At 40.6% G+C, this 60948-nt stretch overlaps 4 protein-coding genes across 5 annotated transcripts in view; 2 read left to right on the forward strand and 2 right to left on the reverse strand.

The window, feature by feature from the left end:
* PPARA (peroxisome proliferator activated receptor alpha) overlaps positions 1 to 1348 on the forward strand; it is a 13101-nt gene extending 11753 nt beyond the window's left edge. For both annotated transcript variants that reach the window (XM_082007502.1, XM_082007503.1), the window contains exon 6: positions 1028 to 1348. In XM_082007502.1, coding sequence (XP_081863628.1) covers positions 1028 to 1275 — 248 coding nt within the window. In that variant the 3' untranslated portion in view covers positions 1276 to 1348. The remainder of the gene's footprint in view (positions 1 to 1027) is intronic.
* Positions 1349 to 12565: 11217 nt separating this feature from the next.
* CDPF1 (cysteine rich DPF motif domain containing 1) lies at positions 12566 to 30047 on the reverse strand (the record flags this gene model as incomplete). The annotated part of the gene is made up of 4 exons (XM_082008201.1): positions 29993 to 30047; positions 20978 to 21101; positions 18622 to 18733; positions 12566 to 12715 (listed from the first exon to the last, which is right to left on the reverse strand). Exons 2-4 carry the CDS (start codon positions 21088 to 21090, stop codon positions 12566 to 12568), a joined length of 375 nt encoding a protein of 124 aa, XP_081864327.1. The 5' UTR covers positions 21091 to 21101; positions 29993 to 30047.
* Positions 30048 to 33408: 3361 nt separating this feature from the next.
* Positions 33409 to 41370, reverse strand: PKDREJ (polycystin family receptor for egg jelly; the record flags this gene model as incomplete). Its single annotated transcript, XM_082007776.1, has 1 exon — positions 33409 to 41370. One exon carries the CDS (start codon positions 41368 to 41370, stop codon positions 33409 to 33411), a length of 7962 nt encoding a protein of 2653 aa, XP_081863902.1.
* Positions 41371 to 41820: 450 nt separating this feature from the next.
* TTC38 (tetratricopeptide repeat domain 38) lies at positions 41821 to 60446 on the forward strand (the record flags this gene model as incomplete). Its single annotated transcript, XM_082014436.1, has 14 exons — positions 41821 to 41844; positions 45719 to 45796; positions 46267 to 46348; positions 46634 to 46805; positions 47765 to 47938; positions 49020 to 49095; positions 50256 to 50375; positions 53401 to 53460; positions 54570 to 54608; positions 55440 to 55521; positions 56481 to 56646; positions 59008 to 59167; positions 59452 to 59525; positions 60353 to 60446. The coding sequence occupies 14 exons, from the start codon at positions 41821 to 41823 to the stop codon at positions 60444 to 60446; spliced, it is 1401 nt and encodes a 466-aa protein (XP_081870562.1).
* Positions 60447 to 60948: the final 502 nt, after the last annotated feature.

The raw sequence follows: 60948 nt of genomic DNA on the forward strand, positions 1-60948 counted from the left end.
GGTGGTTGTTTTTAAAATGCACGTTGTTCGACCTCTTTGTGAGTGAAGGAACACAAACGTAATCCTTTCTTTTCTCCAGAAAGTAAGGACGCTCATATTTAAGGTTAAATTCAAAACTGTATGTAAGCATTTTGAAAAAGGGAATGAAAAGATCAAGACAGTTCCAACAACTGTGCCTGCCTGCCTGTTTTGCATTCTGCCAAGCTCATAGGATGTTTCATTACACCAGTTTCATCCTCAGCAATTACCAGAAGAGAGATACAATCTGCAGACTTTCAAAAGCAAGTTCCCATCAAATCTTGCATTACTTTTGCACAATGCATTGGTAATTTGATGTTTTCAAAAATCAAGAGAGTTCTTTGCAGCCAAAATGCTGTGTTTTTTTCCCCTCTGTCCTTCTCCTTGGAACTAGCTTAAGTTTTCAAGAAACTTATTTAGCCAGTTGCCTCAGACTTCTTAGAGAAGTTTGATCTGGGGAGTGAAGCTATTACAGGACTGTACATAGCTAAAAATGAGATCGTATACTAGAAAGTGTGAAACATCTTTAATTCGTGCTTTTCTGTGTACTGTCAATAACTTGCGTTACAGCAATATGCATAGGGGAACCAAGAAAGCCTGTTATTTACGTCTTGCTGTATGGCTACCAAACTTCAAGAACTCTCTAGAAATATCCACATCCTTTTTCTCTCCTTCCTGTTTGAATTCTGTTATCAGGACATACAGAATATAGAACTGGATTCCTAGAAGCTGGATACTTCTGCTGTTTTTTGGAGTGGGAGGGTGGTGTGGGTGTTTTCTTGTATGGCACAGGTTGTATTTAGTAGTATAAATCTCTCCTCAAATAACAGTGGGCATTGAAATAAACTTTTTACAAACTAATTTTTTTTTTTTTTTTTAAAGCTTCATTGCCCTCGGTGTATAACGTATATATACACCATAGCCTACAATACAGAATCTATAAAGTAGCCTACTTGAAAGAATAATTATAAAATTATGACACGTATTCTTTTGTTTGTTTTGAGAACAGATCGTCCTGGTCTTGTAAATGTAGGACACATTGAAAAAATGCAGGAGAGCATTGTACATGTACTGAAACTTCACTTGCAAACCAACCATCCTGATGATATCTTCCTCTTCCCAAAACTCCTCCAAAAAATGGCTGACCTCCGACAACTTGTCACAGAGCATGCTCAACTTGTTCAGATAATTAAGAAGACTGAATCTGATGCACATTTACACCCTTTACTACAGGAAATCTACAGGGATATGTATTAAGGATTTTTAGTATTTTTTTCCACAATATTTAAAGACAAGAGCAATACAGATGGGAGCAAAACTACTTGCGCAGTTATCTGCTGTTCACTCAGTCCAGAGCATGAAAAACCTAAAAGCTGTGTAACTGAAGTGTTGCACTTCTTCAGTTTTTTTGGTTTGGGAACTTTTGTCTTCTTTTGAAAGAGTTCTGCAGAAAAGTACTGATCATTGTGCTCATGAAGTGTCTTACAATGGTTCTTTTATTTGGAAATCTGAAGATTGGTAAGGAATGCATATCTGTATAATAAATCAGAATGTTAAGTATCAGAAATGAACAAAATTGTATTTCCTTTTGGCTTAGTTATGTTAGAATTAATATAACAAATTCAGCAAATTCTCTCCAGGTATATGAACAATCACAATGATTTTCTGTTTTTGGCTAATGGTAATTACTGAGAACCAACTAACACATTTTCTTATGGCAGACAGTCTAGGTGTATCAAATAGTTGGATATCACTGTACATAAACTTCTAAAAAATTTGAAAGACCTTTGATCCACTGCTGCTTTAATTCCATGAAATGCAGTACAACTTCATATAGTATTACATTAGTATACCTTAGGGTTAGCATATTTAAAAATGGTTCTTTTATAAAATGAAATAAAATCTGAAGAGTTATCGAAAATACAGCAGAGATGCTCCATTCAGGTGTTTCTTGAAAAGTAAATGTGATAAAGCAATGAAACCCTTTTTTCAAAAGTCTTTTAAGGAAATATCAAAATATTCCTGAGGAAAAATATATCGAACCCTGTGTACTTTGGAGAACTTGTAATAGCTCAAGATGCGGTTTTGACTTAAAAATACTATTTTGAATTACCAAGAGTTTTGGAGAGACTGAAAAATCTGATCCTAGCCCAGAAAAAAGAATTTCAACTGCATAGCATTCTAGTGCAGTGATATCTCACTCTGAGGAAATGATTGTATAGGAAAGGCACCTTCTTCCTTGACAAGTATCTTGGCAGTTTAGAGTTGTTTGGACCTGTTTACTTTTCTGAGTATACTGTTTCATTTTTTTCCCAATTATCCACGCTCATATGTTTGTTTTTTTTTTTCTATTCCTTCTTAGGCCTTGTTGATAGAAGTATTAGCTAGATTATTTCACCAAATTTTGTCCTTGTCCATACAGCCATAGTGGATAAGGTGACGGTATTACCAAGAACAGTGTTTGTAGGTGTCAGTTGTGTAATATTATGAGAGCAAGTACAGTTTAGAGTAAGTTGATCGTGTTCCTGAGAGCAAACTCTGATTTTACAATATTTTTTTACTAGAATTTTTACTCCTGATGTAAAATAAGCCATAAGGAAACTGCTTGACTTTGCCATTTTACAGGGTCCTTTGTCAGAGAGTACTACACAAAAGTGCTAGTTGCATGCAAGACACTGTGCTATTTTTTCTTTTTTTTTTTTTTTTTAAATATGGTAACTTCACATTATTATTTCCTTATTTTACTATTTGTTTCACAACATAAAGATCTCGGGAGCCAGTCTTAGCATTTTTCACAGTAGTTAAGCTTTCAGTGGCACAGGAGGACACTTTGTACTTGTTTTATTATAGCATGTTTGAAGACTTCAGAATCTTAAACCTTCACTGCAAGAATTAAGTGAGATCGATGAAGTGAGAACATCACACTATGATTCTTATTTTACGCACAACATTTTTTTCTTTACAGGCATGGCTAGACACTGGATAAATTACAGGTTTAAAAGCAATTTGGTATTCATCCAGGCGATGGTCATTACCAGAGGTTTTTGTGTCAAAAATATTTATCATAAAATATTGAAGCGTAGACCTCAAATTTGGTGACCGCCTAGGGTAGGATAGAAACACTAAATGCATGTGCACAAAACTCTCTCCTATTCCCCGTGGCCAGTTGGCAACAGGAAGAATAAGCCTTGCGTTACGGCTACTTCTAACGCTTCGTTAAGAGAAGACTGTTGGTCTTACCAGGAAACAGCAGATGAGAAATAGGTTGTCTTTTGTGTCTTACAGCAGTACATAATATGCCCTCAGAAATAACAAGAGGATTTTAGCAATGATGCTGCTTTATTCTTCAAGTCAGCCATGTTTCACTAAGGTACTGTGGGCTTTAGCCATAAGACATTGAGCATTGAAACAATTGATACACAATATTCCTTACTTTAAAAAATTATCAGAATATCAGCCATTCTGTGATGGCGTACTGAAACTCTAATAGACAACTATTTTAAGTTTATCTTTTAAAAAGTATAAGCTGAAATTTTTTTCCCCAAAGCTCAGATTTATGCAAAAGGCAAATTTCAAAATTGTGTTCCGTAATTTGGGTGTACTGAAGTTTCTCAGGAAAATCAGACACAGTCAGTGTGGACAAAAACTACTTTTCCTGCTTTCCACTAAAAGTGGCTAAAAACACTTTACTGAAACTTCTGAAAAACATGGTAAATTTAATAATAAATACTTAAATACTCAGCAAAACTATAAAGAGTTGAAAGCAGTGTCATTCAGTGAAAGGCATAACATTCAGCTATATTAGCAGCTGCTTGTAACGGGGTCCTGTTATCGGCATTAGGAAAGTGCGTAATTTGCATTTTTTCTGTTCTGGATCCATTTTGTTTTGTTATTTGAAAACCAGCAAGCATTTTTTGACTAGTTCCTTGGACACTGACATTTGATTTACATTTTAAGTTAAATTGCAGACCTTTAATGGGAAAAAGAAAAAAAAGGAAAGACACATCTCTGAATTACAGAAATATGAACAAGATGTTAACACAGCCTAAAATTCTGGATAGATTCCACTGCCCACACTGCTGCACTGTGCTACCCACAGGCTCTTCAAAGAATGATGCAGGGCAGACAATTCACTTCCCGAGTGTTAATGGGCAAAAGAAGTTCTTCATTTCTACATTACACTTTTAATGAAGTACCTTCACTACTTCACTAAGTGACTGCAGCAGGCTTTTGCCAATTAGATTTCAAAATGACTGAATTTGTGTTCAGGCTTTTGAAGTTTGGAATCTGAACAAGCTTGAGATACATTACTGAGGAGCCTTCAGCATCTCTACCTTGTCCAGATCATCTAATATTTTAAACTACCCATTCTATGGAGGGAGATTAAAGTGATCGGATTTTAGGATTAAAAATTTATTAAAGATATACTGGCTTCTTAGGTATAGTTTTGATCCAATTCTTACCAACATGTAACTTATTTTACTATCATAGCACCGAAGAACTCTGGTTAGCAACCAGGTACCTACAAACAGCTTAAGACAAGAGACAACAGCTGGATAGAGAAAAATCCTAGGGAACAATGGTACATCTGAAGTTTTCAGCAAACCTACTGCTTCCCCATTTTTTAGGGTCATTGGGGGTTTATTTTCTTTATTTATTGGGATGCTCTAGATACTTTGACAAAGGTGAAGAAAAAAAAAGAGGAAGGTTTTATGTCAAGTGTTAGGGAAATCTGATGTTCATTTTTATCTCCATAAATATTTTCTTTAAAAGTGTACTCTACAGTGTAACAGCACACAAATGCCATTAAAAAAAAAATCAGCTACATTGTACCTTTTTAAATTTCAGAATCCCACTTTTATTTTAAACACAAATTGACAGACAATGTTTTCCACTTACAGAAATTGAATCTTTCTTCACATTTAAAAAAAAATTCTTTTTTATTTAATTGCTATTTCCATGTGCCTTGTGCTTTGGTTCTAGCCGGATGCTAGAAAGCTGAAGTGTTGCCAAAGAGTGTATTTTTGCATTATTTCTGGCCCGCACAGATTTAGGAAATACCAGCAGTTGCATTAAGTCCATTCTCATGAGAGAGCTAGCACAAGTTTGCAAATCAAAGAGCTTATAATAAGCATCTAAACATTTGTTTGTTTATTCAAACTGCTAAAGCTTGGGAGATTTATTCATCACAAGAGCTGGGGCACATACTATTAAATTTGAATTTTTCATCCTTATTTCTAATGGAAAGTCTGGATGACTTACGCACCGTCTCAGACAAAGCAGTTGGAGAAGATGACACTGTAGCTGCTGGTAGTGTGTCTGAAGAGGAACAATTTCAGCTCTGTCTCTCCTTAAAAGTATCCCTGTTGCTTAGTTGAAAATCTACAACTATATTTAACAAATGCAGCTGTTTTGATACTGCTTAAGCATAAGGTCTTACAAATAATGGTCCTTTCCTGAAAACCCATATCCTTTAGTAAGTGTTGAAATGTAAGATCTAGTGTGGTGTCTGGTGCTTGCTTATATCTCAAGTGCTTTCTCGATAATCAGTTGAATATAATTTTTTTTAATCTAGGTTAATCAGCTTTATTATCCTTCTTTTACTAGAGATTTAAATTATATATGGGTTTGATCTAAGATTATTGGTATTGTTATATATTGTGGGATTTTTTTAATTTAATGTAATACCATTTCTTCATGTTTCAATTTGTAAAGTACAAGAATATAATTGCAAGATAGAAACTTTCACTAAATTATTACAGAGGTGCTTTAAGAAAAAATATGTAAATTATTTAATTTAAATATTTGTTTCATACTTTTATCTTGTGAACCCTTTTGTACAGTGAGGAAAGACTTACTTTTATGGGTAAGGAAGATGGGCCTGAAGTCAAAGACAAACTGCTATTTATTCCTGTCTGGTCTTTATTACTGTATCATTTGTGAAAGAAGTATCACAAATTCTGCAATTTATCAGTGTTTCGTATTGACAAATGTAACCAAATTTTAAAATATATTTTCACATAGAACATAGACTTCCTTTTATTTAATTTTAATAAAAGTCTAGGTGAGGAACAGCTGTGATCCCAAGACCAAGTTCATATTTTTAATGTTTTAACTCAAGTTCACCAATATAAAAGATAGTTTATAGAGCTAAATTCATCTTTGCTTTACAGTGGCAGTAATTCATTTTCCTTAAAAGTCTGAAAAGAGAGTGAAAAAGAGCTAGATTCTGTTAGGACTCCATTACTGATCTTTGAGGAACTGATTTGTGGTTTCTGAGTAATAACAATGTATACTCGGGATTGTTTCCTGCTACCTGCACTGAAGTTGATCTGCAGTTTTTATAGATGTATTTTAAAATATGTCATTTGGCAGTGCAAAACAAAATGCTGAAATGCCATTACTCACTTTTCTATAGAAGTGTTCCCTTTATGATTCTAAGTAGAGATTAATTCAGAATCTGTTCATAGGGGTTCTGTGTCTTGTGATTCAGGTGTGACAATCTGTGCCTTTTATTTTGTGGTAGTCAAAACATAGCATTTAGTACAAGCACAGTGTATTACAAATGTTCCAGCAACGATTTATACTTACTGCATTTTATTTGTATTCGATAAAAATTTTATTTCCCCAAATCGCTGCAACTCGGAATTTTCACTTGGTCAGTGTCACCACACAGGTATATTGTCTGCTAAGATGTTTGTGTCATATTTGTAAAATATCTACTGGACTTTCTTGTGGTAACCTACAGCTTTTCTCAATCTCCTAGGCAGCAATGAAGAAAACCTGTAAAAGGTACTAAGAGATATGTCACGTTGCACTGTAAATACGTGATACAAATTCATTGTTAACTAAATCTATCCTAGGGCAAGGGTATTGCCTCTTTTTTCTTCTCTAATGTGCTTACAGGATTTTTAAATCTTTTTCAGCTTCTGAAGCTGGTTGGGTTTTTTTTGTTTTTTTTTTTTCCTCTTGAACTCCTTTACTGTTGTTAGTTGATCTTGTCAGATTCCATTGCAAGGATGTTTCAAAACAGAATTCCTATTGCAAGAACCTCAATTTCAGATGAGTTGCCTCTGCCCACGGGATAGGCTGCATGCACAGGAGCGATTAATCTGGTTACAGGCTGGGCCTTAAATAGGGACCGCAAGATCAGCCATAAGGTACTTACTTAAAGTTGTCTTTAAGTATTTTGGTATATTTTCTCAGGTTGGATATGCAGGTACAGTAATCCCTGTTGTGGAAAAGACGCAGCCTTATGATCAATGCAAGAAGTTTCATGGCATTCTTTACACTTGAAAGAAAAAAAAAAGGGTGGTATGGGAAAATATTAACTAACTGAAATATTGGCAACATGCAGGTACTGCATTCTACTCCTACTGCGTAGGAGTGCAGTATAAACATTCATAAGCTGTTTGTGATGTGCAACAGGAACTGTAAGAAGGTTAGAAAATCAGCTGCTGGATGATTCATATGCAAATAACCAGGTAGAACGCTGTTCAAATCCACGCTGCGTTACCTCTGGCACGTTCAGATGCTCTAGGTGTATTTTGCCACACGGTAGCGTAGGGTTCCCTTCATGTAGACACGGTGCCTTTGCCCTCCTGCTCCCAGCAGAGTCGTTTGCGGTGCCGCGTGTGTGTTCAGACAGGTGTCGACGGGCGCTCGCCACCAGCGCCGCTCGGCAGACGGTCACGGAGCAGGCTGCCGCGGCTCCTCTGCCAGCCGCAGGTTGTGCGGATAGCGGGAGGGAGCTGCTGCTGATCAAATCATTCATCCCGCTCCCCCGGGAAGTGAATCCTGTGGGATAGGTGGGTATGTGAACCCACGGCTCCGTCTCGGTAGCCACAGATGCTTTCCTCTGGTTTCAGCAGTGGAAGGACGCTTAAGACTTAGTTATTCCTTTAGTAATAACAAATCTAATTGACATTTTAATACTAACAGGTTTTAACGAGAACACCCATCTTAACTGTTTGACCAAGTCTGTTTTATCAGCCTCTCGGATGAGCTGCATTTCATATTGCTCCTGCTATTTCGCAGCTTTTACAAACAATTGCTCTGAATTTTCTTTTGGAATGTAACACAACAGTTTAATTACATCATGATGTTAAAACCCTTTACCATGTCCTAAATTGTCTTCTGTTATCAGATATGACACAAAAAAGCACACTTCTGCTAACATTGCCAAACTCTAATCACTAGAGCTAACAAGTCTTTAATTAAATCATGATATCAATATGAAAGAGAAAAAAAAAACCAAAAAACACAGATCGTTGTTCCCAGTCACCTATGTTTTTATTACAGTAAATACAGAACTCACAAAGAGCAGACATTTCTTGCAGGGAGTAGTCAAACCTAATTCTCATGGAATGCTTGTTTCCCAGTAAAATACCACCAATTCAAGCCAAGTTCCCAAGTTTCTTTCCATCAGAACAATGCAAATGACATTTTCAGGAAAGAATGGAGGCCCTGGTCTCATGGGGATTTATGGGAAAGACAAAGTCTCTTGCACTTGTGAATGTAAAAATTACATATAGCTAAATATGATGATGCATTCTCAAATGTTACCAGCCTACTGATCTAGGTTGAAAAAACTTGACCTAAACATTTTTCTTCTTTTTTTACATTGATTTTTTTTTTTCCCCCCGTCTCCTTTAAAAGTAAGAGGTGAAATTCATAGTGTTTGTTTTAAGACTGGTAGGGACCTACGTGCTTTAAAAAGAAAAAAGTCACCCTTTAAGATTGAATGTAAACACAGTTCATTTGAAATACGGTTTTGCCTTAATGGTTTTAAAAAAAAATAAAGTATTTTTAAAAGTGAATTTAATGACTTGTGCCGATCTTTTATTTCCAGGAAAATAATTCACTGTAATGGTTTTGAGACAAATGTACTGGTTACCCTCTGCTGGCCACCGCTTGAACATTATCCAGAGCGGCTGCCAAGTCGTAACGGAGTCCCTTATTCAAGGGCCGTGCACGCACGAACAGCTTTCACGCAGACGAAAGTACAGCCACTTCCGATGCTCGTGTGAACGTCTGCAGAATCAGGACCGGGGGACCGGCGACACTCGTTGCTCCTGCCACAATAGTACCCGTGGCGTGAACGTGTGTTTTGTGCTGCTCTACTCTAATTAAGAACTTGAATGATGTTGCCTTAACTTAGCGTACAAGGGCCTGCTTCAGAAAACACTTAGCTGCTTAACTTCATACCGAGGAGTAGTCATGCTGATTTTTAGTAGCGAACAAGAGCAGATAAGCAACCTCGGTGGGACTGGTGCCCAGAGTTTTTGGGTTAGCATCAAATATCTGTTAACAAATTGTATTAAGTATGTTTACTACATAATAAGTTGCGTGTATTGCAAGGACCTTTTAAAGACAGAATAATATTTGAAGCATCTTTAAAGTGCTGATGCTTACAGATTAACTGTTAGACACACCTTTTAAATCAGGAATGTGTGTGTAACATACATATATACATTGCATATGTAATGTATATCTTTTTTTTATATATATCTCTCTATCTGTCTCTCATCAGTTTGTCTGCTGTGTCCATCCACGCTCATTGACTGTATGATCACCTTGAGAAGTTTGTTGAATTTGGCAAGCACCGAATTCACTTCATGTAGCAGTGTAGCACACTAACTAATTCGATGAGCATGGTTTCAGTTAAATCAGTTGGGAGGATATGTCACGGATAATTGTTTTCCTTCAAGAACCTGGGGATTTATTACGCTGGTAAAAGAGCGCTGAAGAAAAATTACAGCAAAGAGTAAAGAATTAGATTTCTTCATCAGCTGTGCTCAGGAGCATTGAGGCCCTGATTATGAGCAGCAGAACATACTCGGGGAACCTGATGAAACCAAACTGTCAAGGCTCTGAAGATCTTGACGAGTAGGCCTCATGGCTGGTCAGTTGGGGCGTGATGGCATTTGGTCTGCGAAATCACATATATGCCAAAACATTATGATATGCAGACCATAATGCCCATGTTCAATGGGAATATGAGAATGTGGAATACATTTTTAGTATGTTTTAACAGCTGGGCACAGATAATAATCCTTTGTCATTCCAGGAAATAGCAAGCTGCCTGTAGGTCAGCCGCCTCTCCCTAACACATGTACCAGAGGTGACAGAACACATCTGATGACCCTGGGCTCCTGAACCACTCTGTGGTACATGCTGGAAGTATGCTTTTCTTCCCCTAAAAGGTATGTGTAACAAGGTAACTGTGAAGCAGAGGTATCTTTACCTTGGCTTTTTCTGTTGTGCTCGAGTTAAATAAATGAGCTGTACTGGGCCAAATTAAAAATCCTGTGGTGGCAGATTCTGCTCCCTTTCAATACTGAGTCTACTCCCCCTCTGGTTGAAGTTTACAAGTACTTCAAGGTAGTGTCATTTCTGTGGGGTTTAAGTGATTCTTCCATCGTATCATGATGGCAAAGATAATGACTATGAATAAATGAGTTAGTTAACTGCATTTTTCTTAAAGGGCCCAGAGGAGGTTGAACAGGAGGGGAAACAGCTCAGAGACACTAGATCCTTCCCAGCAAGTTAGTGGGTGCCTCTCCCAGCCCCAAGCCAGGCTGGCATGTCATACAACCCAAAGGCACGTTCTTATTTAGATAGAACTGTGCTAGCCAGGCTTTCGAAACCTACTTTCAAGCTAGGAGTTAAGATACAACCTGTTGCAAACATTGTGAAATACAGGAAGTAAAATGATTTAGAATGACATTTGCTGGCATAAACATAGAATGTGAACTTGCATAACTATGTTACTTTTTGTCAGTTGGACTATAAGACTACAATTTTAAGATGGAAAACCACTGTGATTCTCTTTCTAGCACCTCTCATTCTCTTTACAGTTGTGAGTTTAGTATAGGATATGCCTCTGTTATTTGTACAGAGCAGATAGACTACAACTTTTAGAGTTGGTGGATCTAACACGAAACTGAAATTTGATACTACCCATTTTTAAGAAGTTTAGTATCACTGTCTTTGAAAGTGTAGTCTCTTGTTACTGCAAAAAGGAATCTGAAATGTTGACTTCTAACATGCATCTTTTTTTCCTGCAATTAAAGATGTATATGTATTTTATGTCTTGAAGCACCTAGAGGTTGAAAAGGGTACTAATAGGTCTATTATTGCTCCTCTAGTAACTGCAAGAAATTCCATTCCCCAACAGAGGACACCAATATACTAGGTTCAGGAGGGAAAAAACAAAAAAACAAAAAACAAAACCCCAACAACAACAAAAAAATTAGGATGCTCAAATATCCTAAAGAACTAAAAATAACTCATTGAAATCATGTTGATTTTTTTTTAACAGACACATGATTCATTCCACTAAAATAATCAAGTTTAGGTGTTGACCTATGACAAATGATAGGGATGGAAGAGTTGAGAAGATAGGAGATGTTAACCAAGGCATTAGCAGGTTCTGAACCAATGACCAACAAAAGCTTGAGTAAATAACCTGACTTGGTGATCAGGGAGCATTCCAGACACATCCTTAAGGTGTGTGACTAAGTGGCTGTATATAAAAAAATGCCACCTAAATCTTCCTTGTAATTAAGTCACAGATAATTGTATAGCTAATTTTTGAGCTAAACAAACTGCTGTTTCCCTAACAATTTTTTACCCTTTTTTGACTGAAACTATGTTTCTGAAATCCCTATTTTAGCTGCAGTTTAATTGCCCGGCTCAGGAAAGAATTGAGCTTATTAACTGAATTCTTCTATTTCCACATTAACTGATGTGAAAGTGAAAAGGAAGTAATCTTTACTTGTAAAGCATAAATTAGGCATATTAAGGGTCCTTAACCTCTCCTATTGCTGTATTGATATGGACTGGAAGATTGAGTGGGAAATGACTGCAAGTGCAAGTGACTTGTATCTTTTTATTATTACTTTTTAAAATGTTTTTGTTATATTGGTATTTTATTGTAAGAGCACCCACCTTCAGAAGTCTTAATGCTGTGATAGTTTTGACATTATTATCTTGAAGAATCTAGATAATTCTGTGAGTATCTCTGACATTTTCTCATAACAGTTTTATTTTAGACTTAAAAATAAATTTTAATTCCTTTGAATTCCTTGCCTACTGCAATCTTATCAGGACAGCACTGTCAAGTTAACCATTGGTGTATATTGACTTTCTTGGATGTATACTGAATTAAGCCAGATAGATAAATCTCTCAGATTTTCGTAACACTGTAGGAGTGTCAAGAACACAAAATATTAAAATAACAAATGTGAAAAGTAACAAATGGGAAAACGTGGTTCCTGTGCTATACACGGTTTAGTTTTTTACTACATGGGTTTAACGTAGTGACAACAGGCTTCTCTGCCTTTCTTTTCTTCCTGGCTCTTCAACACCTTAAGGCCATACTGCTGCCTCTGCAAATGCTGCATGATGACGTTTGAAGCCACGCCAATTGTAAGGAAATGTCTTCCTGTGTTGTCCAGTAGTGAGCTGATGAAGGTCACTTTAAAAGGAGCAACATGATAGTCTCCAAAAGGAGAGAGGACTGTCTCTCTTGGTCCTTCAGTATTTATGTTCTTGTATCCTTTTTTTTACACGGGAAGGATTTTGTTTGGGGCTTCCTTTTATCCATATCTTCTTGTATTTCCAAAGGAAAGGCCTTTAGGTTTTCATTGACACAGGGGAGGCAGAACCTTTTGGAGTAGAACAAACTACATTCCTGTAAAGAGAAGAACATTATTAGCAGAATACACAAAATGGAACTGCTTAAGTTCCAGTCTCATTAAACTACATTTATATTTACAATTCTTCTACATTAAATTCTTCTTCTAGGTTGATACATTGCAGCAATTCTGCTTCTTCCTATTTCAGTAATTCTAACATTTGGTTAGAGTTAATTGGGTGAAAAATAAAAACTGGATCTGTAACAATCACTAACCAAATCAACTATCATGTTGCTCCTTTTAAAGAAGCGACCTTCATCAGCTCACTGTTACAGAGAACAGTAACACATTTCCTTACAACTGGCTTGTCCTTCAAGCATCATTCATGGTTCTCTCAGTGTGATCACTAAATTCCAAACAGGATTTAATGGGTAAGCTGGAGCTGGTGTTGCTGATGGATTATTCTTGGAGAGTTAAACATGAATAAAGGCATCAGCATGGACGGATCAGGACACCGTTTGGGGTGTAATGGATTCCATGGGTTTTACCTAAATAGCAAAATTTTCCTCTAAAGCTACATCTTCATTTAGCTCATGAAGATTTCTCCCGCCTGGGAGGATCTTCCAAGTTCCTACAGCGGCCTGTGAGACTTGAAGTCTCAGAAAGCTCTTCCTCACCAATCATCTCCACAAAAATGGCCTAAAGGCCAACACAAGCAGGAAGAATGTAGGCCAGGGGCTGTAGGCTTTCACAGATTTTAGCTGCATCTTTTTCCACAACTCACCTCAAAACTGCTTTCTATTAATCTGTGTGCTTGTAAGTATTATATCAATACCATAGAGGTGTCCAATAACCAGAATAGCTAAATGAATTAAATTTGGCCGAGAACATTCAACTGAGATGTCATCCATTAACAACCTTTACCTTGAATAAATGTACTCGCTCATTAAAACCTAAAAACATACATGGTACTACAGCTTGAGCTGATGTCTCTCCTCTGAATTCTTGATGGCAAAGTATAAAAGCTGTTATGCACAAAGAAAGTATTTTCCTTGCCCTTGAAATGGAATGACACTACGATCTGACATGTTTCATTCACATTTGATTTGGTTAGCAAGTGTTACAGATCCAGTATTTATTCTTCACTCAGTTAGCTCTAACCAGATGTTACTTACTGACTAGGAAGAAGCAAAACTGATGGAATATTTTAATCTACTTGCAGTACAGAGTTTGGACAACTGGAAGAGAAGCTTATTAATGTATTATTCCTTTGCCCTGCAGCGAGACTGAAGCCCACGGTCCTCCTGGTGTGCTGATCACTAAATTCCAAATAGGATTTAATGGGTAAGCCGGAGCTGGTGTTGCTGATGGATTACTCTTGGGGATTTAAGCATGAATAAAGACATCAGTTCAGATGGATCAGGACATCTTTTTGGGAGTAATGGATTCCATGCATTTTACCTAAATAGCAAAGTTTTCCTCTTGCCTCACTTGCAGCTGGCCTTTCTCTGGGGGCTTGGCTTAGATATTTCTGTGTTTCCGTTCTTGCTTTTGTTTCCCATGTTACTATCTGGACTTCAGCAGTAGATTCAGCAGATAATTATATCAAAATCACAATCGGCCTGCCTCTGAGCGACTTGCAAGCCCGAGGAACAACTCCTTTTCATCTATGGTCCTTTTCCACACTGACTGCCAGGCCCCTTCATATTCAGAGCTAGTGTGAGGCCTCGGTCTCGGAAAAGCCCTGAAACTGGATTTCGGTTGCACAACCTCCAGAGCCTATTGTTTTTTGTCTCTTGGTATCCTTAATACTTTAAGCTGCCAATTAAAAAGGGAAGATTAGAGTTTAAGTTTGCCCTGCTATTCTTGTTTGTATTGCAAAATGGCACAGAGCTCCCCCCGCCTCCAGGTTAAGTTCACGGCTGCACAGTAATGGGTGTCGCACCACAGGCTGCTGCTGCGCCATGGCAGAGGAGGGGAGAGGCTTCTTCCCCATTCTGCAGCCGAGGAACTCCAACGTTCAGAGGCAGCTCCTCACAGATATGCAGGTGCTCAACTTGCATTCTTTTAGCTGAAATGAGTTGGCAACTTTTGCTGCTTTCAGCCGATGAGACTTAACGCAAATCATGAATATGAACCATTGCACATCTGGGCACGTACCCTTAGCCCTCCTCTCTCAGTCATGGGGTTATTCAGCCTCGCTGTTGTTTTAAAGCCCTACAAATTACACTTATTATGTACAGTCAAGCCCTTCTTTGACCATTATCCTGACAGGGTTCTGGGTTTAATCGGATAATTCTTTAATATGTTTTACCCCTTCTATGACCAAGGCAGGAGGGGGACATTTCGATTTCAAACTTAATAGTCCCATTCAGGCAAAACTGAGCTGCCAAAGCATACTGCCAGAGTTTATTTCTGTTTCCACACGGATCACATCTGAAAGTACAAGTGTGGTAAAGATACTATCCCTGTACATATTAAAGGAAACTCTATGTAAAGGAAAGGTTCTGCCTAACCACGTCCAGCATTGACCTCGCATGACTGGAAGTTGAGTGGAAAGTAGCTGTAGTGTTACGTTCATCACTTAATACCAACAATCATGCCCAAGGTCAGTGTTTTAGTCAGCTTCTGCTGAGCTGAGCAATAAGGGATGAAACTTGCTCTCTTTCCTCCTTTCTTCTCCAAAAGCCACCTCTTTTTTTTTTCCCCTATGTTTAGTAAGTGTTGCAATAAAAAAAAGAAATAACTGTTTAAAATGACTAATATGGTCAGATTATATCATTTCCTCTCCCTTTTTCTGGAAGGGAAACAGCAAGAAGGGCACTCGACCTTCCTCGGGACTTTTAAAAGCATTTTTATTATCATCCTTTTTGTGGGGTTTTGACATGTTTTAAGACATTACAGATAATCATTAGAATTATTTCCAGCTGGACAGAAAATAATGGCACTTACCAATACACTGTGCTAAAGATTGGTTCAGTAGGGTGACTGGAGTAAATTAACCCAGTGAAACTTAAGAGAATATCTGAATAAGTGAGTTTATGAGCATTTTACAGAACGGTTGCTACATCTTGACTTTCCCTATAAGGGAAGACACTTCAGCTAAGCATGGGTTCTCCCATAAAAAGCCTGAAATCTGACCTGTATCTAAGCCTCCTCACATACAAAAGCAATACAAATTAAATCCAATTGCTTTGACAAATCTAAGATCAGAAAAGTCTTAGTTTTGCCACAGGTTATTCTACTACAATTTTGCATTAACATTAAAATGAAAGCAACCTGTCGCTGAAAACTTTCCGTCAAATTGGTCCAGCTTCTTTGCCACAGAGGCCCAAGAAAGTATGATTTTCTTCAGCTTCAATTCTTATGTTGTAACATGGAAACACTCAGTGCAGGGCTGAGTTGATCTACGTGGGTCAAGCACAAGCAGGAACCAAAACCAATCTCAGGAGATATTATCCTAACTTTGGCTCTCTCTACTGCCTTGGATAAGTTTTCACTTCTCTGGACTTTTAATTTTCCCTACATGAAAGAGGAATTGTATGTGTTTACCTACTTTGTGGTGTGGGTGTTTAAAGCACTAATTATCATTTCTGCAGATCTCTTTCAATGTATTTAGCAATACTGCTTAGGAAACATTTTGAAACCATAGTCATATGTGTGATTCACTATCTGGCCTGGCCAGTTTGGTAAGAAATTTATTCTCGATTATTTACAATCAAGGTTTTGCTTTAAGTGATACCGTCAGGGGAATCTTGAAGACTCAGATAACAATAAGTAAATGATTGACATATTTCCACAATAGCCAAAATAGGCAGGAATGTCAAAAAGATTAGAACAGGCTTCTATTACTCACTGCTAATATCCTCTTACATTGTTATCCCCTAGATTAACTGAAACAATTATTAAATCTTTTAAAAGAAAAAGACCCACTTTCATTCAGAAACTCACGCTGTGTAGAAAGATACTGAGAAGCTGAAACTCTGTATTTCTGACAGATTTAACTGCCAGACTTGGAAATATCTGTTGAATCCTTCATAAATTCATGACACTTTATTTGGGAATAAAAATAGCTCAAGTTTGCCCAAAATGTGTCAGAGTTGCTAATCCTCTGTTGCTAAAAAGGAGGGATAAACCCGACATGTCAGGGCAGGAATCAAGCATAAGCCCAAACTATCTGACTAGCTGCACTTGCCTCTTCCTCTGGCTGCGCGTGGGCGTGAGTCAACTACCAGCCAAGACAGGGACATTGTCACTAGGAAGATCTTGCTCACATGTCAGCTTTGCCTCCACACAACTGCCTTGAAACTTGAGCCCAGCTATCAAAGACATAACCAGAAAGCATTGGCACTTCATCTGACTCCCACAGAGTCCTCAGGTAGCTCCAGAATGGAAAAAAAAAAATCTCAGTTGCAATCTCTAGTCTGACCTTTTGGTGGTTTACACTAATTTAAACCACAGAAGAGACTTCAGAAATAGGAAGCAAACCTAATCAGGAGAAAAGTGTTCTTGCACGCTCCTCTTGACAGTGGACCAAATCCATCCTTGGTACTAACTCCCTGCAAATCAGGCAGCTAAACTTGTCCAAGTGTGCCAATTTCCTTTTGGCTGTGTCTGTTCAACTCTCTAAATTTTATCAGTGTAATGTGACCCTTTGTTTTGCTCAAGAGAATTTCTTCAAATTCCACACAGAAGCTGTCTGGCACTGGCGTATGAGCTGTCTCAGTTGCCCAGATTATCTCACCTCGTGCTTGGAGGCCAGAGGTGTTACTTTGTCCCACCAGAACTGTAAGCGTCCACCAAACATCAGGAGAAAAAAGGTCTACATCTTCACAAAGTCTTTAAAGGGGCTGTTTGCTTTAAAACTCCTGCTACTACCTACTTTCAGTAAGGATCACGTCACTGAAGCTGGGTCTTAACTACTGCAATGAGAGAAGGGGCTGAAAAGGTTGAATTTGAAAACTGCTAAAGCTGACACATAAGACCAAGGTGTGCTCTCACACACGCTATTAGCTGCACTTTAGATTTAAACATGTTACTCTAGGATAGCAAATGACTGAAAGAGGAGGCCAGGATTTGTCTGCTATTAGGGCAATGGTGTCTGGTATAACAAATACATGCCGTTGTCTATGTAAGCAGTCAAGTGACATCTCCTCATGGGTCGAGTCATGCATGAGTCCTGACTACTGCATGAGTCCTGAGTCTCTTTCAACCACAGAACTGGCTTGCTGAGGGAAAGGAGTGGAACCAAAGTTTTCTCAATTCATTGTAGTGCCTCAAAGAAGCACAGTACAGCCTGCAGACACTGGTAATTGTGTAATAACTTGTCTTCGTTTTTGCTTTGAACTCACAGCAAACAAAGGGGCCAGTTCTGCACTGAGCAGAAGGAATTAAGACAACTGTAATTTTACACCACCTTTCTGCACCGCACTCAGATTTCATAGCTTTAAGGATGTCTACCAGCTGCTACTTAAATTCATTCTTCTTCAGAGAGTTATCATAGCATTGCACAACTCCCCTCCCTACTCACTTTCTACATTAGCTTTTGCAAGTAGGATGGCAGCCCTGTGCTGTGGATGCAAACCTAACAATCCACGGACGTTTCTATTCCCTTTATGGAAAAATAATCCACTGTTGGTATAGTACGATCCACTGAACCTTAAAGGTCTTGAAGTGATATGTGATCTCCCTTGCATTTTCTTGTGCTGAGAAAGTGGAAGAGAGCACTCATTGTGTTTGTAAGGCTGGGCTGTGCTCATCTGTAAATGGAACACTTAAGGTTGATGATCATTTTCACTGAATACAAAGAAAGAGCTTTATCTGGGGAATCCACAAGAACATACAATTAGCTTGCCTTAAAAATAGGCTGTTTGGGGTTTTGCTGTTTGGTCTTTCTCTAACAAGTCACCAGAACTGGAACAAAACTAAAGGATTGAAGAAGCTTGTTTTGCTTGTTACTTACTGTACCAACACACACTGATCTGCTACACAAACTGCAATGAGACCCAATGATGAGGAATTTGTCCTTGTCAGGTGTGAAAGGATCCTTCATGACATAGCTTTCTTCCAAAAGCCTGTAAGAGAATAATTTCAGGCTTTTAAGGGTAGATTTCACAGTAGGGGAGAGCTGAAATGGGGAAAACGTGGAGGCTTAAAAGGTATCAGCCCTTTCTACTTGATTTGCTTGGCCTGGTGTTGTATGTGAGGTAATGTAGCAGCTATGCAGCTCCCTTCCTCTTAAAACCAACATTGTGTCTGCCTTCAGTCCTATATTGAACTTTCTATCTGTCTTCCAAAATTAATGCAACTGGTGATCCTCTCAACATTATCTTTCTAGGCTTTTCTCAGTGCTCTACCTTAAAAGTATTTTTTTATCTTCCATTTTTATGACAGGCACTCCCTAGCGTGGCCAACTTCAGTACCCTGTCAGGTTATCATTTCAATTGCACAGCTTTTAATTAGAAGTTCTCTTACGAAGCTGTGTGCATGTGAGTATAAAAAAAAAAAGGTTTTACTGCTCTTAGCTACTGCTGTAAAGCTAAGGTTGCCATCTCTTGCAAGCAGGAGCTACTAACACAGAACATTACAAAGACCTGAAATATGCTTACTTTATGTCAGAGGCTGTACTGTTTGCTTCAGGGTATTAAGGGAGTGTATTTATTAATAATTTGGCAACCTGCTTGGGAAAGACTATGGCCTTATTCTTCCTAGGAGCTCCAGGCAAAATATTACAGAAGTCAGTTGGGTGTCTGTCTGCACAGGGCACCCTGCAAGGCTGGCTTATTCTTGGACTTAAATCAAACTTGGATCCTGTCATCATACAGAGTACAAAACATATTTAAAAGCTATTCTGTTAACTCATATTGCCTTCTCCTTGTCTACATACATACACACACACACACGTATTTGTGCATCTGTGAGTGTATTCTTTTTTCCTTTACGCTCTACTCAAACAAGAAACGGTATGGCTCAAGCCTTCCACTGTTAGGAAAGATCAGACATCTTAACATGACAGATCACCTTGTCAACAAAGCCTCCTAATGTACAAAGACAGGATTACCTTTGCAAAGGTCCCCTTGCAAGATTCAGTCTTAATGTAATCATCATCAGTGCAGAGACCTGGCCATTGTACAAGCCTTCATGCCTGGCATATGTTTCCTGCAGCATTGCATTTAGGACATGTGAGTAGACCAGAAAGTAAGCCAATAAACACAGTGTGTAAAGCTATTTCTTACATGCATGTACAGAAGTGTTATGCTTCAGCATTATTCTTTTGCTTTTTGAATCTCAGCCATCCAAATAAAGCTGAGATGTTAACACTGAGCTTGGATAACCTAAAGTTAAGATTCAGCTTCACCTTTTATTCAGAGTCTTTAGGAATGGACCTGATCAAAGGTGGGCCATTGCTTTGTGGAGTATAAAGGGGAAAAGCAGTAGCACCGTGGGATTTGTGATGATAAAAATACAGCTGCCCAGGAAAAAAAGCCCAAGCAGGTGATGATCAACAGCTGTTTCCATTTTATAGAATGAACTGAGCTATGTGGTGAAATGCTGAGTATATGCCTGACTTCCAGATCCAGTGGGTTCCTGACCATGTTTGCCTGATGGGTTTGTTGACCAGGATGGCCTCAGTGGAGCTACTCGTACATTTAAAGTTAAGTGCTTTGTTTTATGGGGAGTTTAATGTCTGCAGACAAGGTCGTAACTGCATAGTTTCTGGTCAAATTACCCCTACTTGGCTGAGACAGAAAAGACTTCAGCCTCCTAAAATGTAAATATGTACTAAATTTCCACACACCTTAATGTCATACAATCTGCCAAAGAATTGTCTAATTCATGCAAAAAAGCATTGTTGTTCAAAACTCCACATTATGTCAAACAGCTCTTAAAAAGTGTTCTTACCATATGTGTTGAATTCATGCTGTGTTTATGTGTTGCCCAGCTGACACAGCTGTGAGGAAAGGGCTATTCTCAGAAATGCTAGGCTGACAGTCAACAGTATTCTAGTAAAGTAAAAAAACTGCGGTATAGGTAAATAGTAGGGTGGCCAGGGGGGTTAGGAAATGGGTTAAATACGAATCTTTGCATGGTATTGAAGCAGGACAGGAAAGTTGATTTTTATCTTTGCTATCAATGCTGACAATTTTTTTTAACATTTCCTCCCTTTAGAAAAAGAAGATCACTTTAAGTACCAAGCCTCATATATTCAAGGGCAATATGGCATGTTATTGGGTTCATGCATGCACATTGTTCCACAGTACAAGGCTTCTAATGCTCATAGCATAAATGAAGTCTGTAATATGAAAGACTGTACTTACACAATGGAGCGTGTGTTTGGTGGCTTCTGTCCATAGTATGTGTATGGAGCTGTTAAGCCACACAGCTGACATGTGAACTCTCCTGTAGGCTGAGCTTCTTTGGGAGCACTCATCTTCAAGCTACCTACAAGAAACACAAAAATCTTCTAGCTCCAAAATGCAGTACTGGGAATATGCCTGCAAGATTAAACTGATGTGGGACATGCGGCTATGCAAAGGAAAATCCAATGGAAAATTGACTATTGCAAACCTTGATTAGTAAATCTTTTCTCCCAAATCAAGTTGGTTTCCCAATGTCCTAGTTAAATTTCCAAATTCCTTCAATAGGTTTAGAAATTGTTAGGCCTAGAAGCCTAACTATAAAAGTTCACCTATTAATTTAGAACTTGATCCATAAAAGAATTTAAGTAAGTGTATGGCTGTGACTGGAAAACCCTTTGCTCAACTGAGGCCTATGCTCCCTAAGTGCTTCCCAGGAAACAACTCCCTGACTGCTGTGCAGAATCCCAGTCCAGTTCTGCAATGCCTGTCTCTTCCCACAAACTGCAAATGGAGATGTGAAAGGGCTTGGGACCTCGCTCAGGAGACAGGTACCAGAAAGGTAGGTGTTGCGATGATTTACTATGTCTTTTTCTTTGCTTCTGGTTCATCTTTCAATAGAGTTTTGGGAGCTTAACCCTGGTTCCCTGTTCTTATCTGGCTTCCTATGGAAATGAGGCTGATGTAATCACCCTGTGCCTGGATAGATTGTTGACCATGGCCCATTCAAGCCATGCAGGACACACAAGGTATCCTCAAAAAAGTTTAGGTCCTATAACTTTAATGAAAATAGGGAGACTCTGCTTTATCCTCATGGAAGGTACCCATATATTTCTATAAATCAGAGAATCTGCACATAGGAAAGCTATTGTCCATCTGTCTGAAAGACTTCAGACAACCATTACAAAGGTGTAGTTATCAGTCACAGGATATAAAACTTAGGAAGAGATGCTTCATCAGCTTTGGTGCTTACAAGATGACTTGTTTAAAGTCTTAGCCATTGATTTACATTTGGGAGCTTATCCTTCACTGATACCACTCCAGTTGAGAGTCACACCCCGAGTTCTTCAAAAAGCATGGTGCAGCAAGTGTGCTTTAGGACTGATTTTGGTATGTATGCATGATCAGATCAAACACAGCTAACCATGTGCATGCCCCAAAATTGCACCAATCCATGAATGAAATGTGATCACTTGTTTGCAAATCGGGTATCTTCGCTCACCTGCACCATGTTCTTGAACAGACACGTTCACCTTGCAGTTAGCAAGAAAGCTCAGGCTTTTAGCTAAAAGCCCTCACACTTTTCATGGCATGCAGTTTTCTGCTGCAAGCCTGTCAGCTTTTTTAAGTAAGTGAGTGAAGCGGAGCTGGCATCAAGCTGTTAGGAAGGTGAGCACTAGGAACTTGGATTTGAGCAACACCTCAGCAGTTAGGTTGTGTATGCTCACAGCAGAGCAGACATACAGCCTGCCAAAGGACGGTGGGTCATTCTCACTCTTCTAGTTTTGCAGCCATACCCTTCCCCTGCAGAGCTGATTCAGTTCACTAAGGCCATGTCTCTACTTATGTTTTAGCTCAGCTCAGGGGTTTTCTTTGGGAACAAATTGCCTGACAGTTCCCGCTTACCACATTTGGTTTGCATCGTGGAGCCATCTTAAAGCACACAAACTGGACAGTTTCAGATGAAACTAAACTGAAAGATGTGCTACAGAAACACACCTAATACACTCCAGCCTGAATGCTCAACTAATGGTCATTCAGTCTAGGACCAGAGGTTGTCTGAAACGTCTGGAAACATAGAAAGTGTGCAGGTGGTATCCAACATCAAACACCTTGGTCCATGGTTTCACTCTTTACTGCATCACACTAGTTACTAAGGTAGTAACAAATAAAAGAACTAACTTTTTTTTCCTCTAAGGTATTTTTTTCTCTTGTTTTAGGGAACTAAATTGGCTTGCAGAAGAATCCAACAACTCCTAACAGTAGTACAAGGTAACAGGCAAAGCTGCAGAGCCAGGAGAAATGGAGGGCTGAGATGAGGGACCTGTATTTCCCTTTCAATGACAGTAAGCTGCTATTTCTGCTCACTCTATGTGGTGAAACTGAATCCTTAGAGACATATGCTGCTAAGGTGAATTAGGGGCAAGGTGAAGCAGAGCTGTGACTACTTGTCATCCAATGTTCCAGAACAGGGAGCCCCAAGATCCTCAGAGGTTACAGAGGCTTCATAATAGACATCCAGTTCAGAAAGCCCTAGCCTGTTAAATCCTGAAATTTAATTTGGGGAATAATCTCCCTTACCCATCATTCCTTCACCACCAGCCTTTCCAGTGCCATTTCTGGCATTTCAGTAGTACAAGGAGTTCTTCAAATGTAACACAAATGGGGCGGAAGTTCTTCAAATGTAACACAAATGGGACCAGATACTTGTTTAATAAATAAATCCAACTCACGAATACCTTAGGCAACTACATTTTTTTGGAAGTGATGAAACCCCTGGATATCATGTACTTTCCCTACCTCACAGGGATGCTTGAGAGAATTTAATTAACTAAAGTGCTTTCAGATTTTTCAGTTAGATATAAGGCATGTACATGCTACCTGTTTCTCCTTGTCTATTAAAACTAGGATTCTTCAACCCATACACAAACTCAACTAAGAAGTCTGCTTTTTGAACCCTGCATTTTAGGTTTACCAGGTAAGTCCCCCAAATATACCTAAATTCACCTTTTCTGTAGGTAGTTAGCAGCAATACCAAGACACCCACCTGTCTGAATGAGATTCAGTCACAAACATTGTATTCAATTTTTTGTAATCAATCTTTGTTGAAAAGGGGAAATAATTAACCCCAAAAAGGTAAGAGTATGGAAAGTCACTTCACTCAAATAAAGAAGACCTTCATGGTGATCTTTTCTTTAAAACAGTGCAAAACACTAAGAAAAAAAAATAGAGTATTTATGGCAGTGAGGATCATAGACTTTGGAATGAACCTGTTCTGATTCCAAGTCAAAATAACAACCCTGGGTTCAGAGATGAAGTACGTTAGATATAGAAACACCTGCTCTCTTATAGACCATTGGTATGTAGAACAGAATCTGTTCAGTGACTACCACTGGGAAGGAATGATATCTATGTACAAACAGATTTTTGGCTATGCCAGTTGAAAAGCATATGATCCCGCCTGCAAGGCGCAGATGAATTTATGATGCTTTCCATTTTACTCCGAGCTTACAAGTCACTGGTATCAGCTGTACCAAGTTTTATTTCACTGGGAACATCATTTGTCCTGAGAGCTTGTCTACACAGCAGCACTTGAGAAAGTTAAGGTCACTAACTCAAGGTGTGAAGTTAATGCACGTGGCAGATTTCAGGGTGAATGCTCCCATTCAGAAGTAAAGTTTGCTATATAACAAAGTAAAGCCATTTTTCTGCTCAAGAAATACATTTAATGGCAGATGTAGCAAGCCTTGAGTTTATGCATGTGCTTCACACCTTTAGTCTAAACCACCAAGCAGACAAGTCCTCAGACACACTCTCTCACAAAGTTTCTAACACTTCCAAAAAGCTCGTCTACAACTAAAAGGACTATATCTTTATGCCAAATAGCAAATGCACAGAAGAAATTCTGGGATAAAACCACAGTCAAGACAGACATTGGTTTATCACAAAGCAAGCTCATTGGTTTGGCCCACCTTAGCAAGATGCCTGATATAACAACTATGACAAGGTGTCTGCCTCCCCTCCAAACAGATATCTGAAGCATGTGTAAGAACTCCTTTCTCTCCAGCATACCAACAACAGGATGAAGGATCTCTTGAGGAAGTAAAAGTCTAGGGCGCTAATCCCTTCATAACAATGACAGGCAAATTTGTGACCTCAAGTGACTCAAATCATCACCAGTGCCAACACTGGCTTTTTCTCTTTTCCTTGAAAATTTCTCAAGAAGCACCATGTCAAATCTCTGTCTGGCTGGTACGTACTGAAAAAGTCTTTTAGAACAGCTTGTTTAGAACTGAATTCCGCCCAAGCATTTGCCATTTTGGCTGGAAGCCACAAGGTACTTAAACACATACTTACTTTAAGCACATGCATAGCTTTTCTGAAAAGAACACGGCTACCCACACATGCTTGATTACGAAGCAAACAGTGAACTAGCACGCTCAGCAGAAACCTGCCAAGTCAAGCCCAGAATGCTGCAGGACATGTGTGAGGCTGGCCCACGTGTCATGGCGAAAGGTAAAGCATGCAGATTTGAATGCCATAGTAAGGGAATAATTGCAGTAAAAGAAAGGCACAGGTTAGATAACAGTGCTATAAGAGTGTTTCTCCATGCTGTGACTGATACATGATATGGATGTGGGGAAATGGCTCTCAGTGCAGTTCTCTAGGGACTCCTAAAAACTTCAGGGCAGTTCTGCTTGGAGCATTCTGCTAACAGGCCTGGAAGGCATGCCAGAAATAATAAATCACCATTAAATTGTCAGGGTCAGTGGCAAAGTAGTGGCACAGATAAGTAATCTGATTTTCTTTTCTTCAAACCTCATTAGCACAAGTCTTTACAATGCATAGGTTAAGCCCCTCCTAATACTCCACAGGAGACTCATGTATTTCTGAGTCACTGATAAACTAAAGAAACTATACAAGAAGCAAACTGCCTACAGATGTAGACAGATGTAGACTTTGATTTGAAAGGGACTCAGATAAAACCAACATTGACACACCTTTAATCCCCTCCAATTAAACCCTTGTTTCTTTTTCCTGCCAAGATTTTCCTGCAGTATCCACTGTTGATGATAGTGACCTATTAAAATATTCACAGCTTGATTCTCTATGGGAAGGAGTGCTCTCTAATAGAAAGGCAGGAGAGACTGAGTTCACAGCCAAGTTATGTTGCAGTGTTTGGTGTGATACAAATTTAAATACACTTCAGCACCAGGAATGCACTCACCTCCTTCAGAAAAACTATCTGTTGCCTAATTGCTCAGGTAGTAGATGAAACAGTAGAACCTTCTTACCTGCTAGTTAATCCCCAGGTGAACAACTCTCTCCCTCCAGTTCCTTCATGTTATTGCCCTGAAGGCATGTTTAAGTCACATGTTGGCTGCCTCCCTGCTCCTCCTTTGAGGTCACTTACCTTGGGTTCAGTGTAACAAATTAGCCCAGGAACACAATTTCACCAAGCGTGGCCATTTGGAACTTTTACCCTTATTACCCCTCCCAAAGATCGCCTGATTGAATTAAACCTTGATTTGTTGCAGCAACTTGTCCCTTCAGGCTGGGGGGATTGTGCTGGTATTGCTATGCTCTCAGGGAACTGAGATCACTGCAGCACGCAGGCTTCCCTCTAGGTATGGGCCATATAGCCGGTCCCAAACCCTGCTTTTTAATGACAGCTTGTGTGGACTCCCAGTGCAGCAGGATAAACAGCCTTGGTGGTCATAGGTATGAAAGCGAGCATGTTTTCTGAACAGTTGTAAGGAATATTTGCACTGGGTGTGTCAGCAGAAAGAGAAAAGACAAGCAAAACAAACCCCTTCCCTAGGTAAAAAGGCTTTACGAACACAAGATGAATCTCAGAAATTATGATAAAATGCATGATTAAACAAAGCTGAGAAAGCAACACTTAAAAAAACCTAGCCCAAGTACTCCTTACTTGAATACGGCAGGCAGCCAGCTCTGAATTAGACAGCATTTAATAAGGCAGAATCTCAAATTAGGTGAGAATTTAACGGCTTCACACAGGAATGCTACAACAAGGCACTGATTAACCGGTATATACCACTGTCCTCTAGTGGACACACCGGACCTGTACAGCCCCGGTGACTAGCAGTACCCCTGTTACTAGCTGCAGGAATTCTCATTTCAGCACCTTAGCTGTTTAGAGTGACTCACTTGTAAAAGCCAAGCTAAGTGGATCACACAGTAAGAGTGAATAATAGAATAAAATTAAAGCAAGCTGCCCAAGCATGCATGGTAGAGGCCATCTCCACATCTGGTTGCCAAGGCACAGCAAACGATGGATATCTTTGCTGTGTAATAGAAGAGACAGTCCTGACAGAGGAGGGAGAAGTACAGTGTTGTCAGTTCTTCCTTTCCTCCTCCCAGAATTAACCTATGGTCATATCTGGTTTTCTGCTCAATCCCCCTTATTCCTGTTTCTTCTTCTTCTCCTCTAGCAACACACGTTCCTAAGCAGAGTACAAAGCTTATCCCATCACCATCCATGACGCCATTCTAACATTCTATATATAAAATAGCCTAGAAATTATAGGAAGATAAAGCAAGCTTGTTGATCTTCTCACAGCACAGTTATAGGGATTTACTGGGGAGGAGGTAACACAGGAAATTCAAACACTGAAGTGTTTGCTGAAGTGAACATCAGTTCTGGCTTAGTTATTCCTTACCAAAACGGAGAAACCAGACCTGAGGTCTGATTTCATTAACTCTCCCTTCTGGTATAGCCAAAATAAATAAGCATGCTATGGTCATAGGTTACCCACTGTCCTGAACTGATTTTGTCTTCCTTCCAAACTGTAGCTCCCTATTACAGCTTTGTTAGATTAATATCCATATTGGGAAGAACAAGACAGTAAGGCTCTATTAATATGTAAGTGATGATGATTCCTTTTAAGTTGTCCTTTAAGAAAAGTTATGGAGAGCCACACATGTACCACTGAAAGTATCAGCTTGGTTAAGCACAATCTAAACTTAGTGCAACACTTTCCAACAGAGTCTAAAAATAGGAACACCAAGATTTTGTGGAAATACATGAGGAGAGGCTAATGTAATGTTTCAGGAAATAAGACACTGCAACTTGACATAATCCTGAAAGAAATAAATATAGCTTCAGTGATTTATCTCCCTACAGAAAGCAAAGTTGGTACTGTAAGGAAATACTCAGCCCCCACTACGTGGGGTTGCATGTTACAATGTCCTTGCTGTGACAGCCAGTGCCCACTTTCTCCCGTGATGAGTGAGATGTTCAGCGTTAATATACTTGGGAAAGAGAATTCTTTCCAGTAAAATGTGACTGCATCTCTCAGTTTTTTAGGACTGAGCTCAAGTTGAGGACTGCATAATGAAGTAAAGCTAAACCCTCAAAAAGAAAACACAAAGCTACTGCAGGGGCATGGGGTAATGAGTGTCAGCTTCAAGAAAGCCTGAGAATAAAGACAGACCTGTACCTACTATACTTACACTTTCTCATGCACATGGCCCCCCACACCTTCTTAAAGATATGCCCATTTCCTTTGAAAGACATGTTCCTCAAGTTCTGTTATCCCAGCTATTGTGAACAGTGAGCACGAGAAGACACCAAAGAGAGGTATTTCCAACATAAAGCAAAGAAGTCTGCTGTCACTCAACCCTTAGAAAGTTTTCTTTTCCAGGGCACTTGCTGGGAGTTCTGTCGCAAGAATTTACAAATAGGTGCCTTGTTTCACACCTTCACACAGAGGTCATTTTGGTCTTCCCCCTTTGATTACAGTTTACAGTGGAAATTAGTCCTTCAGTCAGGGGCTAGCAGCTTCAAGACTTCCTGACTTACACATATGGTAAATTCCTGTTTTCTAGCCATGTAGCAATATGAAATAATGTGAATTCAGCCAAGCACAAACACCGTGAATTTTCAGCATGTTTTCAGGTTAGTCTGTTTGCTCTTCTCAGAAAAACTTTGCTTCCCAATCAGTACTGGGATTACTTTGCCTAAAAAACATGCTGCTAACTAAGGCTGAACTTACTTCTTTAACACCTGATACTCTCATCAAATAGGTATCAAGGCACATACACAAGAACCACTTCCATAATTTTCTGTAGGACACAGAGAAATGATACTCGTTCTTAGACAGCTAGAGACATTTTACCACAGCCAGCCAGGCCATTTCTTTTGTGCATGCTCTGTAGTCTGCACAGCCTGTTCTCCAGAGCGTGTGCGCTTATGTTCTTGCCTTCCAGTTCTTTTGGACAAATTTACTGCTCTGTTCATCTCAGGTAAAATAGGAGGAATGTGGGTTTTTCACACGTGACAAATTTAATCATGGATGGGGATGTGTGAATTCTAGAATTCACTATAACCAGAGTGGACTGCTCCTACTGAGTCATATGCTAGGAGGGTAGACATGCAAAATCTTTGCAGTTATGTCTGCCCAAGAAGCTCAAAATCCAGTGAGCATCCTCAATGTGTCACAGATATTTAAGTAGCTTTCCTTTGGCTTCAGATCTCCATCTGTTCAGCAAGCATAGATGGGGCTGACTAAGATCTCACTGAGGTCCAAGAGAAAAGTGTGGGCTACAGAGTGGAGCTAATGAAGCAGCAGAGTTGATGGGGTCTTGATAGAAAATTTATATGCTGTATGTTTACATTAAGAGTTTTTTAAAGTACTGGCTATAGCTATAGTTAGATAGGTAAGGCTTAAGAATGCTGTAATGTTTGTTAAAGATTTAAGTGCTTTTTTCCTTTTTGCACATATGCATAACCCTAAGTGTGGTTAATTAGTAATAACTTTACTCAGTAAAGTTATGACAAAATAAAAGAACAGGTGGGAAAGGCGGCTTAGTGGAAAATTATTATGGTAGTTAGAAGGAGGCAGCACGGTTCATGTGTTAGCTGGCCAGTAAAAAAGAACAGAGATTCTCAATGCCCTCTCACTGGGCATTGAGAAAAGGAACATGACAAAACACTCACTGACCCTCTCTTGCTTTATCCTGGACTAGAGCAAAAAACAAAGAACATCAAACCGCTGCAATCACATAGATAACTAAAATCCAACTCTCAGGTTTGTGCTTATCTATTGGGAGTTTTGGGGCTCTTTACAGCCTTTTTGGTTTATTGATTTTTGTGCCAGTAAGAGTACTGCTTTAGCAAACAGGTCAGTGCAAAGGTAATGTACAGGCTAGAAAGTTTAGCATTTCAAGAAGCCCGGGGAGTAAGTCTCCATGCCAAGTCAGGTTAACTGCGGCATCTAAATGTTTTCCTACCATTATCATCAAATAAAAACCTTCTTTGGTCAGAACACCTCCAGGCAACCCCAGATTGCTGTGTCTGTGCAGAGTAAAACTTTCAGGGCATCCTCCACCGTTCTTGATGTAACCTTGTCATATTTGTAGAGATCACAGACGTACATCTTGACTCTATTTGAGGCAAGACATAAAGACAAGATATAAAGTAATGCTCTCATTGTAACAGCTACTTTGCCTCACAGATTTCCCATCTAAAGGGAGAAGTTAAGGCATGAGGAAAACTTTTTGGCATGGGATCCAGAAGCATGAAGGTCTTAAATTTTGTTTATAGAAAACATACCATTTCAATTGTAAAGATACAGTTAAAGTAGTGTAACACTTTCATGTTACAATTAGTTATGCTGACAAAAAGGTGTTTGTATCAATACAACTTGTGAATTATACCAGTTAAGGGAAATTAATCAGCATATGGCATCTTTGCACTGGTATACTTCTAGCAGTCCCTCCAAGGTGGTATATTTGTAACATTACAGAAGGGGAAAAACCCTAACTGAAAAAAAACGTAACCAATGCACAAACCTGTGAGTGCTGATGTAACTACTAGAGCATAAACCCAATATTTGACTCATAGATGCCTAGAGATGGAAGACAGCTCAAGAGATTTAGTCCATCACACCCAAGCCATAACTGACACTATTTTGATGGCATTTTGCAGTGTTTATAGGGACTCTCCTACCAGCCCAAGCACCTTGGAGACAAGTAATAGGTCAGAGAGCAAGTCTGTATTAAGCCACATGATTCACCTTAATTTCACCTTAATTTCTCCTTAAGCAGAGGCACCATTTATAGCATCACTGAGATATGGAGACATTTATTTGGGTTCTCAGAGCATATTCAGAGAGAAACTGTGGTACCCCATCTCTCATCCATCTTGCAAACTTCCAACCTCCCCCTCATTTTTCAAGGGGAATTCAGTACCTGATTGTTTCCATGGCTCTACAGTCCTGTAAGTCCAAAGCTGTGATCCCAACACGACCTTGTCCAAGTGCAACCTCATATTGGAAATGCCTACATATGAGAGGAAACAAGGGTTTTCTCCTAAGTTCCCTAGACTCCTTAAAGCTGCTTCTTTGTTTAAGTGCAAAAACAGTGCCCTCAAACACCTCTGAACTTCCCTGGAATCCTCCCCTCAGTCACCTTCAAGGCTGCATCCTGTAGCTCCAACCTCAACTCAGAAAGAGCAATCTGTGGCCTGTACATTCTATTAAACAAAGAAATACTAAAACCCTTGCATAGGGAAAAAAAAAAAAAATCAGAATCAAGCATTGGATGTGGATTCAGAATCAATGTCCCCTGTTAAGCAATCACCTTGGTCACCCGGCTACTCTGAGGAGGCTCACACTCCCTTGACCTAGCCTCTTCTCACATTTGCTTCTGCAGTGTGGAGAGTCTCCGTCCAGCATAACTTATGTTCTAGTGAGTCAGGCACTCCGGAGGGGGAAGTGTGGATTTGAAACCTTTCCCACTCCAAGCAAAGCAGGGGTTTGAACTTGGCTCTCCCACCTCCGCAGCAAGGCTTCCTCTGCTCGCTGTTTTGCGTGACGAGCAGGCCTGTGCTCTGCCTCCGCAGCAACCGATGAGCCGGCCTGGGCCCTCTCCTAAGGAGGGCTATGGCCACCCGTCTTCCAGAGAGGGATCCCGGCTGGTAAGGAGAGAAGAAAAACCGTTTTCAGATCCCAGGTACGCAGACTGATGAAGAGAGATTAAAGATCCGTTCCTTTTTATTTTTAATAATATTAACAGCGGCAACTGCTCCCGGGGAGCTCGGGTCTCCCGCGCAGCCCCTACGCTCGGGCTCGGGCTCGGGCCCGGCCTCCAGCTCCCTTCCCCGGGGGGTTACGGCCGCAGCCTGGCTCAGCCAGAGCCAACCCGATTTCCGCCCACCCGAACTGCACTGCACAGCACCCACCAAGGCCGCCACGGCCGCCACCCACGCGTGGCGACAGGCTACTTCCTGCTTTCCCGCGCTGACGCTGCGGCGTCAGGGCCCAGCGCCGCTCCTTCTTAAAGGGCCAGCGCCCCAGGAGGCCGGGGCGGGGGGGGGGCGAGGGCTGCGCCGCGCGCCGGCGGCAGGTGGCGCTGTGCCGCTTCCGCCCGCCGCTTCCAGCCGCCCCGGGGGCCCCGGGCAGCGGCCGGTCGCCGGCCCCGGCCGGTGCGGGACGAAGCCCCTGGAGTTTAAGGGGGGAAGGCGTTTTGGCTTTGGAAACGGCAGGAGTAAGTGACTGAGAGCCGATGAGCGACACCGTCCCGTCAGCCGTAACGCTCCCCATAAACCCATTGCGTTGCGAATAGCGTGCGAAATTTATAAACAAATAAATAAGAAATAAATAAATTCTGTGGTCTGTTTGTATTCAAAGTGAACAGCCTGCAGGATGCCCCCACCTTTGCGAGTAAGAAATGGGGGGGGTTGACCCAAGGCAACTAGGCTTCCCGGTTGACTGGGACAGTCCTCCCTTGCAGGAGGTCATGCAGGGACCAGCGTGCTGGTGCAGAAGTCTACTGACCCCCACCCAGGTTATATGGGGGTTTTACAGTCCGCGGTTAATGGCTTCCAAAGTGACACTGTAACAAAGTCTTCTGCAAACAAATGCAATGCAGTGTTGTGAAGGTTTATTTTTAATAACTCGTTTCTAAGACTCGTCCTGTCTTTTTTAAGGTTTATTTTTAATAACTCATTTTTAAGCCTCAACCTGTTATTTTTTATCCCTCGTGCTCTGAATAGTAAGGATTTATCAGCGTTTTCAGATGTCAGGCCATTTTTGCTCTTATATCAACCTGCCCTCAGTCAGAGGCGAGAGTCCTGCTCAAACTCCTGAGCTAACGCATCACCTCTGTAAAATGGGCGCCAGCTCCCGTGTGTGCCAGCTTTGGCTGACGTGGAGTTAGTAATGCCATGAGATATAAGGTCATGCTTAGCAAGAAAACTGGAGTGAGGGAAGTTTTTTGAAAGTAACTTTTACTTGGAGCCTGGCTGGTTATCAGTCTGCAGGTGGTGAGTGACTGCTTTTGCATCACTTGTGCTTTTGGGTCTTTTCCCTCTTCACTTCTTAAACTGTCCTTATCTCAACCCACAAGTTTTTTTCTCACTTTTGCCCTTCAGTTCTCTCCCCATGCTGCTGGGAGGGGAGTGAGCGAGCAGCTGGGAGGGGGCTTACCTGCCAGTCGGGGTCAACCCATCACACCATGACAGTCAAGTACCACTGAAATTGATGCAAAATAGGCTGGAGAAAATCTGAGCACAATCACCAGTAAGGGGCTGCATGTTAAAACACTCTTAAAAGTAAATAATTTATTTATGAACATTTATTTGAAATGCAAGTATTACAGAGTAAAGGATTGAATAAAGAATTATTGAATACAAAATCTTTCCTTGCTCATATGACAAGATAAACCATTTTTTTTCCATTTATTTTTCTGTTCTTGAGACCTAAATGTCGCTGATGTCTTCTCTCAGGCTGCCCATAGAGTACACTGCGAAAAAGATCAGGCTCACTGGTTCTGGATGTTTTACAGATCAGAAGATAAAATATCTTTCGGAGGCTTTGCAATACAAATGTAACCGCTTGTGCTTCATCAGATGGTTCTTCATATACGGGTTGTTTCATATCTCCATAGGCAGACATAATAACAGCTTGGAGGAGATTGATCAGGACACAGATCATCACCAACATGAAAGAGGCAAGGAAAAGACCACCCAGCAACCTGTTGGATGAAAATGCCGTATCTCTGAAAGCTGAGACACAGTAAGAGAATACGGTCTGAGCTGAGTGAATCATGTTATTGTAATTCCATTCATGCTGCCCAAACACAAGGTAGCCAAAAGCCATAAATACAAAGAAGTACACCACCACCACAAGGGCCATTGAGGAGATTCCGGGAAGAGCTGCCAAGATCGATCTTAGTGCCAGGCGCACGTCATAAAAGAACTGAGAATATTTTAGAGTTTTCAAAACTACAAAAAATGCTAAAAAGCCCATAGTAATACTTAAAATTTGATCTAAATGAGAAACCGCATGAAAATTAATGAAATCGTTTGGGTGAAGTAAGTAAAACTTCACTATATCTGCTCCCAGCTTAAACTTTATGACCTTTAAAAAAACAAAAATGAGGAATGCTGATTTTAAGCCAAAGTTGATTATATTGGAAATGTTTTTAATATAATCTTTTTTGTCTTTGCTGATGATGTGAAGTTCATCTGCAGTGTAAATAAACAGAAAGGCAAGAACAATCATGAACACAAACTTCTGAGCTTTAGTTTGCTGATGAAAAATGGGGAGTGCAAAAGAGTGTACCGACAAACTTGGTTTTATGATCCCAAAATGAGACATTTCAAATATGACTGAGATGGTGCAAAAGCGATCTGCATCTGAGTTAAATGTAGTTAGTTCAATGATCACAGCCCATGTCTTTTCATCAAGCCAGTTGTTCTGTTGTAGAGCATCCAGCCTGGTCGTTGAATTAGGTCTTCCTTCTTCAGGGAAAAAGTAAAACGTGTATCCTGCTGGTCCATATGTGTGCAAATCTCCATATGAATAATAACTCCACGGAGTCCTGTTTCGCTGGTAAGTGAACCCACCATAACTGCTGGCATCCTTGGAAACAGACTGGTTGGCAACCTTTGTCCAAGTGCCAGCATAGTCACCTTTCTCTGGGATGTCACTGCCATATTTGTGAAGACAGTGGCTTTTACTGATCACAAAGTTATTTCCAAAGCTGTGAGGGTGGAAACATTTTTTCTCAGTACCTTTAGCTCGCACTTGCCTCATCCTAGGCAAACCAATGATTTTGGACCAGCTCCCAGGAAGAAAGGTTGGCTGAATGTCATTGTGGATCAAAGGCAAGAACAAGTCATTCACCCACACATAGATATGTTCTAGCCTATTTACGTTGGAGAGTTGTGGAGAGAACTGATTATGGATGAATCGGTTGTAGTGGAAACTGTTGGCATTCTCAGTGGAATAGGCAAAATTGAATAGCAGTGTTGAAAAGACGAGGTGACTGATGAAACCTTTTATAAAAATAAATGCCTTGACTTTAATTTTTGCCTTTTTCAGCATGTTTGCAATTTCATCAGCTTCTAAAGGCTTATACAGCTTGGTGCCTCTGAGTTTAGCAAGTTTCAAGTGCATCTCTCTCATCTCATCACCACTCATTGTTTCTTTAGCCAACTTAATCTCAGAATACTTTTCCTGAGTTAACCATCTGATGTTTTCACAGTATTTTGGACGAATTGTACTCATAGCTGAGAAAAAACTGATTTTTAGAATTGAACGGAGAAACACATTCTCAATAAAGGAAGTTGCAGATGCTAAAAGCCACTCTAGTGAAGTCTGATAGCCATAAGACAAACCATATAACACAATGAAAAATGATGATAGCCCAGTGACAGCAATAACTAGTGCCCATGAGAGATAGACACACCACCACGAAAAAACTATGTGTCGTCTCTTGCGAAAGAGCCTGGAGGTAGTGCTTACTGGTTTCCTTCCTTTCTGAAAGTTGCTCCCTTCTTCTGCGTGATTATTACTAAAATTGGGATTTGATGGTGGCCTTCTCTGCCAGGCCTTAGCCATTGCCAGGGAATTCGCGATTATCATCTGCTCCTCTGTTCCAATTACAGTTGCATGTCTTTCAGAAACTGTGCAATTACTCCAATTTTGGGGAGCTCCCTTGCTTCTTGTTGTTCTGGAAGATGGCGGGCTCTGTGCGTTGCTGGGACCAGGAAGGTTCTCCAAGGGACTAATATTCCTCGATTGTGCTGAAGTTTCTGAAAGGTACAATTTTTGCAAATGTTTCTTCAGGTTCTTAAGATTTCCAGACAGGAGGGGTGAACTTATCTTTGGGTCCGTCTGAGCCACACCATGAGGAGAAGGTTCTTTCTGGGAATACTTAAATAAGGCAATTATAGTAATTTCCACAGGTATGGTAACTAAAGCACATTCAATTCCTACTGTTATTGATCTCAAATACCTCAAGTGTATTGGAGATTCTGCATTCTTGTCAACATTAAAGAACATAATGTTAACAAGCAATTTTAATAATAATATTGCGAAACAAGAAGACAACCTTTGGAGCCTGCTGAAAGTGCCAGTGAGAACATGAGCAAAAATCGAGAGCCACAGATGGCCCTCTGTTAGACTGTTGGCAAGATTAATCAAAAAATAGTCAATTCTGGGCAGAGGTGTCTTGGGGTTTGTGACAGAAAATGTCCTTTCTAGTAACTGATCGCCCCTGTCCAGAGAAAGCCATTTCCTGCACATAAAGAACCAGGTCTTTCTGGTGGACATATTCTCAACTTTGGCTCTGCTTAAGAACCAGCTTGGAGATGAGCCCTTGTTATTATGCCAGACCCTGAAGGAACAAATGTCTCCCAAGTCTTTCTTAGTAGTTAACAGAAAGCAATCAGTGCTTCCTTGTTGGAAAGACAGAAAATGTGGGTGCCGTAAACAATGGACGTCACTTGTGCCATTCTGGCCGATGAGCTGAAGAAAGACATCTGCTTTGGTTCCAGCTCCCCAGCGACTGCCTGTGTATAAAGTGACCAAAAAGCTCACTTTATCAAAGGGGTCGTTGTCTGGCAGAACTATAATCTTGCCTTTGCTGTCCCTGTCAGCCTTGTCTTTTCTCATGGCCCAGAGGGACAAAAGAAAGTAGGCAGCAAAAATAAAGAGCACTGTTAAGAGAGTCACTGGGTTCTTAGGTATGTCTGCTATCAAGCTTTTTCCCAGATCTACTGTGTTGGGGGTAACTATCACTTTGGCTGCCAGGAACCTGATGTCAAACGTGGATGCATTTGACGCAGCATGGACTGACAGACTTCTGCGACTCCGCTTCATATTGCAGACACAGTGTACCCTCTGCCAGTCGGTCAAGGAGCCAAGCCTGCATGTGTCTTCTCTCCACAGACTTCGAACCCCATCCAGAAATAAGCACTGATCACTAAAAATGTGTATGCTTACCAGTCTCTGGGTTTGATACCTTGTGACATAGGGTGTTAGCAAGACAATGGAGATGTTATGAGTGTCTGTACTGTTTCCTTGAGCTGCGGCTGTCAGCAATGTCTCTGGGAGACAGATAATATAGGGAGCCTTAATGTTACAGTCAGTGCTAGCTGTCTCATTTTTGCTTGTGACCGTTGGCAAGTCATGAAAAGCAGCAAATGAGGCTATGGGATGAGCATGAGTGACGTTGGTGCCTGTAAATACTAGCACTTCGAAAGTAACTTTTAATTTTGTGAGAATCTGGATGTATATGGTCTTGGTATTTCTGTTGACTTCAAAACTAAATCCTCCAGTTGTGTAAGCTTGTGTTTTATCAGGTCCCATTGCTAACTGAAAAGTTGAAGAGTCCTTATCTTTCCTAGCAATAGTAATTTCTGCTCCTTCGGGCACGATCCCTAGTAGATCCCCATTAGCCTTGGTCTCTGACATTTTGAACCCCAAGACCATTGTTGTGATTTCTGATATGTAACCTAACCAAGGGAAGGGGTTCTCATCAAACTCAAAAAGGGCAGTGGAAATCACAGCATCATGGGGCAATCCTGAATAATTTCCCTTTTTCAGTGATGGATAAAAGCAATTCCGGCATGTGTTTCTGGTAGAGAAAGCATTTGCAATGTTCCAGGTTTCATCTTTCCTCAGAGTGATATTCCAGTGCTTTGTTTCCATTAGAGTTTCTGTTTCTCCAGGGACTTTGCCCTGGAAAACTATCTCCGTTAAATTTTCCATGATGGAGAAGACTTGTTTAACTCCCCTTACATTGACGTTCCTGCGATGCAGAAGAGCAGCTTTCAGGATGTTGGACAAGCATCTTAGTATTCCACTGGTCTGAATTTCTGCTCCCTCAGACCAATGGCTTTCATTTCTCTGTATCTTCAGCACTCCTGTTACTTCTGTCAGTTTCTTAATAGCAAGGTCTTGTGATTTAACGTTCACTTCATCAGCTTCCTCTGTGACTTGAGAAAGAGAAGCAACTACTTGGTTGATTTCGATTGTGCTGTCAACTGAAATATTCAGAGCTGTTTTAATCAGGCTTTCCCGGAGCTGAGCTTTAGGGAGCTGGAGAGTTGGTGCAGCTTTAATATAGTTTAAGACTGAGGCTGCCATGTAAGCCAAATAACCTGCGCTAAAATAATCTCCAGTCTGGAGATAAGATGTCATTGGTGCGCTTAAACCGCTCACTGAGGCTAGCAGTTCATGAAATACAACAGCTAGTGGTCGACTGTTAACTGGGTTCTGTACGCGGACATATAAACTCACTTGGGTAAATGCCCCAAGGGAATCATGGACTTGAACATAAAGTGTCAAGGTGTACTTCTGAGAGGGCACTCCCACTGGGAGAAAAGATGGAGGAGTTTTAGGCTGATAACCAAAGTACAGAATTGTGCCAAATGTATTTTCCTCCACAGAAGTTATTTTCGTAGTTTTGGGTACATTGGAAGCTACTATCACTTTATATGTCAAAGGTAAATTGCTGTCAGAAAATCCACTGCATTGAACAACAAATTTTGTCAGAAAGGCTGTACCCCAGTGTGGGTTGATAGTACACTTGCCAGCCCTAGGAGGAGAATTTACCTTAAATGCATGTCTGTAGATTGAAGACCTACCGTCCCAGGTAGTTACTTTCAACAGGAGTATGTAGGATCGATGTGCAGTCTTTGTAAAAGTCAGAGCATGTATAGACAGGTAAGCCCCAGACCTCCCCGTTGAGGTTCTGGAAGACCAGTCAAAGCTAATTTCTGTCGAGTTTTCTGAAAAAAGGGACCAGTAGTAGACTGGCTCGCTGTTTGTTCTACAGTTTAGGCATTTTCCAGACAAGGTAAATCTCTCTGTTGGAATTAGAGTGCTACCACAGTTTTCAAGGCATGCCACATCCAGAAGAATTGGGGAGCCAGGCTGCACTTCTACAGTTTGGTCAGCATAACTCCTCCTTCTGTCCTTTTGAATCACTAGACGGAAGTAGTATACGGCATTTCCTGGGAGGGATTCTGGTGGCATTGCTTGAACTGGACCTGAGGATGTTAACCATTTCAAATCCTTCTGGGCTGGATGGCATCTCTTTCCTGGGCTGACTTTCATGTTTTTATAATCTGACACCTCTTTAGTGCAGTACCAAGTAAATGCGATTCCTTTTAGTCCTTCCTGTGAATCAGGATCGTAGGATGCAGAGCCATCAAGAGTCCAATTATCAGAAAAACCCACTGTGCGGAACATGCCTCCCGCAATATTTGCCACTAGATCGGTTCTCTCAATCTGAATATAAACTTTATCTGAGCCCTTGAGGATTATCGAGGTCCTAATTGGGTTTATCTCAACAGTGAAATAAAACAGATACAACCCATATTCTAAAGTAAAACTGGGAACAGTTAAGCGTATCATATCTACACCATACATCAAAGAAGAATTTACTGGTTTTGTCCAGTCCGGAACAGTTGTTGTGTCCTGAACAGGATAGATTCGCCACAAGGGCTTGATAGATATACCAATGCTGCAATCTACTAGCAATCTGACAAAGAGGTAGAAAGATGACCCCCTTTTCTGATGCAGGACAGAGGTGTGAAGAACAGGTTTCTGAATCTGCACGGTGTGTATGTAACAGGCTTCTTTCAGGCAAGACACTGGTGCTTCTATGGTTTTTGCAGCATAGTTGTTGACTCTGACTCCTAAAAGAGCTGGTGTAAGTGCACTTCTGGTACAGTTCACTTTTGCCACAAACCCCGTGTATTTTTCTGGATCAAAGGGTAAAGCAGAGCGACGGACAAAACGTGTGGCGTTTCTAACGTGATCATTGTATGTGTATGTGCTGTTCTGGAGAAGGTGGTCTTTTTGTGTTCCAAAAAGCTGCAGATGGAAGGTCCACTTGCACTGAAGCATCGGATGTTGTGCAGGGATAAACCACACTAAATAAGTAAAACTCTGCAGAAAAGGACGGCCGCTGCTGAAAACGTGGACTTCAATGTCTCTTTCTGCCAGAGACCTAAACAAAGCCCTGTTCTGATTCATATAAAGGTACATATTGAACTTGTACCACTGGAAGGCCACAAACTCTATGGAGAGTAAGTAGGAGAGCTCCTTGTGTTGGTAGAACACAGTGCGTGTGTTAAGGCCATCTGTGGAAATAGGGCTGTTGTTTTCTTTGGTTGTGTAAAAAGTTCCATGGTTGTACCTGAAAATGTAAGTACTCCTACTGGTCTTTCCTGGTTGAAGGTTGACATGGATAGGAGTTTCTCTGCCTGCAGTTAGGCTCAGGGTACCATTGAGTAGATGTAGTTCTCCTGTCATTTCCTCGAACCTCTTTCCATCAACATGAAAATAAATGCTGGCCACGACCACCTCACCCGGGCTCTGAGGTGTGGCAACAGCACAAAAGTTGCTCTGCAGGGTAAAGGAACTGTAGGAACAGAACCAACCTCCTGTAGCCTGCATGTCCATCAGTCTGTAGGCCAGTGTCCTTGGCGTAAGGGGCTGAAGCCTCCAGGAGAGGCTGAGGGGCTGATGAGGAACACTAAGGAGCTTGGAGCCAACACTGAGGACATGCAGCAAGCCAGGCTCTACCTTGAGAAAAAGGCTGAGGCTTATCTGAGGCATCTGCTCGATGCTGACTGAAGCAACATGGAGCCCATGGTGCCTGTAGCGCACAGTCAAGCGATAGCTGTAATAGGTGGCACAGGTCTGTTGCAACTCGGCTGTTGGGTAGACAGCAGGTGGTGGTGTGTCTTGGTGGTCACTGCTGGGAAGGAGAAGGGTAGAGGGGCTGCCACCCTTGCTGCTGAAGCGGTACTGCCAGCTGGCACTCTTGAGGCGTGCACACCAGCCCAGCTCTACCGGCTGCCACGCATGGATCAGGTGTGTCGACGGCCAAAGCACGAACAGCCGCATAGCCTGCCCAGACATCTCGATGCTCACGTTGTGGTGAAAGCACTCAGGTGCCATGCATGAAGCAGATGAGCATTGCACTGTAAGGAGGCTGGAGGCCATAGGGGGGCTAGTGCTTCCTGGTAGGAGGCTTGTCTGCAGCATGACCTGGCCTGACCAGCGTGAGGTGTTCTTCACCCAGGCCGAGTTCAGGTACCAGAAGCAGCGTGGTGCGGGTGGTGGCCACCCCTCTTTTCTCTCTGCCTCTGTTCTTGCTCCTGGCGCGGGCTGGTAATGCAAGATCATGGTGCTGTTCCACAGGCACGAGACCCAGCGCTCGTTGTCCTGCCGTTGAGAGACTTTTCCGTGAGGGCTCCAGCAGCTGACCAGCAGGGGTGGTGGCTGGAGACCGGAAGAGGAGGACCCCGAGCCTCGGGGGCAGCAGCCGAGCAGCTGAAGGAGGAGGAGGTGGAGCACTGTCATTGCGGTATGAGGTGGCGAGGAGGGAGCGCAGCCACTGGAGCTCCTGACGGATGTTGACAGTTGGGGACTTCCAACTGCTGGAGAATGTCTCCATGGAGACCAGAACTCTGTTCCCCGCCACAGCTGGTAAGAAGGGTGTTTAAATTTAGAAACAGCAGATCGTGTGTGGATACACCCGGTGCCGCAAGAAACAAATATTTCGGGGCCAATAACCTACACGAAACACATCCGTCGGCAGCACCGTGGCCCCCTCGATGACACAGGGGCTCGGGACGGAGCCGCCGCCAGCGGGCCGAGCAGTGCCCGCCTGCCTCCTCGGCCACCCCCTCCGCCACCCCCTCCGCCGCTGCCGGCAGGCCCCGACGCTGCTGGCCCGGCCCCGGCTCCTCCTCCTGCGGGGGCGGGAGGCGCGGAGCCGCCGGGCAGCGGCAGCGGAGCTGGAGTGGGATCATGACGCCGCTGAGGGACTGCAAGGTGAGGGCAGCTCTGAGGTGGAGCGGGACGGCGTGGCTCCTCGCCTGTCTGCCCGGCCCGGCCGCAGCGAGCGACCGCGGGGGCTGCTGCCGGGCGCACAGGGACGACGGTGCGCCCTTGCGGGGGGCGGTGTCCTCCCGTGTGGGCTTTGGGGAGGACGCGGGGGGCTAGGGGGGGGCTGCTGGCGGGCGCTGGGTCTGTGGCGGGAGGGGAGCTGAGCGGAGGCGGCTGAGGCCGACGGGAGCCAGCCCCGGTGTGGTGAGGCCTCTGTTGGAGCTCATCTCCCTTAACCTCCCAGTAACCTTCGCCACTGGGTGGGTTGCAGGTGGGGTGAGGCTGGTGTTGGGATCTGAAAATGGGGAAGAGTCGTTGCACCTTTCCCTCCCACTCGGGAAGCAAACTCGTGCTTGAACGTCTCTGGGTCTTGTTTATAGTGCAGACTGGTCCCACAGGCACTCACCTGCTCTCTCTGTGGGCCTCAAAAGTGAGTCAGGCCTTTTTTTAAGTCTAAACCAGCTTCAGGTCCAAGGGTTCAAAATCTGGCTGCAGGAGCTAGTTACTGATTAGTCATTTGCATGTTTTCTTCCCGATGAGGTTCATTCTCTCTGTCACTCCTTTTGTTGTTCTTTTTTGGTTAATTAGGCAGGGGGAGGTAAAAAAAGAAGTCTTGAAGATCTTCTGAGAGTGCCATAGTTCATGAACGCCAGAGCTCTGGAGAGCTGCCACTCGATTAATAGAGGATGTGCTAACAGCAACCCGCGAAGAGCAGACTTCTCAGAGCCAGCTGGGGTTCTAGCAGGGAAAAAAGTAGAAATAAACAGTTGCCAAGTCCCGTGACTAAACTCTCATCTTCAGGCAGGAGAAAGGGCAAGGCTTTGGTCTCACCAAGAAGCAGTAAGAAGAGCCGAGGCCATGGTGCTCTCCTCTAAGAGGCATCACAGAGTGTCTTCTGGAGTTAGAGAGGAAGGTTGCGGGTAATTAGTGTAACAGAACTCAAAGGCAGCCTCTGTGGGAAGGGGAGGTGATAGTTGTTTCACAAACTCTCCAGGCTGATTTTTACCTACTTGCACTTCCTTTCTCATGGATTTATTCAGTCACAGTCTGATACCTGAGAACAGACAAGCCCCAAGACATGAATGTCCCAAGTAGTCTGGGCAGGACCACTTGTCTATGACCCAGAGCACAAGGGGTGCTGGCTCTTCTGTGCTCCCAGGAGCACTTTGGTTCTTGGTTGATGACAACAGACTAGGTTTGGAGCAGATCTTTAATGTGTCCTAGGAGTCAGCAGCTGTTGCAGAGTGGTTCTTCCCCGCAGTCCATTGTCCTGGTGCGCTATCAGGAAGAGTAGTGGCGTACGTGATTGTTGTGGCTTAACCCCAGGTGGCAACTAAGCACCATGCAGCTGGTTGCTCACTCCCCCCCTGGGTGGGACAGGGGAGAGAATCGGAAGAGTGAAAGTGAGAGAACTCAAGGGTTGAGATAGAGACAGTTTAATAGATAAAGCAAAAGCCGCGCATGCAAGCAAAGCAAAACGAGGAATTCCTGCACCACTTCCCATCAGCAGGCAGGTGCTCAGCCATCTCCAGGGAAGCAGGGCTCCATCCCACATAACCATTACTTGGGAATACAAATGCTGTAACTCCAGATGTGCCTCCCGCTTCCTTCTCCTTCCTCCAGCTTTATATGCTGAGCATGACATCATGTGGTATGGAATATCCCTTAGGGCAGTTGGGGTCAACTGTGCCAGCTGCGTCCCCTCCCAACTTCTTGTGCATCCCCAGCCTCCTCGCTGGTGGGGTGGTGTGGGGATCAGAAAAGGCCTTGGCTCGGTGTAAGCACTGCTCAGCAATAACAAAAACATCCCTGTATTATCAATGCTGTTTTCAGCAGAAATCCAAAACATAGCCTCATACTAGCTACTATGAAGAAAATTAACTTTATCCCAGCCAAAACCAGCACAAGTGATGTGATACAGCTTTGCTGCCATCCTCCTGTTGCCAGAATGGGAGTCTTCCAGTGAGGAGTGAGTTATGTGGACTGTAGCCTTAGCAGACCAGAGGCTTTCCAGAGTGGATAGAAAGAAATAGCATGTACTTCAACTAGATCAGCAGTGTCCTTAGTGATGGATGCAGGCCTTTTGTTACTAACCCTTGTTCTGCTGTTTTTTTTCTGATGCTTACGCATAGACATTTTCGTTGCTATGAATCCTCGCATTAACAAATCTCCTCAAAATGGGATGACATTTTCTACTTGGCACATACCTTAAGCTGTTGTGCAAAATGGGCAGTAGCAAAGAGAGCTGCTTTAAATGGAGCTTGTTTTTGATGACTGTTGATAAAAGTGGTTCCTGGCCTGTTTTGCAGGGCACCTTGAAAGGTAGCCTGTAAGTAGCAGGCCTAACCTTACTACCCTCTTGACTTTTCTCTTTATGCTATTTCGGGATATAGTATGAACTGTAAAAAAAATTTGTAGTTTTATATTCAGATCTAGTCTTTCAGGCTTGTAATTTGAACACTCAAGTGCTTGAGCTACTGGAATATGAGCCTTTAATCCAATCACAGTGAGAAAGCTTTAGGATATATTAACAAAGATGTCTTTGTCTGGTTACTTAAAATTTTTGACAGTTGGGTCATTAGAAACAGAAAATACATTAAAGTGTAAAATGAGACAAGCTGAATTCTTGCAGCATCTGCAAGGATTAATCTCCCATTAAGGGGAGTCTGAATTGGCTTGCCCCAGGTCTTTTTTTATGTCTACCCTGAATATTCTCTGTACTGGAATAAAAGTGATGCTGAAGTGGTTGGGGCAGCTCTTCAAAAGTGTGTATGCTTAAATGGGAATGTATATGGTGTGCTGAAGGTAAGTCTGTGCTTGAGAAGCTTACAGGCTTAAGAGGCAATGATGGGTGCAGTATAGGAATGCTGAATGGACAGTGATTAGTAGAAATAAACCCAAACATTATTAAAAATACCTGAATAGGTTGCCAAGGGAAGCACGTCAGCTTGTGAGATGACAGGCTTTGTGGTTGTGTGGCCATCTTGTGTGGGGGAAAAGGCCTGCAAGCAACTAGAGATTGCATGCCTGTTTGCTGTAGACATCCACATGAATAAGTTAAGCATTTTGAAATGAGCATTGGATTTTTCATTTTGTTGCCTGAATTCCTTAAGAGAGCAGTCATGGAGACAACCATGCACCAGGGTGCTGCAGTTGCTGCAGCTTAATTCCACCATTGAGTAAGCTGCACATCTGCCTAATGAACTGTTTTAATTCTCCAGCAGCTAGCCAGGAGATGTAGCACCTCAGTCAGTGTTATATAGCTTGTTGAGAAACTATGGCAGCCTGATTCTGTTTTGCATTTCAGCTTTATCAAATGCCCATGTTCTTCCTTTTTGTAAGGCTTGTATACAAATTTGTGGTTCTGATTCTTTGTTGGTTTAACTCCAGCGCCTTGGTGGATTTGTTCTGCCAGGCTATTTGGCCTGCAAGTTACTTATTTATTATTTATTTCAGTTATAAAAGAACATGGTTTTATTTTACCATGTCTCTACTTACATGAGGTATGTTTGCAGCAGAGGGACTAGCCAAAAGTTGAGTTGTAATGAATTAAGGATGGGTCTTTCATTATGAGATGCGTAACCCATCAAATCTTTCACGTTATAAATTGTTGCTTCCTTATTCCTACTGCTAGCCCCAACTAATTGAATATTCAGATGTAACTACAAAAGGTTTGTGTTTCTGCACACATTGTCCTTCCAGCTTTTTTTTTTTTAAAAAAAAAAAAGCATAGTTGATGAAAATATCTGAACACCATCAATTTGAAAATCTGTTGGCATAGTCTGGAAAGTGAGTAGGTTTGTGTTTGTTTGTTGTGCAGGCCTGGCAGGATGCTGGACTTGTCCTGTCCACCACTAGCAATGAAGCCTGCAAGCTGTTTGATGCTGCACTGACTCAGGTATGACCAAAAAGCGCAAGAAAATGCGATTTGAGGGGACTTGTGCATGAAACAGTCTTTGCTGTAGTTGATATTTAGATTTCTTAACAGCTGAGAGCGCCTTAAAATCAGGCTGCCACAGGAGTTCAGCCATTATCAGGCAGCAGAACACCCTTGTAGCAGAGGGCTATGCCAGATGCTACAGCTGTGGGGAAAACCTCAGCCAGTGTACTCATCCTACTTGACACTGGCAAATCAACCAGTTGACGTAAACCGCGTAGAAATCCAGGCTTATTAGTTCTGCTAGTGACCAAACTATCTTAAAGAAAACAGTTTTTCTGTTTTCCTACTACACTAACCCTGTCTGAATGCAGTGTTTGTTTTTTAGTCATTTGCCTTGCTTACTTTTGAATTTTAAACATCCGGGAGAATGAAAAGAAGCCAAATATCATCAGGGATTCCTGGACCCTCTCTCTCTGTCTCTCTTATAGTACGCAACCTGGGCCAGTAATGAGAACCTTGGAGGTATTGAGGGGTGTCTTTCCAAATTAAAAGCAGCAGATCCAAATTTTAGTGAGTATAACCTTTCATTCTTGGCATGGAAAGTGCTAGATAATACCTGGTGTCTAGAGTAGGCTGGGCTGGTTTTGTGAGGGGTTTTTTTCTTTTTTTTCTTTTCATTTCATGTCTTTTTAAATGGCTGTCATGAAAAGCCTCTAAGAACTTTAGGCTTATGAGACTTTCTGGACCTCTGTGACTAAAAGTCAGTCTTGTTTAAAATAAGCAACTCTCCCTTGTGTTTATGTAGGGCTGAATGTAATGCTACAAGCTCAACTTGTAATGTGCTGTTTTCTGTAGCAATGGGACATGTCATTGCTAATGGTTTGGAGCTGATTGGCACTGGAAGTTCAGTGCGGCTCAACAAAGAGCTGGACAGTGCGATGAGAACGATGATGATGCTTTCAAAATCACAGCCACTGACTGAGCGGGAGAAGCTTCATGTATCAGCGTTGGACATGTTTGCCAGTGGGTAAGTCCACTGTCATCCCATTTAAAGGACTGTGAAGAGTTTTAGCTACCACAAGTGGAAGCAGTAGTTGGTAGTAGTGTTGCCTGACATTAGCTGACATCTAGCAAAGGATCAGTGTGAGATGGCGGAGGTTGTTCTTGAATTTATCTCTCCAAGCTGTAAGCACCATGCCTAGTTAGAGAGCAGCACTGTAGGAGGGCAAGTGCTCTATTGCCACCGCATCGTATCATTAAGCACTCCGTGTTTTAAATCTGTTGTAGATCCATCAGTGGAATATATGGTTTAGAACTAGGAAACTATTTGACTACAGTACGGTCCAATATAATATAACACAGACTTGAGTCCACAGAAGTGTGTGGACTCTGTGTCAAAAGCTATTTCCTCTGTAAAATAGGGAGATAGCAATGTCAGAAGTGCTGTAGAGGCTTGCTGTTCCATTCAGTATGATGAATATATGTGCACTGCAGAAAGCATGGGCTAATGATTCCTTTTCGTGATTTGTTTGTCAAACAAACAGGTGAGCATGGATTTACCTCACATACTGCTTAGCACAGGTAAAGAAGAAGCTACTGAAGCCCTGATACTATGGGTTTGATTCCCACTAGAGGAGAGGGAAGATGTCTTTCCGCATGTGAAGTTAGATTAATTATGGTAGGTCTCTGTAAAAACAGTTCAACCCTGTAGGAAAATACTTAGATCTATGATTTAAGCTTGTTTCACTTTCCTTGTGTGTTGCAGTGACTTCTTGTAATCCAAGGACATTTCTTTCAAAAGATTTCTCAGAAGGTGCTCAGTGAAGATAATGCTCAGAAAGATTAAGGAATTTATTCCTTCAAGGGGGAAAAATAGGCATTTGATGTTGAATTACCTATTTTTCAGAATAGCATGAATTTAGAACTAACAATGGAGGTGGGTATGTTTGCCTTCTCTCAGCGATCAAAATAATTTTTTATTTCTAGCCAGCTTCCAAAAGCTTGTGATCTATGGGAGCAGATTCTGCAGAGCCACCCAACTGACCTGCTAGCCCTCAAATTTTCCCACGACACTTATTTCTACCTGGGATATCCTACACAGATGCGAGATTCTGTTGCCCGGGTTTATCCTTTCTGGACACCTGATATTCCATTAAGCAGGTGGGTCACGTTTCTTTTTGAAAATTGCTTTTTATCTGGTGTGCTCTTACTTTGTGTTTTTTAAGTTCACATACATCTAAACAGCAAGATCTGTTGGAAACAGACATGTAGACAAAATCAAGGGCTTAGAAGTGAGTTCAGCCTGACCACAGCTAGAACATCTCTCCTGTATCCCTGTTGACACTGTTGCTGAGGGTTTTTTCTGAAGTGAACTGTGGCCTAATTAGTAAATTTTGCTGTCAAATATAGCACGTGGTGTGTAACAAACAGGATAAAGTCATGTAGAGTTACACGTGAATTGATACGTTGCAAAAATAAATGATAAAATCAACTTTTATTCATCTTGATCCATGAAATAAATTAACTGCAACATATACCACATGTTTAAGTAGTTCCTTCGCTTTAGGAGTTTAAAACCAAAACCCAAAACTCCCAACAGATATTTTGAGAAGCAGAAACATATCCTGTGGTATTTTGCAATCTACAAATCTGCAAATACAATAGCAGTTAAATATTTCTTAAAATGACTGCATCAAGTATGTGCGTGAGAGCATATAACATCCCTAATTTTCCTTTATGTTGGACCTTTGTTACTTAGTGGGCATGCTTTGTGACTTTACAATAACGTTAACCAGTTCTAAAGAGTCACTTCACATAAAAGTGCTCTCCTACAATTTTGTGGGCGCTGGAGAAAGTGCAGGAGACTACACTCATGTATTGCCTTGGAGACTCTCAGATAACTTTGGTGACAGCATTGTTTTGCTTCCAGCTTTCTAATTCTGTGTCTTGCAGCTGTTACAGAGATCAGCAGGTTGTTCTGTGCAGCTCCTAATTACAGCTTTTCCAAACATGTGAATACCAGTTCTCAAAACACTGGTGACACCTTGTTACTGTTGTCTCCCAGCCTCTCATTTCCTATGAGAACAAGCTAGTTGTTCTGTATTCTGCAAGCTTGAACCCTCATTGTAACTTGCGTTGTAAGGACTGTTTTGAGGTAAATGCTATTTCTAATATGTTTTTTAGTCCTAGATTAAATCTACTTCTAAATGGATGATGTGCTGTTTTTCCTCCTTTTGCTTAGCTATGTGAAGGGCTACTACTCTTTTGGATTTGTGGAAACAAACTTTTTTGATCGTGCTGAGGAGCTTGCCCGTGAGGTAAACTGCCTGTTACTGGTGCTAAAAGGTTTTAGGATTCTTAAACACGGTCTGTATCTCTGCGTAGTGGTTTGCGCAAATGCCATGAACTGACTCTCTCTGTCATCCCAATTGTTAGTAGAAGTAGCAAAGGGATAAAGTTCAACATGGAGATGCTCACAAAGTTTCCTAAGAGACTACGGATAACTAGTCCTTAGAAAGATTCCCCCATCTATGCCATACCATACCATGACAGTTTCATCTTGACTGTACTTCTTTCACTTGCTTATGAGCATGCCTTGTCAGATGGAGTCAAAACACTTGTAAAAAAAATCCATATATTATCCCATCTGCTGTTTCCCCTATGTATAATTGGCTGTTTACTCCTATTAAAGAACGTTGGATTGGTTTGATATAATCTGCTCTTGACAATCCATCCTGTTTGGGTTCCCCCTTCCTTTTTTCCCTGATGCTTATTCCTGGATTATTGAGCAATTAACTGTACAATGTTCCTGGGGATCAATATTAGCTGGCGTGTTTCTTTTTTGTGAAGATAGTAATTATATTTGACTTCCTCTAGTCCTCAGGATTATCCCTGTCTTCCAGAAGTCTCAGATACAATTAATCTCTAATGGGTGTTTTTGTCCATGATTTGATGTAACTTTTGTTACATCAAATTGCTGAAAGTGACAACAAAGACTGAATGTTAATATTTACTAGGTTAGTGACTAACCTTGTAAAATGCCTAAAACCTAGTGTGAGTTGTTGGAGCAAGAAAGAGGAATTTGCTCAAGAGCTGGCTATGTTCTTGAAGAAGAAATGATTACCTGCAAGGCAGTATGTCATGGAATATATTGTGTCTGTGCATGCAGTTTTTCATGGCTGATACTGATGTATGTCTGTGAAATAAAATGTCATTTGATAATCTTTGTCAGAGCCCGCATTTGAAAGCATTTTGCAGGTGTTCATCTCTATGCAGTAGGAGCTGGGACATGAAGTCAGCCAATAAACATTTTTTTCCTTCTCTGTCCAAATCAGACTTCCTGGCTGTGGTTACTGGGAATTGTACAGGGATGTACTCAACATGCAGCAGTAAAAAGTAGTGTCTTATTTCAGCAATGATAAATATTGTTATTTGCAAGTTGTAAGCTTCATCACGTTTTCCCTTTTTCCCCTTATAGGCTTTGGCTATAAATCGGACAGATGCATGGTCTGTTCATACTATAGCTCACGTAAATGAAATGAAAGCAGAGGTGAAGAAAGGGTTAGAATTTATGAAGGAAACAGAAACCAACTGGAAGGTAAACATTCTTGTAGCATCTCTGGAAAAGCTCTTTCTAGGTCGTCTTTATCTCCCCCAGCCAAGTTCTTGATTCTTCTTGCATCTAATTCCTTTCTATCTGCAGATAGAAGGTACAAGCAATGCAAAGTTTACATATCACTTTAGTGATGGTGGTAGTCCTGTTACTACCTATGCTACTTTTGAAGGAAGAGGCAGGAAAAAATGCCATATTAGGAGGGACACATACCTTGGACCACCTTAAGTCGTCGTTACTATGAGTGCTGAGATTACAGAAATGGCAAATGTGTCAGTAGGCCAGATTCACACAAAGCCTGTCCTCTCACGCTGCCTTACATTAGCTAGGAATATTGTAATAAATATTTCTTTTCAGCAAGTGTGTGGTTTGTACGTGCGTGTGTATACACAGCCCCACTCCCTAGTTTCTTTTTCCTGGTGGAGCTGATTATAGAATCATTAAGGTTGGAAAAGACCTCTAAGATTAGGTATTTTACATCTCATAAAGACATGGCCGTTTCGGACAGGTGAAACATCAGATGTGAAAACTGTGATTTATTGATACATGATTGATATATATGTGGTTTATTGTGTGGTTATAAAAGTAAAGTGACCACTGGTATTTTCACAAGTTTTTTGCTTAGACTGAGATGATCACTGAGAGTCAGTTGAGGAACCTGGCTTAATCTCTTCACGGGAACTTAAGATGAGGAGTGAAATGACACAGTCAAATCAAATGTTTTAGAAGACTCATAAAATATTTGTTTGCTTCTGGATGGGGAAGGATTTTTAAAGGTCAACTGTAAAGAAAAGAGAAATGATGCTTTTGTCTCTCTTCTAGTGTGCCGAAGTTACTTTATATATCCAGCATATTTGAGTATCTCTCAGATACAGGTTGATTAGTCTGTCATATGGTCCTTTGCTGTAAGTGCAACTTAATTTTTATTTATGTTGGACAGCATATGTTTTCCCTATGATTAAGTATGTTATATTCAGAGCAGAAGGCTGTGAGGTTTGAATTTGTTAAAACTGGCAAGAGTCTGCTTTAGAGTCATCTGAGCTGACTGTTCTACCTCACCCAAAGAGCAGGGCTGGATAATGAGGCTAGAAGGATTGTTTGTTTTGCACTTGTTTTTTTAAGGTAAGCAGTCAGATACTGAGCTTGGAAGTGCAGGCAGAAAACCCTTGCTGGAGGTTCTGTCATTTGAAGTCTGTCATTTCCCAGAAACCATTTTGTCCTTTAATATGTTAGTTTTAATGAAACAAGTGATGTAGGGGACTGACAGTTTGTCGGTGATGCCTTAAAAAGCCCCAGTCAGTGACTTTCGGATCGATTTTTGGAACTCTGGTTCTTAAAATAGTTGCATGCCTCTATGATTTATACCCTTTATCCAAATAAAATAAAGTGCAAGTAGAATTATCTAATGTACCTTCGTGCCTGACCCAGCATAGTTCAGATTTATAACAGCTGGCATTGTCATAATGATAATGTGTATAATCACTTCTTTTGTACAGTATTTTTCATCTTAAACATCATGAACACAGAGCCTTAAACTGTAAGCACATGAAAAAAAGCAGGGCTCTCTAAGGGCCTTATTAAAAGTCAGTTGTATTTGATTTGGTGATTTGAATTTTTTTTTAATTTTCTTTTAATGACCAGGATCATCTATCTGTACTGCCACAATATTCAGGCTCCTTCTTTTTCTTTTAATTCATCTTCCTCCTTCTCAATAAGAGTGGAAAAGATTTTGTACAGGTCTTCTTTACAGAGTTCCTCTGTCCACCCCAAAAAGCAGATGCCATTTTTTTTAATGTATATTTCAGCACAAAATCAAAATGGGCAAATAATCTTACCAGAGGAACCTGTCTGCCTGTGCTGTTTATTATGAAATAGGAAAGGTTTTTCTTGTGAGCTGTTGGAATGGGTTCCTGTAGCCTGCTTTTATTTAGTTATTTTAGTAACCTGGAAGCCCACTTCTCCTTTAGCAATTTAATCTCATTCAGAACTCAAAATCTGCAGCAGAAAAAGGATTTTGGTTTATTCAGTGAGGTAATCCCATGTTCTTGTTTGTATGACATTTGGAATTATAATATGGTATTAAAGTTGATATTACCAGGTTTATGCCAAGCACTTAACTACTTCACTTGCTCAGGTTTGGTTTGTGATCTCATATTAAACAAGTAAAGGTTACCAGAATGTTTATCTTAGCACCATAAAGTTCTGACATTCACTGGTAACCTTTATGCTTCCTGAAAGAAGTTGTCACTATGAAAATGAAGATGCTTTTTCCACTTGCGATGACATTAAATTTAACTGTAGTACTGGGAGAGAATGGGAGGAGAGGGATGAACCTTTCTGGTATTTTAATTTTCACCAAAGGATTATGAAATTATATTCCTCTCTGCACTCAGAAAAATGAACTGCAATGACATTGTCTTGAAGTGCAGGCTGGGGAGGAGTATTTGAAGTTCTGGTGCCAGCTGAAAAGGACAGTGCAAAGTTGGTAGAGTCCAGCAAATATTCATCTTGTCTGATGAACCGCCAGTGCAGCTTCTGTAGTAAAACATACGTTTAAGAAGTGATTCCTCTCTGTCTGAGATAGGTGTCTAGGTGGGTGGGATGAATGGCGCTCTTAGGGTGGGTGTTTCTCTCCACTATCTATCCAGGTTACTTTAGACGAGACGCCTACATTTTAGGTGAGACAAATCTTATTTTTGTTATAAGTGTGTTTTTTTTTCTTAAGGAAAAAACAAAAGTGCTGCAGAAGGGTGAATTCTGAGGCATCCAAGTGAAATTCTCTGGAAAATGACATGGGGGAAACCTTGTTTTTGAGGTTTCTCCATGAATAGCTGCAAGGAGCAAATGTATCAAATGAGAAGGTATCCTGGCCAGCTGATATAAAGTTCTTGTCTCTTCTGTCTCATTAAATACTCAGTTTTGCTGAAGAAGAAAACATAAATCTGACTCGATACATTTAAGTGGGAAATTATTTTGTAAATAATATTTTCTCCTCTTTTTTTTTTTTCAGCACAGTGATATGCTTGCTTGCCATAATTACTGGCACTGGGCTTTATACTTTATTGAAAAGGTATGAGATATTTTCATACAGGTTTTTTATAGTCCAGAAAGGTCATTCATCTAATGCTATTTAAAAGGCAGACCTAACATTTATAGGTTGGGCCTTTTTTTGGCTATTTAAAGGTATGTTTTTATAAAATAGCACAATCCCATTTTTACAAGCTAGTCCTTTATTACAATTATTTTGAGAAGTTCTAATAACATTTGTCAAAGTTCCAGGATCTTTGTTAAAATGTTGAAAAATTGCTGTGAGATTATTGCACGTTTGAAGATCAAAGTCTCACTAATTACACTTGACACAGTTATTTAATAGAAAGATGAACCTGGATCTCTAATTTTCAGACAAAAATTAGAGAAATTCTCTTCCAATTCAATACTAATTTGCTCTCCCAAAAATTTGCTGACTATAAGAAAGATGCAATAAGCTCTAAATTTGGTCACAAATGTTATTAATTATTAATGTTACTAACTCTTATTATTGAAACCCTTTATAAATGGTTGCAATTTTACCCAACCTGTCAGGTTGCAATGCAGAATTTCCTTGGATTTAATAATGCTTAGCACTTGTGGGGTTCAGTTCACTAGGGAGACAAATGTGTCATCATTGAGAAGGCAGTGTACCTTGGTCAGAAAACAGAGTAACTTGCTTGTATTCAGTGTTACTGACATAGAAGGAGCATAATTCCTGATTGTAGTCTACCTTCTGCCACCTTCTATCTATACAACATTTTTGTAGCCTGCTTAAAATTATTTTTCTTCCTACCTCTTTGCATACACCATATGATGCACTAATTTTTGCAAAGATCCCTGAAAGGAACCTTGTAATACCAAGTAATACCTTGTCTTTCTCCCTCATGTGTAACTTACACCAGTATTGATACCTATTATTAAATGAAACCTAAACATACTGATTATTTTGCCTAGTAAATCTTGGTTTGTCTTAGGCTCCGTTCTTTCTTTTGAGGCTTCTTTGACTCAGTTTCTTTTGATCAAGTCATAAAGCAGTTGTGAAGTAATATTATGACATCTATTAATTGTATGTATGTCTTTGGTTACTACCAGTCACTTTTGGTTATTGTATCTGAATGTTAATCATACAGTCCTCATTTGCTTTTACAGGGTGAATATGAGGCTGCTTTGACAATTTATGACAATCATGTGAGTAGGGGCCTTTTTTTCTTTACTGAGAACATACTTAAGACCACGATATGTGCTTTCTTCCTTCTGTATGAGATTGAAACCTGTCACAGTGTGCCACATACGTGTATATATATTATTTATATCTGTTATTACACTTTTTTAGGGAAACTGTTTCTCAACAGTTTTGGGTAAAATGCCCAGAAGACTCATGTGTTACATAGTTCAAGTGTTTCTTACACTGTGCTTGAAAGAGCTACAATGGCACCATTGGTACTATTTTCCATCTGTCCATATTTTTTATTCATGTTTTTTAAAAGGATGTAAAATAATTTTCCAATAAAGTCAAGTTACTTTTACAAAGAACTGATTTTGCATGTTAAGTACTAAGTCAACAGAAGCATGTCTTTTCCTTCCTGCTTAATTTATTATAGTTCTTTAAGGTTTGGATTTCAAAACAATCTTTGTAAACAAGCAATATTAAATTAGATAGGATAACATATGTTTGTAAGGATTATAAAAATAATGCAAGCATTAAGAAAGCTGCTGGGAAGACTCCTGTCTACTAACCTTGGCAAAGTGAAGTAATATTTATGGCACTATTTTGGAAAAAAAAATATACCTTGCTGAGCTTGAACTTCGTAACAGGAAAACCAACACAAATGAAGCAATATGAGTGTTTGTCATTGCAAATTGCTGTATTCAGTAAAGATGCAATTAGGGCTATTGCAAAACAGGTATTTTTAAATGAATAAAAAGATAAAATTCTGTCCTGTGAAAATAAATATGATTATCTGAATAAGTTCCTGCTAGCACATCAGTTGGGCAGCTTATGAATACCTGTGATTACAGATTGCTCCCCGGTGTCTGTCAAGTGGAAGCATGCTGGATGTAGTAGATAACTGTTCGATGCTGTACAGGCTTCATTTGGAAGGTAGGATATCCACCGGGCATTCTTTTTTAAAACTCTAAGGGGAACAGTTTTCTTTTTTCTCCCCCCTTCCCCTGCCTTGCATGTTGGAGAAGTATTTAAATATACTTACAGAGCAAGCTTGGTCAGTGTAACAGAAAAAATATTCTGTTACAGAAGAAAATGCTGCACTTGAGAAATGCCTCAATGTGAAATTCATAACAATGTCTATAACCTTTATTCTTCACAGGAGCTTTTTTTTTCCCCCCATGCCAGTATGCTATTTCACTCAGCTCAAACTAGCATAGGTCACATATTTCTTTTTTTGACAAATTCACTTCTATTGTCCCTGGAGTTTTGAGGCTGAACAATCAAGTACATAAGGCTCTGAAAAGCTGTAGACCTTCCTTGAAGTAAATTTCAAGTTAGATACTTAACTTTCTATTTTGATACTGATTGCAATAGCAAGTACATTTATATTAGCTTTTGTGTACGCTCCTGACTCAGTGGCATTTCTCCTTAACTTTTCTAAGCTAGTATTTATACACTAGAGTTCATGGTGGGGGGATGGGACACACGACAGACAGACAGAAGGACAGACATTATTTTCACAGTATTCTGCTAAAACACTAATGATGCATTGTGTTTGTTTATGAAATCTGTCTTATCAGTCTGGGTTTTGGTTGCTACAGATGGTTCATTGTGAGCATCATCTCCAAGAAGACATGAGCAATCTCATAATAAAGCCAGAACCTCACATAATGCAATCTAGAATATTGGTGATAAATTACTGTCAGTCAGTAAACTCTTTGCCCAAACATGGCAGGCTGCAGCTGAGCATTACTGTATAAATTTTGCCACATCAGGGAATGTTTTCTTGAGTTTAGTAGGAATGCTGTTTATGCTGTGTGACTGAAAGCATATTGCAAAGTCATGCTTTTGCATGTGGTATTTTTATTGAGAAAAATATTTTTTACTCTTAGGTGTAAAGCTTGGGGACAGGTGGAACAATATTCTCAAGCTTACAAAGAAGCACACCAAAGATCACATTCTTCTGTTCAATGATGTACACATCTTGATGTCCTCAGTTGGAGCCAAAGACCACAAAATTACTGATGAGCTTTTAACAACTCTTCAGGAACTTGCCAAGTAAGCAAGCAAATTAAAGTATTATATTCTATAAGTATTTTGTCCTCTGAACTTCAGGGTCATAATGTCACTGGCTTGCTGAAGCACTACAACACACTCTTCTCTGCTTTAGTATGTCACTGGGATATGTCTGGTTTAAGTAGGCCAATCTTCAGTTAGGAAATCCCTATAATTATTTATTTTTTGACTTAATGTCTAGAGAGGTTTCTAATTTTGTTGAGCAGAAATGTCTTATGTTTGAGATCATGGACACTAACTGCACAGTTGCCATATATTTCCTTTCAATGGGTTCACACTAAGCCATGTTACATACAATGAATCAAGTATTTCACCTGTATATTAGCATCCTAGAATATGTCAGCTATCTGTGGTGGTTCTTTTTTTGCTCTGATTGAAAAGGTTCTTTAATAACAGCATTAGTTGGTAGAGATATTCTAATAGCTACTGCTTGATGTGTTATGAAGTACCTCTGCAGGAAACTGAATTTCAAGTACTGCTAAAGTAATAATAGAGAATATTTTGACTTCAAATTAAATTATTTGAAAAAAAAGGAATATTTAAGTATTTCATCTAAACAATGGTTTTTTTGTGTTCCCTTACGTATTAAATAAATGTAAATTGCCTTGATTTTTGGATGTGGTTGATATATAGATGCTTTAAATGCAATTTCTCCTGCCAACCCCCATTTTTCCTTTGTTTCAGCATCTATTGCTTCTCTTGCCTTAAAAAAGATGGAAGGAGAACCTGAAACTGTCACTATTTGTTCCTGACTATAATACCTATCAATCACAAATAAATGTAATTTTTAAGAATACTTATGAAAACAAATACCTGTCAAATCAAGCCTAAGCATGTCTGATTTGACTAAAGTAGGAAGTAGCAAATATCTTTTATATAAATACATGTAAGTACATGCACACCACTTCAGGGAAGCTTCAGTGCTACTTATCCTTTCACCCAGTGCTTCCTTTTGCCTGTGTGTTCAGTCTTTTGTAGTAATACAGCTGTACATTTTTAGCTGTAGTTTGAAGTATTATAAAGCTCAATTTTATTAGTTGAGAAAAGAGACTTGTGAGATGAAGGGATTATATTAATGATTGGATTAATGGATTAATTTATGTGTATCACAAATATGTAATAGCTAAATGATACCTAAGATGCATTTTCTATGTGTTTAAAAAAGCAGTCATAAAACTTTGGCACAAACGACAGTCATTCTTGGTTTTCTATTAATATTTTCCCCTAGCGTTTGCAATTTAAAGTTGACAAGAGTTTTTTTTGTAAAGTATTCCATGGCGCGCTCTGGTGGCTGGTATCACATGCTTATTTTCATGCATGGAAATGTTAGTTAATGTGGGGGGTATGCTGTTCTTCATGAATCAATACTTCACATCAGTTGCAAGAGAAAGGGGAAAAAAAAATCAGTCTTCCATCTCTGAGAAAATGCACAGAGAGCTGGAACAAATGTTTAAATGAAGAATTGTTTTACCTTTTTCATCATTAACTATCTCAAACTACTTACTTAAAATCCACATCTGTTGTGCACTTCTAACTTTCCAGGATACCATATTTTGTTTAAGGAATGATAAACACATAGGGAAATGCTGCATAGCAAAAAATCGACATTGACCTAGTGGAAGAAATGTGAAATTTGTAATATTGACTCAGGAAGGGGAGCACAGAGTGTGCTCTGCGTTTGGTAAATTTAAGGTACTAGTGTGGGAGTGTGATTCTCAGCTGTTATTGCAAGCACTCAAAACAGAAGTAAATGACTAAGGTTCCCTCAGTGTTAAAGATTTAATTGGAAAATTTACAGAAAAATCTGTTCTAAACAGGGGATGGAATTTATAGCATTGAACTGTACACTGTATTCCTGGAAATCATCATATTGCTTGGGATAGAAAGCCCTCCTCTCCTCTTGTTGCCAACCAACCTTCTGGCACTGAAATGGCACTACCTTCAAGGCCTGCTCACTTAAGAGCTAGCTAAGGTCCATTGCTGTTTGTGGGTCTAAAAGCAGTCTGTCATGGTTAGAATAATAAAAGAGCAGACTTTGAGAGCTGTCATTGGGAATACAGTTTATATTACAAAGGGAGCAAGACACTGTGCTGTGTGGCAAACTGTTTTGCAAGGTTATTGCTTTGTGGATATATTCAGAAGAATGGAAACTGATTGGATTATGAGTAACAAAGAAGTGAAAGTAACATAACCACACTGAAAGATACTATCTAAATAAAGTACCTGAAACATCAGACTTTATAAGGTAAAAAAAATTCTGTCTGCAGGCAGTGACAGGCTGGTACTGAACTCTGTGTATTTGTAATTTAACTTACAGGAGTTAACCACTTTCTCATTCTACAGAGCACCTTGTGAAGACCATGAGCTTTCCCTGGCTCCTAGTTTGGGGTTGCCACTGTGCCAGGCTTTTGTAGAGTTTGAAAATGGAAACTGTGACAAAGCTGTAGACCTGCTGTACCCAATCCGTTATCAACTAATCCAACTAGGAGGCAGTAATGCTCAGGTAAAGGAAGTTAATAAAAGACTTCTTGATGCTACTTAATCCTCTTCCGGTAGCTTCTGTTAGGTACTTACATTGCTAATAACACTTCATTCTTAGAAAGTGAAAATCTAAACTGTGCTTGTGACTGAATCCTGCTTGCAAACACTTATTAGCATCTTTAGCTATTTAATTTTTCTTGTCGCTATGTTTCCTTCCCTGGTGGTTTTAATAATTTGAAACACAACATTGTGCCCACTTTCTAAGTTACTTATTACTTTGTATTTTTGCTGACTTCTTTTTTTCAGAGAGATGTTTTCAACCAGTTATTGATTCATGCTGCTTTAAATTCTAAATCACAAGCCAAACAAAACCTTGCAAGGTGAGTATTTTTCCTGATAAATATTGTGGAAGTAGTACTGTTACTAAAAGTAAGAAATAGCGAGTGTGCTCAAGCCACTAAGTGAAGGCTAAAATTATGCATGAGCATATGTGTTAAATGTAGCAACATGTATCTAGGATAAAAAGTAAAATAGCTTCCAATTCCAAAGGTATACTCTTGCGGTCTGAATTGAATGATCTGTATTTGTTCAAGGGCAGTTGATTTTCAAATGGTTCTGCCTTAAAATGTGGCTTCCTGCCTGTTGATCTGTGTACTTAATGGACTGCTAAACTTCTGTGAACTGCTGAAAATCAAATCTGTCCTAATGATTACATCTGCTTTATTGGGAAATAAGATTTGCAGAGTCTGATATGTGAGCTTGCCTTAGTACTAATGGCAAGAGCCTTGTTTGATTGAAATCATAGATGTTGCTTATTGATCCATACTGAGTTCTGTTGAAATGTATTGACTGGGTCTTCCTGTGCACTTAAAAGAATGGATCCTCAGGACAGTATGAACCCTTGCCTGTTCCTGTCCTGAGGTCTCTTTGAAACATAAAAATTAGACACAATATCAAAACGATTCTTCTGTGCGCTCTGGTCTCTGGGTGCTCTTTTTCAGTCTCTGTCAGTGCTGAAAATACCACTGTTCTGCCTAAACTTACTGCCAAGGCCAAATGTTTCCAGTAAGGGAAATCTGCACCTCAAGAGCAAGTCTTTGCATACTGTTTTCCTCCTCTTACAAGGATACTGCTGGTGATCTTACAGGAAAACTGGTGTTATACTCCTGACCTTCCTGTTTCTCTCCTACCTTTTCTCCTTTCTCAGGTGCCTCCTGAGAGAACGTGATGCGATGAGACCAAATTCACCAATGACGGAGCGACTTATTAGGAAGGCTGCAGCCGTTCATTCAATGGCTTAAGTCTTTCCTCTGTGCTTCAGCTGAAATAGCAATAAGCTTACTGATCAAAGTTTGGGTGCAGGGAGAGGAGGGGGCTATGCTGTAAGCCATGCTAGAGATTCACAGTAGGTAAGAGTACCCTATGAGTCAGACATCTGATCACGATTTCCTTAAAAAATTATATATATACACACAACTGTTTGGTTTCACGAAGTTGTATCTTGGATGATTCCACAAGGAAAGAAGAAGAGAGCCTGCTGAGAATGGCACAGCTTTCTGAAGCATCCCAGGCCACTGCTTTTCTGGTATATTTTCCTGAAAGTTCCCTCTGACCCTGATTGTATACAGTACAGTAACAATGCCTGGATTTCAGTCATTCATTGGCCCAATTTGTTACTTCATTAATATGTTTAAGTAATGAGTAAACTGCTCAGGTAATTCAAATGGACCTTTTAAACATAGCTAATAGGAAAGTATGGGGCCAGAGCCAATGCAGGCATAAACTGAATTCCATAGCAAGCTC

This window comes from Phaethon aethereus (assembly GCF_964289735.1).
Source record: "Phaethon aethereus genome assembly, chromosome: 1".
Taxonomy (NCBI): Eukaryota; Metazoa; Chordata; class Aves; order Phaethontiformes; family Phaethontidae; genus Phaethon; species Phaethon aethereus.